The 71,709-nt window shown below is 44.2% G+C and overlaps 1 protein-coding gene and 1 long non-coding RNA gene across 2 annotated transcripts; both read right to left on the bottom strand.

Annotated features, from left to right (window-relative positions):
- Positions 1-13,757: 13,757 nt before the first annotated feature.
- LOC116656750 lies at positions 13,758-28,905 on the bottom strand. Its single transcript, XR_004311669.1, has 4 exons — positions 28,419-28,905; positions 19,570-21,091; positions 19,055-19,162; positions 13,758-14,056 (listed from the first exon to the last, which is right to left on the bottom strand). It is a non-coding gene; the product is annotated as an uncharacterized LOC116656750 (long non-coding RNA).
- A 22,546-nt stretch (positions 28,906-51,451) lies between these two features.
- Positions 51,452-71,038, bottom strand: LOC102508826. Its single transcript, XM_032498243.1, has 8 exons — positions 70,933-71,038; positions 66,198-66,373; positions 63,640-63,821; positions 63,269-63,423; positions 56,162-56,606; positions 55,299-55,307; positions 53,507-53,671; positions 51,452-51,685 (listed from the first exon to the last, which is right to left on the bottom strand). Exons 1-8 carry the CDS (start codon positions 70,998-71,000, stop codon positions 51,452-51,454), a joined length of 1,434 nt encoding a protein of 477 aa, XP_032354134.1. The 5' UTR covers positions 71,001-71,038.
- Between the last annotated feature and the right edge of the window lie 671 nt (positions 71,039-71,709).

Here is a 71,709-nt window from a genome sequence, read left to right as displayed (position 1 = left end):
ATCCCGTGAATTCACAGCTAGTAGGTGAGACAAACATAAACAAATGTAACACAAATAAATACCTTATTCCAGCTCAAAGCTCAGTCTCAGAATATTAGGAGAGCCGAAATAGATAGAAATGTCTTAACATGTCTTAACATGTCTTGGCTCAGTAGCTTTTTTTTTGGTGTGTATATATATATATATATATATATATAGAAATATAGTCACGTCTTGGCTCAATAACTTTTGAAGGGGTGAAGAAGTGAGAATTACATTTCTGAGGTATATGGTGATTAGTGCACTTCCCTAAACGTCCTTGTTACAGGTCCCTCTCTTCACAAAGTCCATGCTTTAGACTCCTGCCTCCTCCCCTGTTTCCCCTCCGTCTTTCATCCCCACCAACTCCACCCCATCATGCCTGTTGTCTCCTCTTTATCCCATCCCACCCGAGTCCTTTCATGATGCAGGGTGACGGGCCCTGCCTTCCTGGGCACCCCACCCCACTCTCTGCCACCCCGTCCCCCTCTCCGTATCCTACAGAGCCCAGCCTGATGGAGGTCTGTTAGTTGGCTGGGTAATTAAAGAGTCTTTCCTCCTGAGAAGGAGGATCTCAAATATTTGTATTACAGTATTATAATATTTTAGCCCCCATCAGATGGAGAATTATACACTTACCAATCATGATAAACACAATTAACATTATCTTCACTCTCTTCACGCTGTTTTTGTTTATTACTTGGGGAGCAAGGATGAAAGGTGTGAATGATGATTAATCATTTTGGAACCAGACAGGTGACGGTAGCCCCACCTCTATGCTGAGCTAACCACGCCCTCTTCTTTCTGGGTTGATCTAAGTCCCACATTTCAAAAGCTCCAACTGTGTTCACCCAATAGCCAGGAAAAGGCAAAGGGACCCTATGTTCGTCTCTGTAGTCTCCCTTTGTTCTTCCCAAGATGGGTGGTGACCATATCCTGTGAACTGAAAATCTGACCTTAGGGTCCAGCCCGTGGTTTTGCACATGCTTTAAAAGTAACCTAGTCCTAGGAATAGACTTACCATAGGATCCAGGAATCCCGCTCCTGGGCATATATTCAGAAGGGACCCTACTTCAAAAAGACACCTGCACCCCAATGTTCTTAGCAGCACTATTTACAACAGCCAAGACATGGAAACAGCCTAAATGCCCATCAACAGATGACTGGATAAAGAAGAAGTGGTATATTTATACAATGGAATACTATTCAGCCATAAAAACTGACAACGTAACGCCATTTGCAGCAACATGGATGCTCCTGGAGAATGTCATTCTAAGTGAAGTAAGCCAGAAAGAGAAAGAAAAACACCATATGAGCTCGCTCATATGTGGATTCTAAAAAAAAAAAACATAAATACAAAACAGAAACAGACTCATAGACATAGAATACAGACTTGTGGTTGCCAAGGGGGTGGGGAGTGGGAAGGGACAGACTGGGATTTCGAAATTGTAGAATAGATAAACAAGATTATACTGTAGAGCACAGGGAAATATATACAAGATCTTGTGGTAGCTCACAGAGAAAAAAATGTGACAATGAATATATGTATGTTCATGTATAACTAAAAAATTGTGCTCTACACTGGAATTTGACACAACATTGTAAAATGACTATAGCTCAATAAAAAATGTTAAAAAAATAAAATAGTGAAATAGTGTAAAAAAAAAAAAAGGAAAAAATTAAGGATGTCCACAAAGATTTATCTGCAAGAATGTTTATGCTTAAAATATTGATGAATAGGTAGAGCAAACATATGCGTGATCATGAAACAAAACAAAACAAAAAAGTAACCTAGTCCTTAAAATACAGGAAGTACGGCTGCGGTGATCAGGCCCGTGTGCTGAGTCCTCATTTCCTCTTGGTGTTCTAGGTGCAGCCTGAGGTTTCAGGTCTAGATAAGCCATTTCCAAAGTTGGTCGCTCAGTTCTGCTAAGGAAGGTAACAACGCTCACCAGTACCAGCCGTGTGGAGTCAGAGAGAAGTTTCAACAGCACTTCCTTGTCACGATGTGTATATGCTTAGTTATAGAAATAATACATGAATATTTTCTCTTTATATAATATTTGGGCAATATACAAGGTTTTAGAGTAACAAATAGAAGTCCCCCTTCCTTCTCCGTCTTCTCCATCTCATTCTTTTCCCTGAAGACAACTATTTTTGGGTCACTATGACTCCTTCCAGTACAACACATACGCAGATAATTTTTCCTCTGCATTACTCGTAATCAAAGAAATGCAAATGAAAATAATTGACAAGGGATGATTTCTTTCTTATCACGTCTTCATTGCTAAAAATGAGTAAGAATATCCGGAATGGGTTAGAGCTTGGGGAAGGCATTGTAAATGGGAGCAACTCTTCTGGAAGTTAATTTGGTCATGTAAATGTATTTAGATTTTATAGCGGCCAAGGTCAGTTAGGAGACTGACGGTGCACTGGTTATTTGAACAAGAAAGATTTGATCAAAAGAATTGTTAGCTAGTGAAAGTGACAGGGCTCCTCTAAAGGATCCAGACCTAGCATGTGCAGAAATGAAGCTGTTACATCTGGGCTGAGGAAAAGTGGACAATGAAGGAATTAAGGACTAGGAGGGTGCTCCCAACCCTGGCCCAAGGTTGAGATTTAGATCTCTTGGAAGATCCTGGGCCTGCCACTGGGAAACCCAGCCACTGGTGGTGAAGAAACTCTCCATATGGTGCACGATGTTGGTCTCTAGATGTGTCCATTGGAAGGTGGGACAGATGTTGGAGGCCACGGCCAGAGCTGCTGCGGGTGTGTTCGCGTGGCCTGAGAGCGTGTTTGGACCTGGTCTGCGAGGACTGCTGGGTGCAGAAATGGAGGGCTGGGACCCTGCAAGAAGTGTCTTCCTGCCACTACTGGCTGGCGGTATTTCTCCAGCACCCTCTATTGACAAAGCCCCAGCTGTGCCAACGGGTAGAGGAGGCGTGTTTGCAGGGTCCAGCCCTAGCTTCACAAAGCAGGGGAAAGAGGAGTCGATTTGGCCTGGAGAGACAAGAAGTTGATAACCGGCATGGACTGGAACTCTAAATTCCATTTTTAACAACTTAAGAGAACAATGAAGGGTGTACATAAGTATTTAGATAAAGAATGGTAGCCCAGGGAAACATACACAAGATCCTGTGGTAGCTCACGGCGAAAAAAATGTGACAAAGACTATATGTATGTTCATGTATAACTGAAAAATTGTGCTCTACACTGGAATTTGACACAACGTTGTAAAATGACTATAACTCAATAAAAAATATTTAAAAAAAAGAGAATGGTTATTGCAGTATAGGGAAAAAAAAAAAAGGAGACAAGCTTAATGTTCCAAAATTGAGAACTGCTCGAGCAAAATAGTGGTTCATCTGTAAGATGAAGCTCTATTTATTAATTACATGAAAAGCAGTTTATATGATTAGGTAAAAAGATGCATTGATAATAACTTTTACATTATGCTAACCCATTAAAATATACGTATACATTTATTTGTATGAATGCATAGAAAAAGGCTTTGAAAGTCTTGGTGTCTTTCTCATCTTTTCCTTTAACTCTGTGGTATAATATCTAGCTCACACTGGTTCAATGTATCTTTACTGAACAGAAGTATTAGCTCCTTAGGGCTGCTGTAACACATTGCCACATGCTTGGCAGCTTAAAATGACAGAAATCTGTTTCTCTTGTAATTCTGGACACCAGAAGTCTGAAAGCAAGAGCCATGCTTCCTCTGAAGGCTCTAGAGGAGAAGACTTTTTGTCTGGAGGCTCCAGGCATTCCTTGGCCTGTGGCGGTATCACCCCCGTCTCTGCTTCTGTCTCCACACGCTTTCTCCTCTCCTCACGAGAACATGTGTCATCGGATTTAGGGCCTATCCAATAATCTGAGATGATCTCATTTTGAGATCCTTAACGTACTTGCCTTTGCAAAGAACTTCTTTCCAAATCAGGTCACATTTATAGGTCTGGGTTGATATATTTTTGAGGGGAGTGGGTGAGCACCATTCAATCCACTATGTGTACGACTAAATAAATATACAGCTACATGGTCTAGTGGCTTCCTTGGGTGGTAGGATTGTGGATAATCTGATTTTTTTTTTTTTTGCTTACTAATATTTTTATGATTCTTATGCAAACATCTTTATATTACTTTTGAAATAAAAAGAAAGTTAAAAAGTCCTTGGCGTATGACCCTGGAGGGGCTGCACTGGGGAATGCTGATTTCATCATCTTGAAGATGCGGTTGAATCCAAGCTCACAAAACCCCAAACAACCATACCCACTCAGAGAAGGAAATGATCAGAGGGAGTAAAACAGCTCAGGAGGAGGGGCAAATTCATCACTCAGAGACCTATGTTTGTTTATGCCCTGGGGCAAACCTAAAGCACTTGCAGTGGAAAGCTGGACGCAGGGAAGCTGGTGACCAGAAGTCCACGCTTCCTTAGCTTCTGGGCACCTCAGGTGAGCAGCCTGGTGGCCTGTGCAGCCCTCGCCGTCTAGAGCAGCAGATCGTCTGCAATCACTTTCAGTGCAGACCTCCTCCTCCTCCTTTTCCTCCTCATTCTCATGCTATGATTCATTGATGAATTCCTAAGAACATGTTGCTCCATTAAAATTGGAAGGTCTATGACGTCAAAAGATCTGGGGACGGAAGGCATTTTAAAAGGCTGGCATTTTCTTTTATTCAGAGAGGCAGTCTCTCCAAGAAGAAAGAAAGGAAAACATGGCAGTTAGGGCATAATTAGCTTCTAAGATTTCTTAAAGCTCTAGTTATATTTCCAGTTTCTTCTAGCGATTAACCTTTGTTTTTGTTTTAAAGCTTCAAGTTTAAAGCCAGCTTAAAACATGGATGAATATCAAGGGCTGTACTTAAGATTCTAAATGTCTTCTGGGTAGAAGATTTTTTTTTAATTAGGTTCATTAAAAAGAAAAATCACCTATTAATCAACAGAAAAGGAGAGCATTCATTACGATCTTTAAAAATCATTCCTGATTTCATATTGACACATTAACAGTGATGTTAACATGTTAAAATGTCGGTTAAAATGTTATGAGTGAATCATAATGAATGAACAAATACCTGAACTGTGAGAAAATTATCATACTTTTTTTTTTAACCAGGACAGGGGCTGGCAAATTTTTGTTGTTGTTAAGGGCCAGATAGTAACTATTTTAGGCTTTGTAGGTGAGGTGGGCTCTGTTGCAATGATTCAACGCTGTCATTGTGGTAGGAAAGCAGCCACAGACAATACATAAGCTCCAGCATCTCTGTGTTCCAATAAAACTTTATTTACAAACACAAGTGGTGGGTCAGATTAGGTCCACGGATGGTAGTTTGCTGATCCCTGTAAGAAAACATCAGAAAGTTGCAACAGGATACCAATTAATACAATGCTGGCTGACTAGAATCGGGGAAAGCAGATTTTTATCTGCTTTGCAGTTTTCCTTGTAAGAAGGAAATGCCAACATATTTGTAGCTCTCTGTGCTCTTCTTGGAAGATTAACCTGAGATAAATGATGACTGATGTAAAAGGAAGAAAGAGAAAATGAACCTCTGTCTTTGTGAAGTAAATGGTTAAATTCTCAGAAACAAGACCTTTTTCAATTAATTCTGCTGGCAATACTTCTGACCATTATGTTCTGGGAGGAGATTTAATACATGCCTTATACGTTCATCTTACTATACAGAGCTTTCGCCATATGGAGTTATGTGTTGAGTGATTGTGGTTTATGCCATGATATAGCTCAATCTGGAAAGCAGTCAGTAATGACATACCCAAAGGGGTTGAATGAATTCTTTTACCTGCGATTTACTAGTTCATCCTTGTTTATTTTTACTACGTAATATTTGATGGCAAGATAAAATTTAAGAGGAAAGTAAGACAATAGAAATGGGTGATATTTTGGAGGGAGTGTTGATGGAATATAGTTATTTACATTCTGGGTTAACAGAGATGAAAAAAACAAAACAAAACAAAACAAAAAACCCAGGAAAGACTGAGTACATTAATTAGGAAGTGAATTGCTTGGAGTAAGGATTCCTGTATTTGGTAATTTGGGTCAGTTGAGCAAATCACTAATCTCCTGCCTCTTCCATTTTAATGCTTATTAAATCCTTACTTAATCAAATTGAATAATAGGCACTAACTCATGTAGCTGGCACCAGTTGGGCTCTCTGGGAAGCAAATACTGAGTGCAAAACATTCGCTGGGCAGAGGGGGCCATGTGACTGCGAGGCAGATCTGATGGTCTGTGCCAGGCCAGTGGAGAGGTCTGGAGCCAAGAGTGCCTGATGGAGGCTCCTCTGTTGGTGGGATTGTGCACCATGCTTTGCTCAATCACGGACCAGGGCTACTTTAGCTAAGAAGTGATCTTGGCAACCACTGCCTTGCTCAGTTAACCCCCTTGAAAGCTCTGGTGTCTGTCTTTTCACCTTCTGATTCATTCCTCATGCTTTTGCTGAAGCTACTTCTGCAAAATGTAAATCTGATCACATTGTTCCATAGCTTAAAATCTTACACTGCGAGGGCCACGCTCTTTAGGAAAATATCTCTCATGGTCTGATGACTCCTCTCATTTTGGCTTTGTCTTTGGCCACTTCCTGCTGTGTATTCTGTGTCTCATCCCTGTTTTTATACCCACATCCATTGTGAAATACTCAGCATACCCAGGCAGAGCTAAGCCTCGTTAAGATATAAATCCTAAATTCTGTCTTACCTGTCTGCACAATGATCCCCCACCATGAGAGCTCTAGCTAGGTTGAAACTCATGTTCTTCTATAAAAGGCTCAAAGGGTTTCTTAATCTTTATGAGATGACAAAAGCCTGGCTGACGTTAGGGAAAAACTGATGAGTTTGGATTTGAACATGTTGCTTTAAGATGATGGCATGAAATCTGAGTGGAAAGATCTAGTGCTTGGGAAGTCTGGGGGTGGGAGAGACATTTGGAGGTAAGGGTTTTGATGAGGTCAGCATAGACTTCACAGTATGTTCTGTGAGAATGGATGAAATGTAGAGAGTTTTAGAAGCATGCGTCAGTGTATCTGGCTGCAAGTAATAGAAATATAGCCAGTAGCTGACTTACCTCTAGACCTGTCATTCAAACATATGGGAAGTTGCAGCATTAGCTTGGAAGTTCCTTGATGTCAAGGGACGGTTTTGGTTTCTACACCTTTCTCTTACCCTTCCCTCTTGGTGCAGCTCAATTCTTTTTGTACTTATGTGATGATAGCAAAAGAAAAAAGAGATGGGCAGGGAGACATGTTTTTCCTCCTTGTGTGCCTCTTTTAGAAGAAGTAAAAGATTTTCCGAACCCCTAAGAGGCCTTCCTTTTGCCACTGATCAGAAAAGGGCCACATGCCCAGTCGTACACCAGTCACTGTCGGATGGGCACAGTTCACCATGACTGGGCTGCACACCTCATTCTATTATTAAGATGAAGTGAGAACAGCAAATATAGGCACTTGGCATAGTGCGCATCAAGACTCAGGTCTGAATCACAACTTTTCGGGAAAGAACATGAGACCAAGACAAAAAAGACAGACAAATAAGTGGGTGGGGTTTGTCGGGTGGTACCTTTAACACAAGGGGGTTGGTCAGAAAGGGGCCATGAATATCAATGAAGCAAGTGGTTCAGGAAGAATGAGGACTAAAGAAAGACTGAAGAATGTGACAATGAAGTGATTGTTGGTGAACTTTAAGAGCAGTTCTTTCCGTTGAATGCTTGGGTTGGAAGCAGAAGGTCATGGAGTGGTGAAGCAACTCAGTGATGTGGAAATACAGGTACAACCTGTGTAACAATGTTTTTAGAGTTTGGATGGTGAGTGGAAGTGGGGTGAAACGGGAAGGCAGCTAGAGGCGGGCAACAAGTGAAGAGGAAAGTGGGAGGTTTTTCAGAACGAGATCTGGGTATGTTTAAAGGTCTGTGGGAACGAGTCAGCGGAGAAAAAAAAAATCAAAAGGGTATAAAAGGAATGGAGAAAAGCAGGTCTCCTGGGTTTGATGCAAGGTAGAGGGGAAAAGCTCACTTTTTGGAGGAGAGGCTACAGTTGGAGGCTGGAGGGAAGGATGTAAAATGCTGGTGGATGTTTTGAGATAACAAAAGAAATGCAAAAGCTCAAAGTGGGTCTTTGAGAACCAGGAGGTCTGGTTGTCTCTACAATGTTCAGAGGAATAAAAGTGTAGCATAGAAGTGGAGGGAAGGAAGGGTTAGAATTGATGGATTGAGGGGAGATGAGAGGATCTGGAATGTCAAGAATTGGGAAAATTTTACAAGTTTAGAACCTAAAAAAAAAAAGAAGAAAAAAACTCCTGGGAAATTAAATTTGATGACCACAGGGAAAAGGAAGCCTGAAACCTATAAATTTCCCTGAGAAGGGAAGGCTTTCTAGATGAAGAGAAATCTGACATGGAAAATCCATTTTTGGCTTTTCCCAACCGCCTGCTGTTTGTGAAATAACAAATGATGTTTCTCAAACCCCAAAATGTTTCAATTTCCTCAGTTGAAAGATGCCATGTTAACTGTTGTACTATTTATAAAGTAAGGCTTTTTTTTTTTTTCCCCCAATCTCACGAGAGAGCTGAAAATAAGTCTCTGGGACAGGATTCAAGTCAGTTAAATCAGGGACACGTATAGGATACACATTGTCTGTACGAGACACTAGATTTTGAGAAGACTTAAAATCTAACACCTTCTAACCTGCCTAAATTGGAAAGAGTTGGAAAATTTACAAAAGAATCAGATAGATGGAGATAAAACCTCACCTTTCTTACTCACAAAGCACTATATGGGAGGGCATGGGTTAATCTGGAAAATAGGTTTGTTTACACGCCACCCCCAACCCTGGATCAAACTTGCAACCCTTCCCCAAGCTAGAGGCCTTCTTTGCTGGAATGATCCTGCCCCAATAAGGTTTCTGGATGGCCAAGAAGAAAGGAGAATTCAGCGAGAATACAGGTTAATTATAGGTGGCTGGTTCCTCAAAGAGAGAATGAGGATGTTGAATTGAGAAAACTCAGATCCTTATGCCAAACTCATGAATCAGGTAAGTCGTCTTCTCCCCTGGGGGAGGGGGTCACTGATGAGGGAAGAGAGAGTCTGGGTCTAATTAATGTCCTTCCCAAGGACTTCTTATTAAGTACCCCTCCCCAAACAAGGCACTGTATTGGGTGCATGGGCACCGGGGGATATAAGGAGAAATAATGCATGTCCTAGGGTTCAAGGAACTTGCAATCTAGCATGACAGAGAAGAAATAGCATGATGCAGTGGGCAGAAATACAGAGATGCGAGTGTAAGGCAGGTGGTCCTCAGTGCAGGGGGAGGGAAATGGAAGCAACTGATGTTGAAAGGGGCCAGAAGGTCGAGGCCGTCACAAGCTTTATTAAGGAGTTTGGTTTCTACTTGATAAGACATAAGAAGCCATGGAAAGTTTCTGAACAGGGGAGTGAACCGTTGGGTTTGGGAATTAGTGCGTAGGTTGGGCTAGACTGGAGGAGAGGCTCAGTGGAAGAGGTGATGGAGACCTGACTAAGGCCGAATTCAAGGGAGAGGTCAGAGATCGAAACCATAGTGGAGGATGGGGTATGGGGTACCGAAGAACAAGGGGGAGGGGGAGTTAAAGGACCTTCCAGGACAAAGGACGAGTAAATGAGGAGAAGGCATTGAGTTTGGTTTTATATATTTCAAGTTTGTTAGTTTGGAGAGATGTGTGCTTTTCTAGCAGGGAGTTAGAAATAAACAAAGACACACACACAGACAAAAACAAATAAATAAGCATTTACTATGCGGTGAGCCCTGTCTCAGGTACTAGAGACAGCAGTGAAGTTGTTAGACCTTGTCCTTATCTTCATACAGCTTAGGGTTGATCAAAATCTCCCCATCTGTGAGTGGCATGCTCTCAACCCTCATCTAAACTATTTCCCAGATCTCCAACTGGATGGACCCAGAAACCAGCCTAACCCCTGCAGTTGCCACAGTGCACCTGTCCTGCCTGGATCCCCCTCCTCCAGCTCCAACTTGTCTGTTCCAGTCCCAGTGCCTGAAAAACCTGTGCTTGTGAGAACATCAATGTCATGTGCAAGGGTGTCACTCTGGACTGGGCTTTATCTATACTTTGTGCTACATGTTGTCTCCTGCAATTGCAAAATATCCCTCTTCTGCCTACAGTTGCACAACAGCTGCCCCGGGTTGTGCCTCTAGTGTCTTCCCTCCTCGTGGACCTCCAAGGAACCCCACGCACAGACACTGTTTCATTTGCCTTCATTTCCTTCGTGGTTCCTTCCTCACTTTTTTTGGTACGTTCTCCAAACTTCCTCTTTCAAATGCAGTTATAAATGGAGGAAGCTCCTATGCATGTGAAAGGAGGCAGAAGGAAGTGTGTGTGTGTGTGTATGGTCTGTACCAGCAGCAGGCAGATCAAAGCACTTTGTCACTTAAGTGATTGCAGCAAAGGACAACCACTATTGTGTGAAGGGAGGTAAATCCCTACAAAGGCAGATGTTAAGAGTCTAAAAGTCCAGGAAAGAGATTTCCAAACTCTCCGGGTTCACAGGGTCCTTAGTGTCTTAGTAATTCTTTCACAGCACGCGAAGCCAAAAGAAATACCCGAGTTCTGTTTGTTAAATGGTCAGGTCCAAAAAGCTTAGTAAGTATTTGTCCTAACAGTTTAGTAGAAGTTTAAAAAATAACACACATAAATCAAGAGAAAACTCTTTGACTTTGTTTTTAGAAACGATTGCTTGCTAATGCTACGTGTGTGCCTGCTGGATAACTTCTCAAATGCTGGAATCAGGTCAGACTCTGTCACCCTCATGTCCTTTCCACCGTGATTTTCATATGGTTCTTGCTTTTTGATCACTCTAAGGGCCCCAACCCCAACTTGGCTCAAAGCTGATGTCCTCAAAAAGAATGCAGTTGATCGAATGAAATGCTCAAAGTGCAAAACACCTTGAACTAGGAATTCGCACGGTGCAATGGATGTCCACCACCACTGGATTTCCCTTGAAATTAAAAAAGATCCCTGAGTGCTCCCTGTGAATTCGCTACCATTAAGTAACTTTAATCAATGAGGAGGAGTAATCCAGGCAAAAGGGTGCCTGTGACCACTTAGCGAACAGGGCGACATTTTGTGAGGAAGTCTCATTCATGGAGGAATGTGGGGAGACTGAGCAACTTGTCTGAATTTTAGAGCACTCATCACTATCTGAGTTTTTATATATATATTTGTATGTGTACACACACATATAATTGTATGTTATATATAATATATTTTAATATATTATGTAATAATATAATAATACTTTTAATACATAATTATATACTATACATAATACATTTTACATATTATATAATATAATATTCATTACAAACTGTGTGTATTTGTGTGTATGTATATATATATTTATGTATAAAGCAGTGTATATATATATATGAATATATACTCACATCCAGCTGTTCTCTGGCTGCTGTGCGGGAGTGAGAAAGTTGTTCTCTGGGTCTGATGAGCCATAGAGAGTGCAAACCCCAGATCTGTAGCAGAATCTATGGCATGGTTTTAGAATTTTCTGCAGCAGTGTTTGGCAGTCAGAGAGGAGGAACAGAGAAAATGGAGGCTCGGCTTTATTCAGGGTCAGAAATTGCTAAAAAAAAAAAAACAAAAAAAAACCAGACATGGTAGAAAATAAAGAGCTTTGAAGGTGTGAAGATTTAGAAAGTTCACAGTCTTAACCTCCAAGCCTGGCTTTCACGGTGCCCCGTGGGGGGAGAGGCGAGGCCCCCTTGCAGCTCTTTATCCCCGATTGCAAGACTCTGTGACGACATGCCTTCGATGCAGGTCTCTGTTTGCTTCTGATGCTGGGCCCCTAGGATGCCCTTTCACACTGGAGGCTCCTTTGTACAATATATAGACTTCCCGCCTGCTGTTTTCTGTTGGGAACTCGAGCTCCCGTTCTCATTTGGCTGTTAGACCTTCGGGATTGATCCCTTCTCTCCTGTTTCTCTCCCCTCCACCCAGTATCTTCCATCTCCTTGTCTCCGTTGGTTCTCTTTCTGGGAGAGAAACTAGGGCGAGCTTTATCTTCAAGCTCATCAAGAGAAATCTCTATTTTGGGCGCTCTGGCTTTACTTTCTGAGAACTCTTCTTTGCTCTGATTAATAAATTCTTGTTTTGTGGCTACATTATCTCCTCATATCTCTCCAAGGATGTTATTTAATACATTTTTTAAAAAATCCTTCATTCTCTGTTTTCCTTCCTTTCCCTTCCCTCTCCCTTTCCTTCCTTCCTTTTTCCCTCCATCTCTCTCTGTATCTTTGTCTCTGTCTTTTTTCTTAATTAACCTAAGTTCTGCGCAGGTTGAGAAACAGGGCCAAAAAGCAAGGCAGGAGGGAGATGAAAACATCACATTTATGAAACTGTTGAAAGCTCAGGTAGGGAGGTGGCTTAGTGCGAGAGCCAAGGGGGTCCGTGACCTGAAGCCCGGAGACTTCGTGACTCACATACGCAGTCATGGGCAGTGCTGGACCCAGACAGGCCTCCTCTCGTGGTGAGACTCACATCAGGAAGCGCAGAAGAAAAGTGCCCTCTCCTGGACAGACTCTCTCCCAAGAAGAAAAGGGGGCTGAACTAAGCCTGATCGGTTCTTCCCGGATTAACCATTCCTGCCCTGTGGGAGGAGCAAGTGAGAGTCAGGGAGAGACCAAGAGCACATCATGTCTCCATGAGGAAGGAGACACCAGACTTTGGTAACTTTCCCTGCGAATGTCTCCTTGCGGAGCGGGGTCAGTGCCTGGCTCCCGGCCTTCTGTACACAGGAGCATGTGAAGGTGTTGACTGTTATGAATACCGATGCCTACCTTCCAGGATGACTCCATGTACCCCCCAACCCACGCTCTGTGACATCAAAGTCCCCAATTCGTGTGTCTCTATGAGGTCTGGCGTTGGGGAGAAGCAGCTCTGTTCTCAGTCCTCTGCTTTTATCCATGGTGTTCTCTGTTCTGCTAAGTAAGTTATTCCTCCTGCCCTGCCTTCCAGTCTTTAAAATTCTGTTGATCTCTCCCAGTCCTGGATACCCCTTCTCCTGAAGTCTCCACCCTTGAGAATTTATGTTTTCCTTCCTTTACTGTGGAACGAGGTGCATCAAAGCCTTGGCTCTAGATCCTACACTAGCTCTGCCACAAACGAATTGTACGACTTTGGACAAGCCACTTGACCTCTCTGTGCCTCAGATTTTTCATCTGTAAAACAGGTTGTTATAAGGTTTTGTTGCCAAGTCCAACCTCGTACTGATTGCCACATGACAGGCCAGTAAATCGAAAGACGAGTTGTTAAGGCAGAGAATAGCAACTTTATCCCAAAAGTCAACAGACCAAGAAGATGATGGATCAGTGTCCCAAAGAACCATCTCACCCAAGTCAGAATTCAGGCTCCTTTTATACTAAAAAGGGGGGTGGGTGTGGTTGTTTTTGGCAAACTTCATGGTGTTGGAATCCTTTGGTCTTGCAGCTGTCCAGGTAGGTCAGGTCACGATGTTCCTGTAAAGCTCCAACAAGACAAATGTTATTCTCTGCTCTGCAACTTTTTATCTCTATATGAATGGAGATGTGTTATACCTTTCAAGGTCAGAGCCTTGAAAACGGGCTATCCTGTAAATTTCAGGCTACGGGCAATATCCTTTTAGTGATTAACTTATAGTAAAAGCAACAGAACCCAAAGGTTAAAGAAAAAGAAACAGAGCCAATATGGAGTCAGATTTGTTCTTCCCTATTACACTTTATTGTTATCTTCCCTGCAGAACATTCATATCCGTGTTGACACATCTTGATGCATGTTCGTTATCATCACTGTAATTTCATTATCTTAGTAGAGTTTTGGGAAGGGTAGGATGTAAATGTGGGCATTCTTTCTCTTCGTTCTTCAGAGTTCTCATTTGTGGTGGCTTTTCATCCAGATTGTAATTTCCATGAAGGCTGATCTACCTTTCTCTTACTCTTTACCGTTTCCATCGCACTCGGCATAACACGCAGCGCGTGGTATGTGCTCAGGCAATATCTGTGGAGTGGATCAATGGAAACACGTTCACTCACAGTGCTCCTCGTAAGAGACGTTACTGTGTACTACTTGAGAATATGGGCTTTTGAATCAGGGCTCTTGGGCTTCAATGATTGCTGAGTCACCAACTGGTTGTATTGTGAAGGAAAAGCCGGGCTGGGCCTACCTGTAAATCTAAGTGTAGCAAGTGTCAGGTTACTGATCTGAGTTCTGCTGGGCTAACTCGTAAATCTAAGTTCATAAGCGTCGGTTTGCTGATTCCCTGCTCATGTTTTTTGCTAGCCAGCTGGATTTTCAGAGAGACATATCTGGCCTTGAAATGTTGGTTTGCTGCCTCCCTGCCTCTACTTTTGTGATAATGATTCTGCTAAAGCTGTTCCATGCCTATTGGCCGAATACCCCAAGCTTGTAATTAACCCTGTAAAACCTCATGTACATGTCCTGGAGGTGCTCAGAGCTTCGGAGCAGAAGCCCCTCTGAACCCGCTGGTGTAAATCTGAGTACTCCAACCCTCCGAGTGGTGCTTGTTTCTTGGCTGGCCTGTCATGTCCGTAACATGTCACCCTTGGCTGCATTCTTAATTTCTCCAGTTCTCAATTTCCTCACCTGTAAGATGAGGATAAGACAGTGCCTGCCTCCTAGGGCTGATGTGGGGAGTAAAAGAAAAAAACTGTAAGAAGCACTTAGCATAATGCCTGGCACATAGTAATGGCTCAGTTAAAAGTTAGCTGCTATTATTGCTGGGTTTTTTTTTTGTGTATATATATATATATATATTATTGAAGTATAGTCAGTTTACAATGTGACAATTTCTGGTGTATAGCACAATGCTTCTGTCATACATGAACATACATATATTCATTTTCATATTCTTTTTCAACATAAGTTATTACAAGATACTGAATATAGTTCCCTGTGCTATACAGAATGAACTTGTTATTTATTTTATATATAAAATTTATATATATAAAATATATATATATATGTTAGTATCTGCAAATGTCGAACTCCCAATTTGTTTATTTTCTGCATACTGGTCACTGGGACAGGCACAAATACGTGTATCATTTATTGAGTGCCTATAGTTTGCTGGGTCCTAGACTTAATTCTGTAGTAGTTAAGAGTGTGGTATCTCTCGTCAGATGGCCAGGTTTTGAATTCAGGCCTCAGCGGAATAATTTTGAACAAGTTCCTGGATCTCTGTTGAATCTTACTATCAGTGCTCGTAGAATGAGGTTGTAATAAAGCCTATCTGTAGGGTCGTTAGGAGGCAAACCATATAAACTGTAGCAAAGAGCTTAGCACATAGTAAGTATGTGCTCAGTAAGTATTAGCTGTGATGATGATGACAGCGATCGTGATTATGGTGACAATGACAAAGAAGATGACCATGATGATGATGATGATGATGATGATGATGACAAGAGTAATGGTGATGACGATGTTGATGAAATGCAAGGGAGGAAGGTGGCTCTACTGACTGGAGAAGCCGTGCAGAGGTCAGATGCTCTGGGTATAGGGTCAGAAGCTGAAGCTGAGTGCCTGTTTGGGCTCACTGATCATGTGACCTTGGTCAAGCTCTCCTATCTAGTTGCATTTTAGGATCTTCATCTGTAAAAACAGTAACTATTTCGCAGGGCTGTTGGGAAGCTCAAATAGGACACTACAGGTCATTAATTCTAGGATGCATATCGTTCATATTTTAACATCTCTGAAATCAACTATGCACCTTGCCATGACTGCCAGAGAGACGGAGCATAAATTTGGTATCTGTGAAGCAAGCATTCATCGTTGGAGAAGTGACCACGGCTCCATGTTTTTTCTTGCAAAACAATGACTGTTTCATGAGACCTAAGAAAGGGATTCGTGAGTAGAGAAAGCTCTGGTTTTTTTAAAATTTATTTTTTGGAAGTACATGCAGGAGGATTTTTTTTATCCCATGCCAAGCTATGCAACTGAAGGCAGGAGAAATTGTGAAATTGCACGGACTAGATGAAAGACATTTCAAAGCAGTGAGGAGTTGGTGTGATGGACTGTAGCAAGATCAAGAAAGCACCAACATCAGAAGTTGCAGAACGGGTGTCAGTGTTAAAAGAAAATCCCAGAGGAGAATCATTGGTCGCCTGAGGGATGCTTTTGTGTGGAGAAATGTGGACGTTGATGACTCTGATTCGAAAAGTGATTTAGAACATTCAGACTCTGAATGTCTTATTTCTCTTATATTTTCTTTCTCATTAAGACACACAAGGGATATATGGTGAAAATCACTACCCATAAATCTAAAGCAGCTCCTTCAATAAGCAGACAATAAAAATTCAAAGCGTCACAGTTTTACGGGCAGTGTTTTATTTACTTTTAAGTGGCGTAGAAAACAGTGGTGTGTCCTTGAGTTGATGGTGTTTTAGATTTGATGAAAAACAATAATATATGTCAAACTCTTGGCACAATGCCATAGCCTTTACCTACTTATTTTTGTCCCATTTTGCCTCAACGAAATTTACAAAAACTTAGAACAATATATACAGGTGGGAGTCAGCCTTCAAAAGGCTTCCCAGTGACTCCTGCCTCCTGGTTTTCATGCCCTTTTGCAGGTTTCATGGCTGCCATACTGCGTCAAACTGACATATGTGAATAATAGGGTAGAGCAGAAATGAGAGAGCGTGGCCCCTGAGGCTTGGTCATTCAGACCTTGCCACATCCATCTTGCAGTCCCAGGTCACTCACTCCGGAGAAAGCAGCCACTATATCGCTGAAGACACTCCAGCAGTCCTACGTAGGGGGGACACATGGTGAGGAACCGAGTCCTCCTGCCAACAGCCAGAGTGGCTGTAAATATTTATGTAAATAAGATCATCCTCTTTGTGTTTTTCTATAACCTACTTTTTAAAATACAGTAGTGTCTTGCCGACCTCCTTCCGTGTCAATAAATAATAAACCATTACTGGGAATGAATGCAAAGTGTTCCTTTGTATGTATTTGCCATATTTTGCTTAATCAATCTTCTATTAACGGACTTTAAAGTGATTTCTGATCTTTCTCTATTGTAATGCATGCATCTGTAAACATCCTTGTGTGATTCCTAGGATTGTGACCTTTGGTTAAAAGGTTTGCTCATTTATACTTTGATACACGTTGCCAGAACACCCTCTGGAAATACTTTTACCATTGTTTCATTTTGATGTAGTAAAATCAATCTCTTTACTTTTTGATTTCTTCTATTACTTCAAACCTTAGTAGATTTTTTCCCCCAAAGACTCGGCATAACTTTTTGTCATTTTTCTATAATTTGATATTTTAGAAAGATAAAAACTTTAATCCCACTGGAGCACGCAGGCTTTTGATTTCCAGTTTTATTAGCAATAAAGTGACTGCTCTTTCCTTCAGGACAGTAGTCAGGTGGCTGAGGTAGAGTTTATTTTTTTATAACTATTTGTATCTATTATTCTTATTTCTACAAGTTAGTCATGACTCATCCTTGTGAAAAATGCAAAACCAAAGCACAACGGAAGAGATAAATAAACAGTCCGTGGACTTCATCAACCACTCCTCGACCATCAAACCCATTCCTCTTCCCAGAGGTGTTTTGGGTTTATCACTATGGCATGTATCCTACCATTCTCTTTCTTTTGAACTTACGTATTTAATATATGCATATAAAAACATGTCGATCCTGTGTTTTTGTTTTTATATAAATGTGATGATGCATTTATGTTCTGCAGATCGCTTTTCCCACCCAATAATATGATGTGGTTCTCTCTATCTAGACTTACTTCCTTCTTTTTAACTGATACACAGAATCTCGTAATTCAGATGCACTTTGGTTTATTTAACTATTTCCAACTGGTGGACATTTAGGTTTTTCTCTAGTAAAAGAGAAAAAAAGTGCCGTCAAGAACTTTGTATACTTGCTTCTTTGGGGAATCCTTTCTTTAGGAGAGATAATAGAAGCAGAATTTCTAAGTCAAAGAAGGATATTTGAAATATAGTTTTGTTTAGTTCAGTGTTTCACAACCTTTTGTTGTTGTTCATTATCATGGACCCTAATAAAAATTAAATTAAACTTAAATGACTAAATTTGTTAAAATTAAAATTCTCCCAATGGGAGACATCAGAGTCTAGGGAATACAATTTTGTTGGGTAGAGTTGAGCTTTGGAGGGTCACACACCGTTGTCATAGCCAAAATATTTTCACTTTCAAGAACTGATTTTTGCCCCTACCGAGAACACGTGATTTAGATAAATACAAGTTGAAATCTTTTTGGTTTGTGACCCGGTGGAAAAGACACATCCCTCGTTTGTGTGAGGACTGAAGGATGTCACATCTAAGTCTTGTCACCCTGGAAGCCGTTAGCACCTATGGCTTGCCTGGAACCCTCGAAAAAAACTGACTGAATTGAACTGAATGTTGCTAATACAATGTCCGAGAGCATTGTCACGCCTGCTGTAAAGCAGAGCAGAGAGACACAGCTAATTTGTTCTCCTTCCTCATACATTAATTAACATTGTCGAATCGCCAGACTCTCGCTAGGTAATTCATAGAGGAAAAAAACATGGAAAAGAAATAATTGGGCTGGAGGCGGTCACTCACGAGAGCTTGCTCACGCATTCCTTTTGTAGTAGTTTCACTGTTTTAGGAGAATGGAATCTGGCCCAGGAGGCTCAGCCTTTGAAATATGCCTTAAGACAAGTCGGGTGACAGGCAAACCAACCCGTTGCTTTGGTTATGTGGGGGAAAAAAAAAAAAAAAAGGCTTGATGAGTGACTCTGAAAGAAAGCGAGCCGCTCGGACGTTGGCAAACTGCAAAATGAAAGTCCTGACATTTAGAAATAATTATTTCTAGCTCTGGAGTACAAACCCACCAGTTCCACTGATGTGAAAGGAGGGAGGCTCCAGATAATCACAGGAACAAGACAAAAGTCACCCAGGAGGGAGGCTGGGAGTAGGGGTGTGGACCCAGCTGTTGCCTCGGTGCTTTTGGGGAGAGGAAGGATGCTCACCCCTTCTGTATTTCAGAGCGGCTGAGGTCTGATCTTTCTGCCCTGCGCTGGCTAGCTCATCTTGGGCGAATCGATTGGTGATTCTGGTCCGCAGCTGAGCTGGATGAGCTGGAAGCCAAAAGGTTTTGCTCAAATCACTTGGGTGGAGAGATTTAATGTCAAAACACTTAGAATGGCAGCTGAGAGCTAATAAAATGCTAATGTAGGAAAGAAGAGACTTCCTGGAGTTCTAAGTAACGTTGTTATGCACGCGTGAATGTTTTTATTTCCATCCTTAGGGTTTCACTTTAACGTGGGTTAGGGGAAAAAAAACCAAAACGACCTGCACATCAAACTACTGATTTCATAGGTCTTATTTACCATTTAGGATGTGGCTCCTAAGAAAACCAAATTCATTGTAAATTGATTTATGTAAAAATAATACATAGGGGTTGTATATGGAAATGGTTTAAAAAAAAAGAGTGAAGATGTTTCTAGAATGAATGAAGTTTGAGAAACAACGATGTATGCCATACCTTCTTAGAACTGGCTACACTGCCCACGCTGAGCACGGACCGTCACGGGTAGTTAAAAATCCCTCGCTGTGCCTTCTGCAGCAGAAAAGGAAGAGCAGGGAAAGAACCACCAAGGTTTCAGCACTTCTGTTGGGTGTCCAAAGCACAAAGCACTTCCTCTTAAAAATACTGAAAGCGAACGTTTATGGTGTTCTCACTATGCCGGGTGCTTTCCTAAATGCTTTGTGTGTCTTGTTTCATCTAACCCTTGCAACAACCCTGGAAACTGAATTCCATTATTATCATCATTGTCCCCATTTTACAGATTAGGACACTGAGGCTGTAGAACTAACAATAAAGAGGGCAGGATTTGAACTCAGACAGACTCACTCCAGGGCCTGTACCCATCTCTGTGCTTCTTCCAGGATTTCACACAACTCCCACCATGAGGAGTCCTTCCTCCCAGAGCAGCTGGGGACCTCATTTCTAAAAAGTACTTGCTATTTTTTTTTAGAGAGATATTTAGGTTTAAAGCAAAATAGAGAGGAAGGTACAGAGATTTCCCATATACCTCCTGGCCCCACACATGCATAGCCTCTGCCCCATCACTCACTCGGGCAGTGCGCTTGTTACGGTGGATGAACCTAGATTAACATACAATCACCTGAGAGCCATAGTTTACCCTTTCATTCTCCCCCTGGATGATGCACATTCTGTGGGTTTGGACAAATGTATAATGACATATACCCATCATTATAGTATCATACAGAGTATTTTCACGGCCCTAAAAATCCTCTGTGCGCCACGCTGAGATGGACGCCCAAGATCCATCTCTAACAAGCTCCCAGGTGATGCTGCTCCCACGGATCCTTGGACCACACTTTGAATATAAAGACCAAGAACCTTTCGTTATGGCAGGAGGCACGTCTCTTGTCCTTCCTCCACTCGTACTGTCTCCGAGGCATCAACTGAGTTAAAACTATGAATGAGGTTCGGTACAAACTCACGTCCGTGGGACAGGATATTTGGCGATCGGAAGGGAAGCCGATGCAGCACGTATGTGCCTAGGGACTCCTCCCTTCCTTTGTCTGCTGGCTGAAAACGAAGCACTTCTAGCTCCTCTCAAAGAGGAAGGCATCAGGTCCACAGAGCACAAAGGTGCAGGCTTCCCTTTCCAGGGAGACAGGGTTTCTAAGACCCTGGGAGAGGATTCAGTATTAGTTTCGGGCCTTGGGCTGCAAAATTGGTTTTCAACTTTATGCAACATTTTGGCCCTTTCCTAAGAACTGTTTCGAAACTGTTTGACGTCCCTGCTCTGGGACGTCTATAAAGAGACAAGCTGTCCTTTCATATGAGCTGACTTGGCAGTAAAGCAAGGCCTGTCCCTTTTGCTGTCCAGAAATTTCCCAAACTTGTGGCCTGTATCCTCTTCCTGTCGATCCTTTCCCAAGATGCCCTTTGAGATGCGAGTCTGCCAGGAAGGCTCTCCCGGTTTGCAGTCAGTTGTGCACATGGTCATAGGTGTGAAGCTTAGCCCAGAAGCCTGAGTGTGCAAGAAACACAAATGACAGTGTATTTTTGAAATTCAATCCAACATCTATTTCAAACGCTTACTTCACGAGGGTGGAAAACATCTCATCTCGGTGAATTTGGGTTTTTTTTTTCTCCTGCTCTAGGATTATATTTAAACCAGGGGGAGCTAGATGTCCCATAGCTTTAATGTAATCTGGTTATAAGGGCCTTGGGTGAGACACCTGCCACCCAATTTTGTCCTCCCTCATTGGCCCAAGCGTGCCACCTCAGAAACCTCCTTGTCCCTGTTTGTATGGTTCTACCTGGCTCTACTCTCCCTCAAGATGTTTTCCAAGAAATATTTTGCCTAAGCCGAGAGTCCTTTCCAGGCCCTTAACATCCTAGGCTTTTAAAACATTAGAGCCAGGAAAATATTATTTTTTCGCCTCTGCTTCCTTCTTTACATCATCCCCTGAACCAATAAGCATAAAATAGCTTAGCTGTTAAAAATGGAACAAGGGCCAAAAAAGAGAACAGAAGCTCATAGGATTTGAAATATATTACCTTGCTATAGAATGTAATGCCCTAGATGAACTGCCCTGTGATTTGTGTAGATCTCAGTGCGTTTTGATGCTTTTCCCACCCAGTACACATTTTAATGATCCTGTAACTCTCCTAAAAGCTCGTCTTCACATTTGTCCTTCTTTCTTCAAGTTCACCCCACGTCTGCCAAAGAAGTGTGGGATCCGGAGAGGTGGGAAACCCAGAGCCCGAGGAGGAAGGAGAGTAATAGAACCCACCCGAGAACTTTGCTGGGTCTTGCTTTCGAAAATGTGACTTGGCCCAACCTATGTGCGTTTGTAGAGAGGTGAGATAAGCTAATTAATTCAATTCAATTAATTGAGACAATGCTGGTGGCAAGTTCGCTGTACTGTGTGCTCTAACTGGGTGGAGGTTAAGGACATCAGCTTCGGAGTGAGAAAGCCCACCTGTGATTTCTGGCTCTGACACTGCCTACCTGGTTGGCCTGGGGCAAGCTACTCAACCTCGCCAGTTTTTAAAACAGGGGTAGTATGAGTACAGTCAGCCTTCTGTACCAGCGGATTTCGCATCTGCAGATTCAACCCACTGAGGGTTTTCAACCACGAAACTTCTGTCCAAGGTTGGTTGAATCTGCTGATGTGAAACCCAGAGGATGCTGAGGGCTGACTGTATTCACTGTAGGGCAGGCATTTTATATGAGGAACTTGAGTGTCTGTGGATTTTGGTACCCGCGAGGGCTCTTGGAACTGATCACCCATGGATGCCAAGGGATGCTGTACGAGTTAGGACTATTTAAATGTTTGAATGAGATATTATGCATGCCAAGAGCTTGGTACAATGAATGCCTGGCCTTTGGCAAACACAGAATAAACATTAACATCTAATAATCATCATACAAATAGGGTTGGTTTTCTGAAAACTTCCCCCTTTGTAGTTATCATCAAGGAGTCTTTTGTTTAGTCCTTGTTTGTGAAGATGGAAAAAACCCAAGAGGCACTGAGACTTTTATTTAACTATGTCTAAGGTCTGAAAGCAGGCAAACATCTGATGTAGACTCGCTGGCCTTTCTTTCACCATGGAAATTTTGGCTCTAACATACTTTTTTGGAGCGTCTTGATTTAGCAAACCGAAGGCCCTGGTTTTAATATACAAGATTTGAAGCATGGCTAATTGTAAAATATTTCCAAATGCTTGTAGTGAGAAGACTATGTTGGGCTGTACCTGTCAACATCATGACGGACTGTATCCAAAAAGCAGGACATATGATTTGAAGTTGGCAAAGGAAAGGAAGTTTTCACCCTAAACACACCGCTCATTTAAGTAATTGAGGCTGGATATTCACAAGCTGCAAAGCTCTAGACAGGTTTTCACAAGGACTGATAAAATTCACAGTGCTCTAAGCTGAGTCTCATCATTGGAGACTTCATACATATGGAGGAGTCTCTGTCTGCTGCCATGAGCATGATTTCTGGGCCTCTGCTCCAATTTTACGGACTCCTTTTATCCGGGAACCTAATGATGTTTGGTAATGACAAACATCTCCCAGCCTCCGAGTTCCAACTCAACTGTCACCCAGCTAATCCTCTGGGGATGTCTCCACGGAGCCCCTCTTCCCATCTACAGTCTCTCCTTCACTTCTTGAATGTTTCCTTCGTCCTTACTGCCACCTTTGCTTTTTTCTTTCTAGCCTGCTCTTCAACAAAACAAACATCCCAGACAGTAACCAGTATCATCTAGCATGGCCCAAGCTCTATCTTTGTGTAGGAGGATAACACGCTACCTCTTTCCAAGGGAAGAGTTTGGAATTTTAGTCCTGCTTCCACCCATCTCACTAGAAGATAACCATATCTGTTTCTGTAAGTTGCACAAGAATAGCATAAAAGGAGAATGAAGCCGGGAATTTTGTTTCTGGGCAAAGATGTGAATAAATTTTAATAATATTAATTTGATAGGCAATAGTAACAATGCATTGTGGGGTCTTGAAACAGATTTAGAATTCAAATAAAGAATAATAGGAGCATTAAGTAGGAAGGGGGGTAAATGGAGTTCAAGTATTCTAAGGTCTCTGCATTGCCCAGAAGGGGGTAAAGCCATCAGTTAGCATCATGCTTTGGTAAGTCAAGGTGCATACTGTAATTTCTGAGTAGCATTAAGAGAATGGAAAATGCACGTACAACCTCCGTGCTAATAGAGAAAAGGTGGAATAATAAAAAAAAAAAGTTTAATCCAAAACAAAGAAAACACAAAAAAGGACCAAAGAACAGATGAAACAAATACAATAGATGGTCATTTTATCTAGTTGACAGTGTATCTAATGTTATGGGCTGAACTGTTTCTCTGAAAAATTAATGGGTTGAAGTTCTACCTCCCATACCTAAGAATGTGACTGGATTTGGCGATTGGGCCTTTAAAGAGGTTATTAAGGCTAAATTAGGTTATTACAGTGACCCCTAATCCAATATAATTGATCTCCTTATGAGAAGAAATTAGGACAGAGGTACACACAGAGGAAAGGTCACATGAAGTCAGAGGGAGAAGATGACTGTCTACAAGCCAAGGAGAGAGGCCTCAGAAGAATTCAGTCTCTCTGAAACCTTGAGCTTGGATCTCTAGCTTCTAGAACTGTGAGAAAGTAAGCTTCTGTTCTTTAAACCTTCCAACGTGTGGTATTTTGTTTTGGCAGACACAGCAAACTACTACAACTATCTAGATATAATAGTGTTTACACTAAATGTAAATGGAACCATATGCTCCATTTAAAAGACAGACTGTTAACTGAGAATTAAAGAAGCCCATCTACATGCTAGTTATGAGAAACACATGATCTAATTTAACTTTAATTATCTCTTTATAGCAAAACCACAGGAATATGGAAAGGTTAAAGTAAAAGAGTGAAAAAATATATATACCAAGCAAACTCTAAACCCAAAGAAATTTGGTATAGCTATGTAGAGATTAAAAGATGCTGATTTTATGGCAAGAATATTGGTAGAGATAAAGTGGGTACTTCATAATGAGAGAAAGTTCAATTCACCAAGAAGATGTAGGATTTCTAAATTTGTATGCATCTAATAACATGGCATCAAGATATATAAGGCAAAAATAGATAGAACCACAGTTGTTTTGGAAGATTTTATCACAGCTCAGTAACTGATAAAATATGTGGATAAAAACCCAGCAACAATATACAAAATTTGAATAATACAATCAACAGATTTGATCTAAGGACATGTAAAGAACATTACAGCCAACAACTAAAAGAAAATACACATTTATTTCAAGCACACAGTAAAAGTTGACTATATGTGAAAAAAAATAGGAAGTCTTGTCAAATTTCAGTAATGCAAACCATACAGTGTTGGTTTCTAAACAAAATTCAATTAAGTTAAAAATCAATAACAACAAATGGTGCTGGAATAACTAGATATCCACATGCAAAAAGTGAACTTCAACTTGTATATCACATCATACACAAAAATTATTTTGAAATAGATAAAAGCTAAAACTATAAAAATTCTAAAAGAATTCATGGGAGAAAATTTTCATGGCTGTAGGGTAAGCAAAAATTTATTAGATAAGATACAAAAAGGCACGAGTCAAAAAAATTAATATATTGGACTCCATCAAAATGTAAAACTTTTAATTAAAAAGACACTCAAAATGAAGAGGCAAGACAAGCTATAGATTCAGAGAAAATATTTCCAATACATATATATTACAAATGATTTGTGTCAAGAATAAAGAACTCTTACAGCCTGGTGGTAAAAGGATAATAACCCAATGAAAATGGACAAAAGATTTGAATGAACATGTCACAAAAGAAGGTATTTAAATGGCAAAAAGGACAATGAAGTGAGACTGAGCTTCATCCATCATAAGATAAATGCAAATTAAAACTACTAGGATGGCTAAAATTAAAAGGGCTAACAGCAGCAAGTGTTGGTGAGGATGTGGAGAATCTAGAACCTAACTTATTACTGCTAGGAATGTAAATTTGCAGAAACACGTTAGAAAAAAAGTCGGGCGGCTTCTCCTAAAGTTTATACTTTTACCCTATGTTCCAGAAATTTCATTCCTAGGTATGTACATAAAAGAAATGAAAACATACATCCACAAAAAGAATAATACAGAAATGTTTATTGCAGTTTTATTTATAATAACCAAAAAAACTGGGAAAAATTCAGATGCTCGTCGGATAGTGAGTAGGTAAAGAAATGGTGGTATATCCATTCAGGGGAGTACTTCCTCAGCAATAAGAAGAAACAGTAGCTAGTTATAGATGTAACAATGTGGCTGTCACTCAAAAACATTACAATGCGCAAAAGAAGATAAGTAGTATATGATTCTATCTGTTTGAAATTCCATGGCAGATAAAACTAGTCAATAGTTAACAAAAGCAGTTTAGTGGTTGTCTGGGGCTGAGGGCAGAGATGGAAAGCTTTTTGGAGTGAAGACAATGTTCTATATCTTAATTGTGGTTACACAGGTGTTTATGTTTTTCAAAACTCACTGTATATTAACACATGTGTTTTATGGTATGTAATTATACCTAAATAAAATGACTTTTAAAAGCCAAAAATCAATAACAATATTAAGAAGTACACGTTTAAATAAACCATGAAGAAAGAGGTTGTAGAAATTATAGTAGTAGGAATCATTAAAAAAAAATCACTGCTAATATGGAACTTTCTCCTTAGTGGAATTCTAAGTGTACATTTTAATAGAAAATAAAGTTGTTTTCAAATGATCAGTGTGATTGGTAAGGTTGAGCAAAATTTAGAGGGAGGTATAGAGTTGAGCGGCTCTCATAAGGTTCCCAATGGCTGAACCATGTATGAACCCTAGTCCAGAGGGGACAGCCTGCATTACCTCCACTTGCTGTAACTTGGGTGCCTCTCACTGAGATTACAGCCCTGTCAGAAGAGGCACAGGATAGATCCCCATTACTTCTTTGCATTTCTCTCTCAAGGCTTAAAGCATCGTAGGGCTGCACCTATAGCCTGTTCTCATATGTCTGCTTTCCAGATGTGAGGAGAGGGACCATTTGGCTCAGTTCCTCCCAAGAAGCATATTGACTTGGAGAGAAGAAGGCTAGATACTGGGTAGCCCTGCAGAGAACCCCCATAAAGTCCCTTCATAATTATGCTCTACTCTTAAAATTTGTCCGTCCTTAAATTTATGGTTGTGAAGAACACGCAGCAACAGGGAAAATGCATATGAAACAAAAAAGCATGTTACAAAATTAGACCCCTTTGTAACAACTTTATTTGAAACAAATGCATAAGAGAAAGGATGGGGAAAATGTATCAAATGCCTAACCCTGGTAGTGCTAGAACAGTAGAATTTGGGGTGACACCTACTCCTGTTCCTCTAATTAAAAAAAAAGAAAAGAAAAGAAAATTCAAATACATTAATTCTGTTCAACGGCAGGGCCCAGTTCCTTGATTTCAGAAATGCCTGTGTGTTAGGCAAGGTGGGAGGGAAAACTGAGTGAGTTGACCTTTGGAAGGACTTAAATGTACCTCTTGCCTTTTAATCTTTAAGCACACAATCAAATAATACAGAAGTAAACAGCAGGCCCCCTTTCCAGCCTCGAATCTGAGAGGAGAGATACCCAAAGCTTTTGCTCTCAGATTCTTCTCTCCCTGACCCGCCATGACCTGGAGATGTCAGGGCTGTGGCTGCAAATGGGATTCTAGTCCTGACCGGGAAGATGGGAAGAGGAATGAACTGAGGGAGCATAGGAACAGGGGATGAATGAGACTCTCTCTCATTGGATAACTCGTTGCTTAGAACCAAGAAGGAAATCACCGAGCCCGTATACCCTGATAACTCAGGCTGCAATTGGCTCAGACACATCCTGCTCTCATCAGCTCGAAGGAAAGGACCTAGGCTTTGGAGCTGCATAAATTTTGGGGGAGAACCATTGGAACTTGGCCAAGTCACTTGCTTTCATTAACTCTCAGTTTCCTCATTGAGAAAGGGGGCTAATCACATCAATAGTATTTCGACTTCTTTTCTTACAAACATTGGAACCTCACTCAAGACAACCTCAGCAAAACACCGGGGAATTTATGCTAAGTCTGCTGCAGTGTCTCTTGTAACTTACAGAGAAGGGACCAGAAGGAGGAAAGCCACCAGAAACTCAGGGACAATAATTTCTCTTTTCTTTTCTGCTTTTCCCTTGCAGGTTTTTGCACTGTCCCACCTCATCCTCCAGGCTGGCTTTTTGTGGGGAGAGGGAGCGTTTAGGAAGCTATCTTGTATAAACTTGGCTGTGAAAGCCATTATTTTCAAATACATATTTGGGGACTTTCCATATTAGTGACACAGGTCTTCCTTACAATTGTTTCTCATATTGACTGAAATGTCCCCAGATCACACAGCTTCTGCTGCGTGTGTTAGCTGCCACAGAGAAGCCGGCTTCGGTGCACAGAAAAAGCCACACCACGTTCTCGGTTGCATCCAAGTGAGCCGTGGCCAAGGAAGCGATTTGTCTATGTCTTCTGCGTGCTGTTTTGTCTGGCCACAAGCTTATTTTTTTGGCTTATAAAACGTCAACAGCTGGTGGAGAGTGAGGGGTGTGGACGAGAAAGCCTCCTATTGTTTTTCTGTTTTAAACTTGCACAGTAGTGGGGGAAAGCTGTTCATGACAAGTACTAATGTTTTGTGAATTTATCTACCCTCCTTTGTTTATATGCATGATTACAAAGAGACTGACCAGAGGGGTGGGGGGGGAGAGGGAGGGAGGGAGGGAGACAGAGAGATCAAAGCTAAAGCCAGAAATACGTAACAGGTTATGATTTCAGTCTTACCCCTACTGATGAATCCTCTGAGGTTAGGACAGGAGTCAGTGCAAGGCCAAAAAAAAAAAAAAAAAAAAAAAAAAATCCCACTTTTTATAACTGTAAAGAAAAAGGTGGCTATACCCTTTCAGGGTTAAAGTTAACAGCTTCAGTCAATAGAGAGGCTGGTCTTTTGCAAGTTTCTAGAAGAGATACTCTGATTGGAGCAGCTTGGGCAAGTCACCCCTTTCTAGACCAATCATCCCCTGTGACCAATCATGGGACCAGGGGGTGAGGTCACAGTGCACAAAACAGATTCCAGAGGTTCCGACTTTGCATAAAAGGTGCAAGAACGGATCATGGGATGCTGGACCTACACTCTTAAAAGAATCCACCCCTGAACCTCAGGAGGTTAGGTGTATGTTGAAACTCCAGCAGAGCCTTTGCGATGGAAACAAAACAAGTTTTTGTTTCTTTTGCTGAAGCATAACCCTGTTTCCTAGGAGCTCAGGAAAAGCTGCCCATTCTGGTTACTCTTGGCTCTGCTGATAGGGCCTGTGCCACGGATTGGGTAAAACCATTTGTGCTTCTAAGAACTTGGAGAAACCGTTTCCTGAAGGAAGCAATTAGCAAATGCAAATCTTTCAATTTGCATTTTATTGCACAAAATACTCAGTCTTGATAATACTCCAGGTCTACACAGAGCTCAGCCTCCTAGGTTATTTCGTGCATCCTCACAGGAGTCCTTTAGAAGGACAGACGTTCCTATCCTCATTTTGCAAACATGTTAACCCAAGATCAGGGAGGTGAAATGGCTTTGCTTAAGGATTATGGGTGCAATTGGACTTAAGTCATCCAATTGCTAGTTTAATGTCATCTTCATTAGACAAAGCAGGGTCCTTTTAGGAGTCTCACACTCTCGTAAATAGCTGAAGTTATTTATTTCATGAAAACTCGATGTTTGATCAAGGCTTGGAAGGGTTCGTTCATTCCGTACTGACTGTCAGGCACAGGCTGGGCGTGGGCTCCGCCCTCGGGTGGCGTACAGAGAAGCAGCGGAACTAAAATCCTGTTGAATGAATAATTATAGGGCAGTTTAATTATTTTTAATCCTAAGTCCTGCGTAGAAAATGTATGGAGTATTTTGAAGTAGGCCACTTAAAAATAGAGAACTTAAAAATCTTCCTGCTCTTTGACTAAGAATTCTACTTTCAGATGTTTCTTAATTTTTTTCCTTTTGCCATTACAAACAATTCTGAAGCAAACTTTTTTTTCTTTTTCCCCTACACATATCCACTACAGAATTCTGAAGCAAACTTTTTTCTTTTTCCCCTACACATAACTTTGTAGAACTGAGGATAGATTCTTAGAAATGGTATTTCTGATTCCAAGGACATGGGCACCAATTGATTAATATTTATGTGTTTACAGTCATACCAACAGTGTATGACAGTGTCTTCGATCTTGTCTTTTTGCTAACAGTGGATCTTATCAATATTTTAAAAATACTGGCCGTAACAATCTGTATCCCTCTAGAGTGTAAATGAGGTGTAGTTTACTTCCATGCTTCCTCACGATTTGGGCTCCTTTCCTGTCGTCTCTTCTTCGCCTTCACCTGGTTCCACTTGCTTGCTGGTGTCCTCTTGTGATATTTGCCACTTCTTACTGATCTGCAGTAACTCCACATTTTAGACATTATTTTTTGTATTATATTTGCTGAAAATATTTTCTTTCAGGCTGTTACTTGTTTGTTTGGTTTCAACTCTGTTTGTGGTGTCTTTTGTAGTGCAGATTTTCCATTTTTGTATTGTCAAATTTGTCAGATCTTTTCAACTAGACCTTCTCAGTTTTATGTCTCGCTTAGGAAGGCTGTCTTAGCCTTAAAACTATTTAAAAAGCTGTCTATTTTTTCTAATGTCTTTGTAGCTTTGTGGTTAAACCATCTGAAATTCGTTTTTGTATATGGTGTGAGGGACGGACCTAACTCCCTATTCAAAATGGAAAACCTCAAGACAATGATTAAGTACCATTTCTTTTCCCCTCCACTTTGAAAATGCTACATCTTATAAGATCTCCCCATAGATTCATGCTTTTGTGTCTGGGCTGGAAACAATTCATTCTAATTGATAACCATCACTAAATCAGTATTACCTATGCAGATGTGTAATTTCCCAGATATCAAAACAAACTAATTTTCTTGCCAGAAACAACCCCCTTCCAACTCTCATTGTTCTTTTATCAGTCATATCTTCAGCACACATGGCTGATTTTCTTTCTTCCATTGGCATGTTATTTTCTGTTCCCCTGAAACATTTTATCATGTGAATAGACTTGATTTCCCAATAAACAGTGGCAAGTCTGGTAGCTTTTTCTCTTGCGTGTTCCCCAGCACTGTTCGGTTTTATATGGAGCTCTGAACTTAGTCACTTTCAACAGACTTTGCCTTTGGACGATTCTTTTGGCCTTGTTCTTGTTTGCTTCCAGGAGAAATCACAGTATCCTGGGCTCTGAGGAGTAGGAAGGAGTCATAGGTTATCAGAATCACATACGGTTTCCTAGGACCCACCCCTAAAGTTTCTGAGTGATTGGTTTGAGGTTTAGCCGTAGAATCTGCACCTTTAAAAATCTAGGGCTTTGCTCTTCCTGCAAGCTAATCCCTCATTGTAAATAAGATGACAATTGGGCAACCAGAGCTGTGAGAACAAAACATCTGGTGCAGCAAATGATTCTCTAGGGACACTCTTTCTGGTTTCAAAACAAAAGCTGATACAGATAAACTCTCAAGTCGTATTATTCCAAAGGCCACTTTGATATTTACTTCAATGAAGCAAGCAGGACGTATCTTCCTAACAAGAGTAACCAACAAAGCCAAGAAAGAAAGAAAGGAAAATTCAAAAGGGTTAGATTATGAACATCTCTGCTGAGCACCTTGCATCCTTTCAGGATAAATGGGGGTTATGCCTTACACCCCCACTCTCCTCTCCTCTTCTGAAGACATCATCGAAGAAAGATTCCAGTATCAGTGAGTGGCTGAGGAAGCTGACCCAGAATGAACCGCTGTTTCTTTCTCCACCTCCTCTTCTGGAAATTATTAAGAGATAGATGCCAGAGACCAAAATTTGAGAAAATGCCAGGAGTTTGTTTATTCTGACCTGGTTCCTTAGAGATGCAAATGCATGAAAGGAATTATGAACATGATGGGTGGAACTGTGATATTTCAACCTGCCATCTCTACATCAAGGCCTAATTGGATCTTGCTAAAAAAAAGAGGAACAGTGCTCTGTTTGTCAATAGAAGAGAAGAGACTTCTTAGAACTTTTACTTCTGATAACTCAAGTCCAGACTCAACAAATCAGTTCATTTTTAAAGGATTCCATTTCTCATTGCCTATATATATATATACACATAAGCACCCTTGCCTCAGTACAGATATATACACAAATGCACACACCTAAGTGTGTGGCTCCTGTCTTCATGGCTGCAGGATGGCACCTGGACTTAAAACGGCATTCCAATTTTAGGCAGGAAGCAGATGCAAGGGCAAAAGTCAAGCCACTCCAGTCTGTCCTTACAAAGAGCTCTCCTAGCATCTCTGCCCAGCAACTCCCTCTTACAGGTCAGCTCCAGCAGCAAGCATAGCTGGGGACAATGAAATTGCCATAGGGCATATGCCTACCTCCAACAAAAGTGAGACCCTGTTGGTAAGTGAAGAAGGGAATATGAATATGGATAGTTAAGTAGCAGTGTCTGTCTTGCTGTACCTCTAAGATATTTCCCAGACCTGTCCACTTTCCTCCATCTCTACAGCATCACAGTCATGCCATAATCTCCTCTCGCCTGGGTACCCCACTAACTGACCTCCCTACCCAGCAACCGGTTACCTTCTTAAAACTGTGAATTTGTGTTGCTCTGCTGGTTAAAACTTTTAACGACTTCCTCCTTTAATTAGAATAAAATCCGCACATCTTCCCGTGATCTCAAAGGCCCACATAATTGGGAATTGTCCATTTAATTTTGCTCTTTCTTCCTCCCAGCTTACAACAGTCCAGACACATCAGCCTCCCTGCAGTGTTTTAGGCACACTGCGATCTTTCCAATATTAAGACCTAGGAAATCATTTCTCCTTCTGCATGGCTTCTACCTTCTTTCTGCAGGTTTTTGTTCACATGTCATTTTTTGGACCATCTTGTCCAGGACCCTGTGATGGTCTCTTTGATGGGTCCGTCTAGCTAGGCTGCAGGCTCTAGTTCTTCCATCAGACCCTCATCTGGGTGCTGCTGTGAAAGTATTTTGTGGATGTGATTGAAGTCCATAATCAGTTGGTGTGAAGACAGGGAGATTATCCTAGATAACCTGGGTGGACCTGATTGAATCAGTCGAAGGCCTCAAAAGCAGGGCTGGGGCTTCCATAAAGAAAAAGGAAAGCCACCTGTGTGCAGCCCTGTCAGTCCATGTCCAGTGTGCCAGCCTCCTCCTCCCAGTAGGCTGCCCCATGGATTTTGGACTTGCCTAGCCAGGCCCCACAATCCCATAAGCCAGTTTCCTGCAGTAAATCACATATTATATATCTGCTACTGGTCCTGCTTCTCTGACCCTGACTGTCACAACCTTCTCCCTCGCCTACCAGTTGCTCATGATCACACAACCCCATTTATTTCCACAAAAGCACTGAGTTCTATCTAAAATTACCTTGCTTATTTGTGCATTCACTTGTTTATGCATTTACGTCTTTCTCTACCCATATGGATGTTCTGTGAAGGCAAAGTCGGTACCTGCCGTGTTCACCACTGCATCTCCAGTACTTAGACATTTCATCCGTGGTCCACGCTCACTAAATATCTGTTGAAAGAATGAATAGATGGAAATCTGGTAGTAAAATTCGGCCTGCCAATCCACTCCCAGATTACACAGGCTACAGCTGAAGAAGTGATTTCACAAGACTGCCAAGAAAAATGTTCAGGGATATTGATTACAGTAATTGTTGAAAATAATACACAATGAGGAACTAATGTAAGCATCCATGAGGGGAGGATCTATTAAATAAATATATTTATTTATTTGTTCACTGGAATGCTAGACAGCTGTTAAAAATGAAATATATGTGTGGATAAGGAAATAATTCCAAAAAGTGCTATTAGTGAAGAAAGGAGGCTATTGGACAACATACAGGATAATTTTCACAAACCTTTAAAAGGGTAACATTAGAAATATACACTGTCAAATGAATGCTTTTTAAATATATTTGTGGCTTACAGACGTCCTAAAATAGTTTAAAGGCTGCAAGATGATGAAGTCTGCTGGCTATGTCATTGGGGGAAAAAACTGTAAAATGTAGGATCCTATGATATTTTAAAAACCTGGATAGATTGATTAACTATTTATTTCCCTTTTGCTTGGGTTCCCGATGGCAGGTGTGGTGGTGTAAATCCCCTTGAAATATTCTATCAAAGGCACATAGTCATTATGTACATCATGAGCTTTCTGGATACACTGTATTACCTATTTAAGCTATTCCCATCTGAATCAATAACAAACTTTGTTTATTCATTAATTTATTCAGCGAATGTGTTGAACTGCATGTCCTTGTTGGGCTCTGAGCACAGGAAAGCACCGCTTCATGAGACAGTCTGTCTCTTCAAGGAGCATTATAATTTCCTCTGAAAACGTAACTCAGGTTGTGAGACCCAAACGTTACTCCAGACAACTGCTGGAGGGCGATGGGGCAGGTTTTGTTCTTACACCCAGAAGGCTGACATGGGGAGAATCGCTCAGAGGCTCAGTGACTGGTCCTGAAGAACCTGGCATGGTCTCTTGATGCACAAGACCATGCCTCTGTCCCATGTCGTGGTCCCAGGTTTTTCCCTTTGGCTTTTTTTATAGAAGAATGAAATAAAACTCTTATGTTTTGAATTGTGTCCCTCCCCTGCCGCCTACCCCCCCCCCAATTCTTATGTTGAAATCCTAACCCCCCAGTATCTCAGAATGTGACCTTATTTGGAAATAAAGTCATTGCAGATGTAATTCACTAAGATGAGGTCATACTGGAAGAGGTCTTACTGATGGAAAGAGAAAATGTGGTCACAGACACACACACACACAGGGAGAACGCCACGTGAAGATGAAGGCAGGGACCAGGGTGATGCAGCAGAAGCCAGTGAGCAACAGAAATTGCCAGCAAAGCAGCAGAAGCTAGAGGCAAGGACTGGACTGTAGCTCACAGCCCTCGGAAGGAGTCAACCCTGGTCGCACCTTGACCATAGTCTGCCTGCCTCCAGAACCACCAGCGAATACATCGGCGAGGTTCTAAGCTGCCTGGTGTTTAGTACTTCGTCATGGCAGCCCTAGGACCCTGATGCAGTGTGAAATCTTATTTCTTACGAAATAGTTCACTTTGCAAGTACGAGCTAGAGAAATCAGCTTTGAGGTCAGGGCATTTGGAGATGAGTGATCAACGTTGATTTACAGTTTGATTCAATTAAAAGCAAACTTCCATTCTGCACTTCTGTCAAGGGCTGAGCTGGGTGATCAAAGGGGTTATAAAAGGAAGGAACAATTAGTCTTAGAAGGGACAGGAAAAGATAAGAAAATGAGACGCATCTCCGTAAAAGAGTACTGTAATGCAGGTCCATGGGCTCCTGGATTTAAGCAAGGCGCAGGTCAAATTATGCTGGGAAGATTAGGGAAAGTTTTTTTTTTTTTTTTTTTTAAGAAGTGGTACTATTTGATCTAGGCCTTAAACACGGGTAAGATTTGACAGGTAGAAATTGCTGGGAGAAGGACCAAGGCAATTAGTGGGAGAAAACGTCAAAGTTGTTCCATTTCATGTGAACCTGAATTCTAGAAATTTGAAAATATGATGTGTAGAGATCTTAATAAAATCTCCTTGACTGCACAAAATATGGAATTACTCTTATTTCCCAAACTGAAAGCACAGTTCCTCATATGATTTTTAAGCTGGTGGGCTGAGTGGGTAGTAAACTGTGTTTAAATTATTAGTCAATGTTGACGCCTCTTTTGCTGGTAAAACAAATTACTCACTATCCCATGTCATTATTGTTACTGTTGCAAACACCAGCTATTGTTTATGGGGATTAGAAATTCTATGAATGATTGTGGCAATTGCTATGCTGTCATTTTAACATTTACAATTATTAGTAATTTAAAATATTCATATGTTATGTAACCACATTATCTACATTTTTATTATTTGCTGAGGCTAAGCCTGAGACAGAAAAACGTGCCTTAAAAATCAGCAACTTTGGAATGAAGTTAGAGGTGGTGAAGTGCTCTGAAGGAGACTGAGCTGTGGTTATGATACACTGTAATGGTAATTTAGAGAAATGCTCTCTGCAAACATTAGAGCTAATGCTGAGAAAAACCAAAACAGAGCCCTTTCCGGTGGGTCCACCAATTTCTGTAAATTGGACAAAATAATGGGAAAATTGGAAAAACTGATGGCTGCACATCTTTAAGAACAAATCTGCTTGTAGCTTTTTGTGGTCTGAGAACATATACTCCCAAACTTTATACGTGTTGCTATGGGATAATTGGTCCTAAGTTATATGAATCAAAGAAACACATGCCTTGTATAAAATGGGACTGTCTCTAGCTGGGAGGTCCTCTGTAGGTGGGAAGGGGTAGACATGGGAAAGCTGAGTGTGCAAGTGGAACGGTGAGTGGTCTAGCTTGGTGGGAGCACAGAGGAGAGGAAACTGAGGCTGGAAAAGGATTTTAGGAGCATCCACAGAGGATCTCCAATTCCCAGGTGAAGCACTGATAGTTTAGTAGACAATGGGGCAGGGAAGGGGTGGGCACTGGAAGTTTTTGAGCAGGGCAGTGGTAGGCGTAGATATTCAACAAAGTTGAATATTAAGTGGATGATGGATCAGAACGACCCAGTTGAAAGTTAACACCTTTACAGGACAGATATTACTTGAGATTGACCTAGAACACGCCAACAAAGGTGTGCTCATGAGATGCCGCTTCTCCAACATAAACTGTGTCCTTCCCACCTCCTCCCTATACCTGCTTCCGCAGAACCAGCGGCAACAGGTACTTATTTACAGTTCCCGGAGTCTCAGAATTCTGGGAAACCAAGAAAAGCTGCTCTGAAATACATTTGGTCCATATAAATCACAACTCATTTTTGTTCCTATAAGATTTTTTTTTTTCTGGCAGAATCATACAGCTGTTCCCTAAATCAAAGATCAATTTGTTAGATTATTTTTTTTACTGGTGGCATAGGGGTAATTGCTTCTGTAAAACATCTGTTTCGTACTGAGAAAACAAAGATTTTTCTTTGCCCCAACTGCGTGTAATTACTTTTGGCTACTAGAGGGAACGTTTTAGGATTGTCATCAAAATTCACGGAGGATTGTTTGCTGCAGAACTTTTTTTTTTTTCTTTTCTATTTTTTTCCAAGGTAGCTAAGAGACTGTTCATTAGCATTTTATAGGCTGTAATCTAATAAAGCAAAAACTCCCAAATCCGTGTGGGCTTGCTAACTCACATGACTCTGGTGAATTAAATCCAGTCAATGCAAAGGAATTTCATTTTGAAAAGAGGTGAGGGGAAGTCAGAGTTGGGGGCCTTTCCCGACAAGTCCGTAAGTAGTTTTAATTCTAGGGCATCCTTCACCCTCTTGAATTTAAGGTCTGCGCTGGCCAAAAATGACTATTACGGAGGCCGCAGGCTTGCTCAGATTTGCTTCTGGTGACCATGTGCTGCGGGTGTAGACCTGTGACTGCACACACCCTGAGAGAGTGCTGTCCCGTCCGCGTGTCAGCCCGGGCTTCTGTTGCTCAGTGTATCCCTTCCAACACCCTGCCCCCGCACGTCTCTGCCTCCCGGACCCTGAGGGCCTTCAGTGGTTCTCCCCACATCACACCCAGGCCCTGATCTTCTAATTTGGTTTATTGAGCTTCCCAGTCCCAACCCCTCCCCTGAGTTCACCAGTTGCAAAAACTCATCCTCATCCAGTTTCTCATTTCCATCTTGCAAGTTTTCCCAAAGTAGATTCTTTCCTGGAGCTCATCTCACAAGTTTAAAAACATTCGTTCCTCTCTCTTTACTTTTCCAAACTCCTCGTCCTTTGCAGGCTGCTCATCTTCTGACCAGGAGTGTTGGTCTTCTTGACAGCTCTGTCCCATGCTCTCTTTTCTCACTCTGCTCTCCCCAGATGGTTCATCCTTTTCCTCCTGTTACCTCTTTGATGTTAACTTGCAGCCCATATGCTAGTCCTCTGACCTCCGGACCCACATAGCCAACCAACAACGGAACGTCTCGCCTTAGATGTTGTATTATTTCCGCAGGGCTGCTGCAGGCTGGCGGCTGAAAACAGTAGAAATTGCTAGGTGACATAGTGATACTGGAATTGGTTTTACTGGTGAGAATAGTCACTTGTTAACTAGCATGATGATTGTTAAAAATCAGCTCTCATCGGAGAATGGAGAATATTCAGGTTTTGTGTGTTGGCTTCCATGACCAGGGTATGAAAATCTTGTCCGTACTCTTAGAGCGAATAAACTTGTGTTCAGCCTCTGACATGGGAAAACTTCCGGTGGCCTGAGTCCCACTGATGGAACGGAATCTTGTTCCTGGAGTGGTTGCACCTTTCTTGACCAACTCTTTCTAATAAAGGAAGTGTTCATAGCTCCCAAGAGACAGAGTTGGGAATTCATTTGAATCTATAGAGCTGACTGCATGAACTGTTTTGTGTCTGCTTTGCCCATAAATGTTTGTTGGATAACTGTCCATTGGTAGGAAGAATTCGGTCTGAGATTTCTTTTTCTCCCTATAACCTGGCAGGAAGTTTATAAGAGGATAGTTAAGCCTTCCTCCCCTCTTAACGTCCTTAGATGCTGACATTATCCACTGAAAGAACTTGCAAGTTATACATGACTGTTAGGCTAGTTTATTTATTTATTTTTTTGACTTAATTTTTTTTTTTTACTTTTACAGTTGGGGAAAAATATATTGTTCCATAGAGATTGGTTAACTTCAATCATTTTATAATTTATTTCTTTGTTCTGTCACATATAAAATTATACAAGGAGAAAAAATATGGAAAGGGTGCTAGGATTGAGTACAATGTGAGGGTCTCTAGTAAAAGTTAATGTTTTGTATGATGTCTTGGACCACTATCTTTTACCTTGAACCCTATTAAAGTGTTACATTTCCTCAATGGTTCTAACTTACATAAAGAATGCCAATTTTACTATGTCTATTATGTTTAAGTTATATGTGTTACATTTCTCTTTAATTTTTTAATTATAAAAGTAATACATGCCAATTGTAAAAAAATTCCTGCAATCTGTAAGTACGACATCCTCTTTCACCTTAAATCACCCTCTCCTTTCCAAAGTATGTGTTTTATTCTAAAAAGTTATATGCATTTTTGAGCAAAGATCTGTGATGCGATTTGTGAACATTTTTTTCCCAGGTCACCCATTATATTTTCCTGCCTTAGCACAATTTTCAGTTGCTCAAAAACATGCTCACAACATAAGCATATGTAGAAATAATAGACCATGTCATTCATCAACTGATGGATTGATAAATCAGATTTTGAGTGGACAAGTACAAAATCCTTTATCCGGACAATTAAGTGGTTGCTCTAAAGGGAAACTTCTTTTAAGCTTCAAGAAGTATCTAGCAGAGGGGGAAGAGGAAGAATTCAATGACTAGCTGAGGGCCACATTAAAACCCTAGAAGGCAAGGACCCAGACGCCCACTCTGGGGACACAGCTGTCGCAGACGCTGTTGAGATGAAGTCCTCTCGAATGCAGTGGCGAAGAGAAAAAGGCTCTGGTTAGGAAAAACATGTCCCATTGCAATTATCTTTGCCCATAAAGATTTGTGACTTATTTACTTCTCTTAAATCAAGACCAGACCAGGCTCAAATGTCAACAAATCCATAACGGCAGAGACCTACCAATTAGTAGGACAGTGGAATTAAGGACAGAACCGTGCGGCCTGAGGAAATGGCAGTTGAGGTCCAAGCCCTGCCTTGTCATTGCCTTCTCAGCCCAGTTTCCTTTGGTTGGAGACCCGAGGTCAGCATCCAGGGGACCAAGAGACAAGCAGCAAACGACTCACCAGAGATTTTGTTTTTCAGGTGAATGTCGTCTCGGCTAAATATTTAACAGGATATCTTGATCTCAGGATAGTGGTGAGACTGGGAGGGGTTTGAATGAAAGAAGGATACGCCTGCGCTCATCCTCCCCTACTTTTGTGCTTAAGGGTTAATAAACCCGTTCCATACTGATGTCCCTTCATACGAAGGCAAACTGCTTTATTTCCTCCTAGTCATCACGGCAGACTGATCTGTTACTTACCTTCTGAACACGTGGTGTTTGCAACTTCAGCGGGGATGGTGAGAAGTCAGGACTGGCCAGTCAAGAGGGAAGGAGATTTGGATGGTATGCTTTTGACAAACTGAAAAGAACAGCTGGCACACCTTCCTGAAAACTCCAGCTGTTCATTTTTCCGGAGGCTAAATTCTCCATTTTAAAAAGAAGCCCAGAGCAAGAAGACATGAGAGTGGACCCAGGCTGGAGGCAGACTAGCCGGCTGATGGCTTATGCTGCAATGCCAGGGCTGGCTCTTCTCTGTGCCGGTTTCTGTGGCAGGTTGACATCTTTACTTGTGGCACAGTGGCCTGGACATCCTGACACCCTCCTGTGTGGTCACCCCCAGGTCATGCAGGTCTTTCTGGAGTCTGGAGGTCCCAGGTTACCTAATGAATTCCAGACCTAGAGAGGACCCCAGAGGAAATTCATTGCAAGCTGCCCTCCCATTTAATAAAACAGAGCCCCCAGAGAGGAGACGTGACTTGCTTAATGTGATACATTGGTTGTTGGCAAAGCTGAGGGGAGAACTCAGGTTTCTCTTTCCTCCTTCCCAAACCTGCCACCACCTCCCTGGTTCTCTGGGTCTGGGGTCACACATGCAGGAGGCCCTCTGTTTTCAGGGTAGAACCTGAATGTTCTGGTGCACATTTCTTACCTAGAAATCTTTCTTGTAAAGGTGAAGAGGGATGCTGGGTCCTCAGTATACACTGATTGTTTTTCTTTGTTTTATTTTTTATTGAAGTATAATTGATTTACAATGTTGTGTTAGTTTCAGGTGCACAGCACAGTGATTCAGTTATCCATATATTCTTTTTCATATTTTTTCATTATAGGTAATTACAAGACATTGAATGTAATTCCCTGTGCTATACAGTAGGACCTTGTTGTTTATCTATTTTATATATAGTAGTTTGTATCTGCTAATCCCAAACTCCTAATTTATCCCCTCTGCCCTTTCCCCTAGGGTAGCTATGCATTTGTTTTCTATGTCTGACTTTATTTCTGTTTTGTAAATAAGTTCATTTGTATAATTTTTTTAAGATTACACATATAAGTGATATCATACAATATTTGTCTTTCTCTGTCTGACTTACTTGACCTTGTGTGATAATCTCTCAGTCCATCCATGTTGCTGCAAATGGCATTATTTCATGCTTCTTTATGGCTGAGTAGTATTCCATTGTATATATATACCACAACTTCTTTATCCAGTCATCTGTTGTTGGACATTTTGGTGAAGAGCAATTACAATTTAAAGCAGCTTTGTTCTCAACTGGACAACCTGACGATGGCACTTTTACCCATGTGAACATGAATAAGGGTACTTCTCCAATCTGTCTGTTAGTTTTCAAATATGATGCTAGTCTTATACGAGGGCAGACCCAAGCTGAGAGGCACCATCAGGTGCCTATGCCATGAGAGAACAGAGAAGAACCAAGCAGGTACTTCGTAAGAGGGCAAGAGAAGTTCAGTGCAAGTGGAGACAAGGCCCTGCTGAGCTGGTAAATGTCTCACGGCAGACTGCTCAAATTATACCTCTTGGACGAAGATTCTCATTAAAGGCCTGCACCTCAGAGACATTTTACCTGCCAATGTGCACCATTATGGAAGACTAGGCATGATCATAGTAATTTAAACAGAGTTAAAAGAGCAGTCTGAATTAAAACAGGTACTCACGTCTCAGCTTCTCTTCAAGAGTCTCGCTGGGGTAAAGAAAATTCACCAAAGGAATTGTGAGCAAAACAATCTTCTGAAGGCAACCTTGACCAGTCCTGGTGAGCAAGGTTTAGAAACATGGGGGGCAACCCATGGCCATAAGGATCTCTTGTTTTTCTCCCAAATCATTTCATTATGGAACAATTTGCAGCAGCAACTTGGCCTGCCCTGTGCCTCAGCGGTATTCTGTGAGAGCTTTTCATCAAATGTTAACTTGCCTCCTTGTGCACAGCCACTGGTAAATGGTGACATGCTTCCCTGGGAGGGAGAGTTTCCAAATGACTCTGCTGAGGGATCTGGGAGGGAGGATGGAACATTTTTTCCTGCACCTGTCCCTGGCTCTGCTCCCCTGCAGTCTCTCACACATTCTGTACCCTGCAGGGTGATGGTAAGACAGCTTCTTGGGAGAAAGAGTGGAGGCAAGTATCATTTTCTTGTTGCAGTTTATAACGCCCAACAGAGGAAATGCACAGTCCAGGTGTGGGAGTTTGGCTGACTTGTAGTAAAAAATAAACATGGTTTCCTGTTTGCCTCTTATTTTCATTCTTAAGCGGTGAGGAGTTGCTGGTACTTCCTGCCAAAACTAGCATTTTATGCAGGCCAAGTAGGTGTCATTTGGGGACCAAAAGATGTCAATACCTGCAACTTTCCAAAAATTCTCACATCTCACTCATCAGTGTCATTCCTCAAAGTAATAGTGAATATTTTAAATTGGGCTAAATCATTGTGTTGATAGATTGGCACCGTGGGGCATTATAATTGTCTCATGTATCTGATTAGCTTAAAGCAATTCCAGGTTCAGAGAATATTCAGTTGTCCATCCATATCCATCCATCCATCCACTGATTAACCCATCTATCCATCCATCCATATCCATCCATCCATCCATTCATCCATCCATCCACCCACCCATCCATCCATCCGTCCATTCATCCATCCATCCATTCATTCGTCCATCCATCCATATCCATCCATCCACTGATTCACCCATCTATCCATCCATCCATCCATATCCATCCATCCATCCATTCATCCATCCATCCATCCATCCATCCATCCATTCATCCATCCATCCATCCATCCATCCATATCCATCCACCCATCCATATCCATCCACCCATCCATATCCATCCACCCATTGATCGATCCATCTATCCATATCCATCCATCCATCCACTGATTCATCCATCTATCCATCCATCCATCCATATCCATCCATTCATCCATCCTTCCATCCATTCATTCATTCATCCATCCACCCATCCATCCATCCATCCATTCATTCATCTATCCATCCATCCATCCTCTAGGTGTCTCTTTACTCCCCACTGATTTTATGCAATCTGACACTGATCTGCTATGGTCTTATGACTTCTAATGATTCCAGGTGTAAATGTTAGCTTTTCCAGGGAGACTGAAATCTCCTGAGTGGAGAGAGAATATCTAATACTTTAAAAAAAACTTCATCAGAGTGGAGAGCAAAGGCCAGGCACCCAGAAGGTGTGCAATATATTTATGTCAAAATAAAATGAGACCTGGGAAACGATTGGCCCAGCCTGGCAGGGGAAGGGCTGTCAACAAAGCCCTCCTCCTGTTTCCCTGCAAGATTGCTGCAACGTGGCCATTTTCAGACTGTGATTTACAAGATGGACAGAAATGCTTCAATTATACAAAACACACGGTGCTGCCTAAGGAAAATGCCTGCCGATTGCAGGGGAGGCTGCTGACATTCGTTTTTAGTTCTTGGAGCTTTTAAACATCCCACATGCCCGCCATCACAGGCACATTTACCTCTGAATCTCCTTGTGCTCCCACTAGCATCTTTGGTCCCTGGTAACAGCCGTCACCTTAGTGCAAAGCCACACGTGATTTTCCAAAGCCTGGGTGCCATGTTTTTCTTTTGTTCATCCATCCACTTCTTTGCCAGCCATTTAATGAGTAGCCATTGAGTACCAGGCATTGGACTGGGCGTGAGGGAATACAGAGGTGGATAATACATGATTACTGCTCTTTAGGAAATCAGAGTCCTCAAGACAGACAACAGATAACCACAAATCATTGTGATAAATATTGCAACAGTGGGGTACGAATAGAGAGGCACTAATCCTCCTTGGGAGCTGGGAGGAGGCTTCATAGAGAAGGTGACTTTCCAGCTGAGTCCTGAGGATAAGTAGGAGTCCCCAGGAGATAAGGAGAGGAAGGACACTTGTGGCAGAGGGACTATTATGTGGAAAAGTAGAGAAGAGGGTAAGAATCCAGGATATTCAATGGTGAAGGGAGGTTTGATGTGCATGGAAGGGGATAGATGTGAGCGGTTGGAATTTGAATAAGGTGGGTGGGGAGGAGCAGGAGATGAGGCTGGAAGAGATGAAGAAGGGCCCCGTGGTACCTGCTAAGAATTTTGGCTCTTACTGTATAAAGGCAATGGGGAGCAATTTAAGGAGTGAGGACACATGATCACACTTGTGTTTCAGAAAAATCTTTCCAACAAGGAGAGTGGTTATGGGGCTATTGTAAATATAGAGACGAGAAGGTGAGGGATAAAGCTAAGATCGTGGAGCGGGGGATGGAGTTGGGGGATGCAATTAATTCAAAAGATGCTTAGGAGGTAGGAGTAATGGGTGGGTCTCTCTCTCTCTCTCTCTCTCTCTCTCTCTCTCTCTCTCACACACACACACACACACAGAAGGAAGGCGAGAGATGTTAAGTCTTCCCTAAGGTTTCCTCTGCTAACTCAGTAAACGACAGCTTTATTAAATGAGATGGGGGAATATCAGAGGGGATAAAGAATTTGGAGGGGATGTGATGTTTCGGGTTTGGAACATGTTGAACTTAGAGACACCCAGGCAAGTCTGGAAATCTGGGGAGAGGGATGAAAGCATAGGTGGTGCCGCTTCAGGGCTACAGGACTTCTCTGTGCTTGACTCCGAGATCAACAACTTTAGGGTAAAATGGGAAACTTAATCTTCTTGGACGTCACATAGGCTTGGGTTCAAGGTCTCACTGTAATTCACTTACAGCCTGATCTTATACAAGTCAACCAACTTGCACATCTGAAGTGTGGGGGGAATAACGATCAGTCTGTGTGTTGACCTATCAATCTGTAAGGTTGTGTGGAGGTGCTGGGGTGTGGGGACGCTCTGCACACAGCTGTCTGCACGGCGCAGAGTTCCAAAAAGAACATTCCAAGCACTCAAGCAAGCTCTGCTCAGATTTAGCTTTCCCCAAGATTCTAATTAAAAAAAAAAAAAAAAAAACAGAAGATCACTCTGGGAAATGCTCCCCAAGCTGGGTGCAGGCATCCACTCCGCTTACCCAGGCTCTGTTTCCTCGCCGTCATTACTCCCAGAAGAAGGCTGCAGGTTCCACCATCAGGGGCCCTGAGAGTCAACTCATGTGTTCCCTTTCCCGGCATTCCAGAAAAAAATTTGGAGAAAACCCAAAAGACTACTGTCCACGCAGCAGCCCTCAGCGATGACTGCAATTGCTCAATTACATGGTTACTCACGAAGTGCAGATTACAGGGTTACTTAGATGAAGGCTCTGTGACTCGACCAGATAAAACTAAATAAAAAGAAAAAAACCCAACATGCAAACGTTGGAGATTTTCTGAGCATATGGCCGTAGTTAGTTCCAGTCAGCAAGAAGCAGGAACAAAAAACAAAACTGTGAGCAAATCTTTTTGTGTTTTGTTTTGTTTTGTTTTGTTTTACTTTTCTGCTTTGTTTTCCTTCTCAGGCATGTGGACAATATAAGACCCAGGCGTGCTTTGAAGGGGCAAGCCTTGTTTGAAAATGCCTGATATGAATGAAAGCATAAATGGACAGACTGTTTTTACATGAGATCTGTTTCAGTTGTTTGTTGCTAGATCTGTGTCTTGGAATTTTGAGTTCAGTTTCGCGTAGAGATGGTGGTATACGGTGTCCAGGCCAGCCTGGCTGAATAATCCCGCTCCAGCAGAGGATACCATCACCCACCCAGTTACTCAAGCCAGAAGCCTAGATGCTCTTTGGGAAAACCTCTGCCCCCACATGGGCGATGTCAAGTTTTGCCAGTGAGCCCCTAAACGGTGTATGTGTGACCCACACCCACTCTCCATCTAGTCCGCCTCCGCCTTGGATGAAGCTATCATATCTCTCGCCTGGTTTTGCCACGGCATTTGTTTCTTAACTAGAATCTCATCTCTGATACTCTCAGGCTCTCCCCACGTGGTGACAAGGGTCATCCTTTTTACGGCAAACCAGCACAGCTCTTCCATGCTTAAGACCCATCCATGGGTCTCCACTGTTCCTGGGGTGAGCCCCCGCCCCAGCACAGGTGCCTCTTCGCCTCGCCTGGTCCGCGGTCTTCTCCCTGCACGGTCTCTCACTCCAGCCACACGGGCCCCCTTTCAATGTCTTGAGAGCGCTGTGCTCTCTCACCACCAGGATTTCGTCTGTGCTGTTTCACCCGTGCTTGGAAGCTGCCTCCCTTCTGGTTGACTCGCCCCTGCTTCCATTGAAATATCACTTTCTCAAGAAAAGCTTCTCTGATTTCCCAGGTAAAGCCAAATCCCCTGCCAGGGTGCCCCCAGAGAACCCCCTATTTCCCCACAGAGATTACTCGCGTGTTGTCCTTTACTGCAGCCACTTCCTTGTCCTTCCCATGAACCTTTACATTCCGGGCTGGGGTCAGGGCAGAGAGCAAATCTGTATGACATGAGAACCCTCCCCTGAGTCTTCCTAACACCTGCCCGGCACTGGGACATTGTAGGGACTCAGACACCTGCCCAATGAACATACGTGCCTTGGGGTACAGACTTCGCCAGCCGACGTGACGTTATCTCAGAGTTCCTCACCCCACGTGCAACAGGGATCGCCTGTCCCCATAGCCAGCACCCTGAGTGGACAGTCCGAGTAGAGGTTGCTTCAGGCCAAGCCACGGTGGTGGCTGCCACCATCCAGACAGCGGCTCTGGCAGTCAGTCAGTCGGGATCTGAGGGCACAGAGCAGGGTGGTGAGGGTGCGGGTAATGGGCTGGGCAGGGGCGGTGGGGAGAGGAGACTGAGGCCTTGTGTGAGCGGGGACGTTGTCCAGTTTGCTGCTTACGTCCAGGGCCTGGCATGGGCCTGGCGGGCATGTGGGAGATGCTTAGGTGATGGATGCAGAGTCTGAGGGCAGAGGGTCCCTTCTCTCTCCCTCCTTGTTCCCTCTTCCCCCTGCCTCACTCCCTTACCTGTCAACCTCAGGACCAGAATCCCCTGCGGATGGAAACTTCCCGGGACTGGAGATGCCGTCTGCCTGGGTCACTGGCTGTGTGCCTTCACGTCAGGGCTGGTCTCTCCCAGCCCAGGCAGGCCCAGTCCGATCAGCATCACAGATGTCCTGTCCTCCCTGCCACCCTGAAGCACTTGGGGAGGGCTAGTGAGGGCACTCCTTTATCCAGTGACAGACCGGCAGTCACCATGGCAAAGCAGACGGAGAAGTTTAATTAACACACAATAAGAAAATCAATTTCTAGAATATCAAGTCAAAGGCGCCCCTAAAACACCGTAAAAATGGAACTGACCCCATCTCCTTGGGCTCCGGTCCTGCTTCCTGGTTGTAAACAGCCAGCTGCAGGGGGTGCCTTCCCCCAGGGAGGGTCCCAGGCTCTGTGCACCCCAAGGACACCCCAGTCAGGGTCCAAGACACAGCCCACTGTGAGAGGGCGGGAGGAGCATTTCTTCACTCTCGGGGAGAAGGTGAGCATTAGAGAGGAAGTTGGGGCCGTCAGGTTGGTGAGAGGGAGTGTCGCAGACTAAGGGGCTGCTGTGTGGGGTTTTGCAGCCTCGTCATGTCTCACACCTTCTTCCTGTGTTTGAGACACACACACGTGCACAGAGTCTGGATCTGAGACTTAGAATCAAGCCTTGGAAAAGGGAAGCAAGAAGCAGTGGCAGCTCCCATCAGGTAGTCATTATGTGCCTGACACCTTCTAGGCACGACCTCGGAGGACTTCTGGGACAGCAGGAGGACCACGGGGCATGTCTGTCGGGCACTTAGTGAGCTGGAGGGGGAACACTGGGCTGCCAGGTGGCCGGGCAGTCGATTCAGGGCACAAGCCAAAAATGAAAGCGTTCAGCCTTCAAATTCTTACTGCGATGGTACAAGCAAAAGTTCTGAAAACAGAAAATGCTGACTCCTCTGTTCCATTTCCCCACCTGGAACAGTGAGGGTGGGGTAGGTCAGAGCAGGTGAGGGGTCATGTCACCATTGAGGGGCCCTTATTATGACTTCTCACCTGTGGTTGGCGGGGGAGGGAGGGGAAAAGGCTGGGAGTAGAAAAGCCCCAGGTTCTTGGTCTGGGTTGAGAATAGGGTCTTCAAGATTCTTCCTCATTTCCTGCCCCATAAGGAGGCCTGGTGGAGGCTCCTGAAGAAGGCCTCTATCTACCCCAGGCCCCAAGATAAAGACTCCGAGGAAAGAAGGCACCAGGGCTAGGAAGGCAGATACAGTCGGTCCACTGTATCTACAGGTTCCTCATCCCTGAAATCAACCCACTGTTGCATCAAATTCCAAGAAGTTCCAAAAACCAAAACTTGAATTTGCACCCTTGTGTCCCCACAGGCAACTATTTACATAGTATTGGCATTGTATTGGGTATTAGAAGTAATCTAGAGATGACTTAAAGTATATAGGAGGGTGTGTGTAGGTTATGAGCAAAGACATCACCATTTTGTATCAGGGACTTGAGCATCCCAGGACTGTGGTACCCACAGGGGATCCTGGAACCAATCCCCCTGCACACACAGAGGGATGACTGTGTGTGAAAAGCATAGCACGCCAGAGGGATGTCAGTCCTGGACCACAACTCCCTTCAGAGTCTGCAGTGCACGGCTCTCACCAGGCCCGGTGTGGGGAGGGCAGCTTTCCTGCGGGGCCTGCCAGGGAAACCCTACAAACCGCCTATGGCCAGGCTTGAAAAATCACGTAGAGGTTTTTCACCAGGAGCCGGACTCGTGAACATCCCATAGGTGTCATGTCCAAGGTCCCACGGTCGTAAGTGGCAAAGCTCTCCTTGAACCAGCCTGAAGCCACTAACCATACCAGGAGCCTCCAGCTTGCTCCCCTCAGTTCCCCCTGACCCCTCTCTGCATGGGCCTTGCACACCTGCAAAGCTCCTGCGCCCCGCTTCCGGGGGTCTTGCCACAAAAGCCGCCTGCCCCGCTCGGCTGCCAGGAGGCTGCAGGCAGCAGCCAACAGTGAAAGATGTTGTCTCCAAGCAGTGACAGATGAATCCATTAACATTTGTCATATATGCATGGCTTATTTTAATCGAGAGAGCTAAGAAAAGAGCAAAGGACAGATAAACTGCAGGGCACAAGTGGGTAAGGATGTTTGTGTGGCGGTTCCGAACAAGCATGGAATGTAAATGACCGCTAATCGGGGCTGTCGTGCGCCGGGCCAGCCTGGGAGAGCACGTCCGGGCTGCAGAGGGTGCCCCTCGAGTGCCTGCATGAGAGACGGAGTTGGAATGTGACGGTGCTGTGAAATCTCTTGAAACTTCAGTTTCCTCATCCTTAATAATAACGGATTAATTTCGTGGAACAATAGTGCGGATTAAATGAGGTGCAGCCCCCGAAGCGTTTAATACAGCGCCTGCAACAAAGTCATCACTCAGGATGCGCTGGCTGATGTTATTACGACTTCTCACCTGTGCGTCCTGCCTTGTGCAAGTCCTAGAGTAGAAGAAAAGCTTGGTCTAGGTAGATCTTGCTGTGTGGTGAATGGGGTTCTGCAAAGATGTATGTTTCTTGTCCGTTGTGAATTGCATTGGCCGTTCTTCCTCTGAATGCCTGGGCACGTGCTCTAAGTGTCAGAGATCTCCTGTGTGGGTCTCAGGCTCTCACTGCCTTCCACTGCAATTGTCCAGAGCTTTGCCGCTGCATGGGTCTGGGTGGAAGGCTCCACCTGGTGTAAAAGAAAACACAGTGCCCGGGTTGGGCAGTACTGAGGTTAAGCCCTCACTGGCGCCCGTGCAGAGCCAGCCTTGCTCCTCCTAAAAGTAGAAGCAGGTGGGAAGGAGCGGCTCATGGTTGGAATAAAAGGAAAGCCAGAAGCTTATCCACGAGCAGCCGGCTCTTGCACAAGACATGCAGGGTGGTTTCTTAATACAGATGGCAAATTAGCCTTCAGGCAGGTGGAACAGTGTGGGGACAGCATTAGGCAGCCACCTACCATGTGTCCTTCTCGGAAGGGAACTGGATACGTTCCTGACTTCCTTTGCTGGTAGGTGGACAAAAAGTGGAGATAAGTGAAGTAGAACCCCTTCGTCAGAACCTGGAAAGGGGAATTTGGCTTAAGAAAGAGCAGCCAGCTTTTGCCGTAAAGGGCCAGATAGTGAACATTTTCAGCTTTTCGGTCTGCAGAGTCTCATTCGTAACTAGTCGTCTCTGCTGTTGTAGCACAAAGCAGCAGTAGGCAGTGTGGAAACAAGGGGGTGTGTCTGCGTTCCCGTCAGACTTCATGGACCTAAAACAGGAGGGTCAGGTACGGCCCGAGAGCGCACCAGTTTGTGGATCCCTGGCTTAAGAGAAATGGGAAACACCGAAATATAAAATTCTGCCTGTGCCATCGTGAATGATGGCAGTAAGGGGAGAGCAAGCAGACAGTTGAACGCATCAGCAAGGCTGCAAAGGGAGCTGTTTACCCTCGATTGAAAAGACACATTGTGCCAGAAAGGAGGGGACCGTGTGTTTGTGCATATCGCATAGCTCAGAAGTAGACACGCTAATGTTAAAAAAATTGAGCTTTCCGTGAATCTGCGAAAAAGGTTAAGGGTTAAAAATAAAGAAGGAATACGTCTTGTTTTTGTTTTGGGGGGTTGTTTACTCTGTTCAAAAATTAGAAGCAAGGAAGGGACAGACCACCTACCCAGGGACAGTGCTGTAATGCAAACAGGTGCCATGACTTTGGTCACCACAGCCACGTGGGAGGGGCCCTGGAAGTGGGGCCGGTGACCCTCTGAGGACTGTTGGGCAATGGTGGCAAGAAACAGCCCAACCAAAACTATGGAAAAGGGATCTGGGCCCAAAGATCCATAAAAGCAAAAGATGGAAAAGCAACCTAAAATTTCCCAGACGCAAACATAGGTTGTTTCTAAATGGTGTGGTTTGGGTAATTATTATTTTCTTATTTATACCTTTGAGTAGTTCTTATTATAAGAATATGTTACTTTTAAAATAAAAAAAAAAGAAAGCTTTTTATGGTGGAGAAGCAACCTTAGGATTGATGCTTGGAAATTATAAGAAGGCAGGTTTTCTCTCGGCACAAATAGACGTTTCTCACCAGAGTGGTCTGAGCTGCACACTGGTGAGTGTCCCTGGGTGGCAGACATTAACGGCTTCCCTATCGGCTGTTTTCCCACCTTCTTTTCCTGATGGTAGAACTTGCCTCCCAGTAAATACCCAATAGTGGCCTTCCCAGCTTCGTGTGTGGTTATGGCGTGGGTCAGCCACACCACCCTAATTCATCCTAGCCAAGGAGAACTGCTGGGGAATCTGCTAAGTGGTTTGCGGGAGAGGTTCTCCTTCTGGCTCTGTGCGTGTGTGTAACAAAAGGAGAAACTTCAGCCTTCTAGTGTTTGATGCGATCCTGCGAGGCTGTCGCAGCATTCGGTGCAATGCCAACCACATTGTGACCATGAGGTGCTAACCCCAAGATCACCATCCAGCATGCTGGTGATGGTAGACCAGACGGATTAGAAAGAACGGGGTCCTTGATTCATTGACGTATAACCATCCTCTCCCCTGCATCTTCCGACTTCCAAGAAAAGCGTCCTTATGGAGGATTCAGTGTGTTGCGTGGTGCAGCTTCTGATTGTTTCACGCGTCCCCAAAATGTTCTTGCAAAAGCGTGTTGGTGGAATTCTTTAAGTCAAGTTTGAGGAGTGTCTCAGCATTCCTGAGTCCCGGGGCTCTTAACTGTTTTAATCCAAAGCCTTGCAGGGAAAGGCCAGCATGCAGTTTTGTCATTTTTATTGTTTCATGTCATTAGATTTTGCTGCTTTAACTATTGGGGGGATTAAAGGTGTTTTAATGTGGCTTGATGGTTTGTCTTTCTCATGGTTGTTGGTGTCCTTTCCCCAGCCCAGCTCTGGAGAAGACGAGGGTAAGTCCTGAAGATTCCCTTCGGTGGTGCACAGAATGCCCAGGCTCTGCAGGTGCAGACTCACGGGCAGGTCTTGGGGAAAAGCCAGTCTTCGCATCTCCTATCAGGCAGGGAATAATGACAATGAAATAGAGCGTGGGGTGGAGGGGCACCTGCTTCAGCACAGTAGGTTCACATCCTGGCTCTACCACTGAACAGTAGCCTTGAGCAAGTCACTTAATATATCTCATCTTCCTTTTGTCATTGATAAAAGGAAGATGAGGTTAATATGGTAGAAGTCAGGCGGATCAAGGCTTTGTGACGTCATTAGCACTGTACCTGTCACACAGTAAGAATTCAACACAAGGGTACCTCTGTTTCCAAGTCTGAGGAGATCTGCTCTTCCCAGGCGGAACTGTGAGTTGAGAGGGTGTCCCCATCTGGAGACCTTGTTTTCAGCAGGACCTTGGGTGGGGCTGGAGTTAGCAGAAGGCACTTCAAATTTAGATAACCCTCATCTCCTTCTGGGTCTATCAATTTATGGAGCTGCTACTAAGACTGTTTCATTTTATTTGTGTTTGTAGCATGTGGCTCAGTTTGCTCAGCAGATTAGAAGCTCCTTGAGGGTAGGGCTGAAATTTATATTCCTGGACTCTCCAGAGTGCTGAGCTCTGGGCACATGCACATGCCTAAGGAATGTTGGCCAGTGAATGGGTAGATGGGCAGAGCTACCTGTGACGGGAGGAAATGGGGTTAGTTTCTAGGGAATTCAGACAGCAGTTGTTCTTGAACTTGGCTGCATGTTGGAATCGAGTGGGGATAGGGTGACAACCATCTGGTTTGCACAAGTTCCAGGGACTTGAGACACTGAGTTTTAAAACCAGGACCAGGGGTTTCTGGGACTCAGGACTTTCAGTGCTAAAAGATGGGAAGTCCTAGGAAAAGTGAGCAAGTCAGTCCTGGGAAAACCGGGATGTGGCAGTCATTCTACTAGTGATGCTTTAAAACAGACTGAATAATGCTGGGGACTCACCCCCCAGAGCTGCAGATTTCATTGGTCTGGGTCAGGCCTGGGCATCAGCATGGCTGGCTACCCAGACAATTTTGAAGTTCAGAAAAGAGTGAGAACGACCAATGAGGGGAAGCATCTGACCCAGGTTCCAGTGGATGCTGTTGAGCTGTGAACAGGTTACAGGTGGCCAGACACACTGGGCCCGTTCAGACTTAGGGGTGCTGATGAAGCGAACAAGGTCGGGAAGCCCTGCTGAATAATGATGCATAAATGTGGGGAATAGAGACCTCATTAAAAAAGGAAATTCCAAGGCCCCACCCAAGACTCTCTGTGTGGGAATTAGCACAAGCCTGGGAATCTACATTTTAATCAGGCTTCGCATGTGATTTGTATGCACACTCAAATTTTAGAATCATAAGAATGTATATCTAGAAAGTACCCCACAGACATAACAGTAATAGTTTCAAGGAAATGCATTTTTGGAACAGCCCCACTCGAACTGACTTGGGTTTAGAAGATAACAGGTGAGGTAGAAGGACGGGCACCAGAACATCTTTCTTTATCAAAAAAATCTCCCTTTTCCCCAGACCTCTTTCTCCTCTTGAAATGGCTTTGTTTCTAAGCATAGCTTAAGGAGACTAAATTTAGTCTCTTGTGGTAGCTGGGGTTATTGTTCTCAATTCTTTATTCCTCCAACCCCATGAACTTGCAGTGAACAAAAGCAGAATGAATATATTTCCCTGCAGGCTAGCGAGTGAGAAACATAGATCCTTGAGACTGTTAAGCTACTGAGTTTTAGGGTGATTTGTTATGCAGCACTTTTGTGGCCAGAACTGACTAATGCATCCCTCAAAAGAAGAAAGAACTGGGCTTTGTCATGGTTCTCACTAAAAGACTTTAAAACCCTTTAGAAAAGGAAAGCTTGCTCACTGTGGAGGCGAGGGCCTGGAAAGGGCGGAAGACCTGCCCAAACTGATAGCACTTGTGCACGTTGATGTCTCCAAAGCGACTGCGACGCTCCTTCCGGCCAGCCAGCCTCTTCTCCGCCTTCATGTCCATGAAGTGCCGGAAGGGGCCCTGCTGGGGCAGGTGAGCCTGCAGTGAGGAGCCCAGAGAGCACGTGGTTACCAAGTACCACAGACCGACACCTAGACAAGTCTCGAGGTGGACTTTTTAGAACAGGCAGCTGTGGTTCATGCCCCTTGTTCACAAGTTGGCTTTCCATGTAACTTTCTTAATTTTCTGTGGCTTTGGGACACAGATAAAAGGGCCGTGCTTCCACTTGCTGCTGGGAGTGTGGCACATTAGACGGAGGGTCAGGGCACTGAGCCCTCCTTGTGACTGTGCCACTCACTGTGGGACCTCAACTCACCACCACCCACCTCTATGGCGGGTTGTTGATTAAAGTATTGTCATTGACATGGTTTATGAGAACCGGGCGTGATAAGAATGCCATGGGTCAAAGGACATCCTTCCTGGAAGTGGGCGGTGGGATTGGAAGTGTGATGGAGGGTCTTGTTTTTTGATTCTAATTTCACTTGTATTGGAAACTGAAGAGCCCCGTTTGCACTTTGCTAGGACAGACACTCACGTGGATTTCCAAACCAGTGGATTTCCAAACCAGAGAGTCTCCCCACATGTGCCCTCTCTGCCCAGACACAAGTCCGTGAGCTCCCCATTGAAAGCAGCTCCTGCTAGGTGCCCACAGCTCCGCCAGCACCTGACCTGCCTTTCAACTGCTTTGACCTTTGCTCTCACCTGGGTTTCCCAGTTCCTGACCGTCTCACCTTCACCTCCTGTCTTCTGGCCCAGCCTCTTTGGGCAGATGACAGAGTCCTAAATTCTACCTGTGCATCATATTCTCCGTGAGAACTGGTACCTCCTCTTGCTCTGCCCAAGCATGGTCAGCGGGAGAGTGGTGCCCAGCCTAGACTCTTGACCACACGGGAATGCTTGGCCCTCTCTGTATGCAGAGGGGCCTCAGGAGATGCTGTCTCTATCCGCATCGTGATCCTTTTACACCCACCAGAGGCAGGGGTACAGCTGGCAACATGGTGGTGGCGAATGGGTCTGCCTGCTGCTGGCAAAGTGTGTCCATCCTTCTGGCTGAGACACCTGGGAGGTGGGGGTGTGCTGAGGAGTGGGCGGCTGGATACACCACAGGAATCTCATCCCAATTAGGGGGTTAGGCCATTTCCTGCCTCCCACACAAGAGGAAACAAAGATGTGTGTTGTTTTATTTCTTCCAGCATTGACCGTAAGGATGCGGACGGGCAGCTCTGGAGGCAGGCGGGAGATGGAGGGGCCGCCAGGGATGTTAGAGATCAAACATCCTCCTTCCCAGGTGGAGGGACTGAGACCCAGCAGGGTGAGAGGGCCTTCTCCAGGTCTCTGTCACCTCCTCTTGCATATTTAAATTCACACCTGTAGCTTCAGGGTGGCGACTCTGTTCCAAGAAAGGTGTTTTCCAGAGTGCACTTTGAAGAGCGACAGATTGATACCAATAGACCTTAGAGGATGCCAGACCACGCTGAGGGCTGTGGGTCGGGCCAGAGTGGACCGAAGACAGACCTGTATCTGCGGTGAATGATGAGAGAGACCCCCACCCCGGCCTCCCCTGGCTCTGCTCCTCTCCCTGATGTGTCATGTTGCCTTTCTTGAGGAAACGCTCCACCACCACCACCATCATCACATTTAAAATAGTCTGTGCCACCTTTTCTACTGAGGTCACCTCCCCGCTCCAACCCTCTCCTGCCTTCCCTGGCCTCTTTCCTCTTCATCATTCTGGACTCTGATTTTGGCTTCCAGTGAAGTGTCATCACCACCAGAAGCCTTTCTGGCTCCTCGGTCAGAGTTAGTTCCCCTTCTGGGCTTCTGTAGCATTTACCCCCAGGGTCTGTGTCCCCCACTTGAGTCACCGTGAGTGTGTCCCGACTTGATCATGTCCCAGCCAGACCCCAAGGCCTGTGTTTCATCCATCTACATAAGTCACCCGTCTACCCGGACTACGTGTCATGTAGTCAGTGCTCAGCAGAAGTTTGTCCCCTGAGTGAACAGTGAAGTTTTGAAGAAAGTCATTTCTAGATTTTTAGGACAACAGGGAGAAAGGTTTAGACTAGCACCACACTTTTCAAACACATCTCTTTGATCCAAAGCAAAATGAACCCAGAAAATTAGCCAGAGGGTACGGTATTAGGAGAATAAAACTCGGAACACCTGACACGGTGGAAATGGAGCAGAAATTTTGGATAAGGAAGAGGAACAGAGGTGGCCGGGGGTGGAAGAAACCATTGGGAACATCAAAAACTGTCCTATTTTGAGGATTTTTCTGTTTTCGCTTTAGGGACCCCCAATGAGGGGGGTGATGAGTGCACTGTGACTTGTACTCGGAGCTACATTTCTCTCCCTGTCCTGGTCTCAGATGGCGTCAGGGCGGGATGGAGATGGCGGTGGATAGAAACCACTTACTCCTGTCCCATTGGTTTCGGTTGGTCTCTGCACCTCGTTCGCTCAGCTCACCCCTGCACGGGGCACAATTACAGACTGAAAAGGAAAAAGGAAAGAAGGGGTCCTTGGAAGACTTACATCGTGCATTCGGAAGCTCTTTCCTGTCGGTGGAGACAGCTCCCAGCTTCGTCCCACAGCTTTTGTGGCGGTCTGACCCGAGATCGATGGTGGATAAACAGGTCCCAGAGGGGTTGGCAGCTTCCAGTCTGTTCCAGGCGGGCGGGGAGGGAAACGGCGCGCTGTCAGGTCCTTGCACATTGCTCGCTTCCTACCCCTGGAATAGGGCTGATTGCTCTGGGTTTGACCCCAGAGCAGAACAAGGAAGAAGCTTGTGCAAATAAGAAAGAAGCAGACCCTCAACCCAGAGCCAAGAATGAAAGCCCTTGTTAAGGGGTCAGAGGACCCCCGGTGGTGTTCTTTTTGCTTTTCTGGAATGTGAGCAGCATGGTGACCAGGTCTCTTGCCACATGCATTATTCATAAGCTGCTTTGCGAAGGCCACATGAGTTGAATTGATTCTCCCTCTGGGGGTTTAACCGAGTAGAGAAGATCATTAGGAACTCCAACATGGCCATTTGATTAGGTTAATTAAAGAATGAATTATGTGAGCCTCTGATTTTTCTGCGTTTGTGAATTATCCTTTTACTTGAGTGCAGAGGCCAGCAAATTTTCTCCGCAAAGGGCCAGATAGTAAATATTTGAGGCTTTGTGGGCCACATGGTCTGTTGCAGAGCGGAAGTAGACACGGACAATATGTAAGTATGTAAATGAATAGGCGTGGCTGGCTGTGCTCCAATACAACTTGATTCATGGCCACTGAATTATGACTTTCACATCATTCTCCAGTGTTACAAAATAATATTCTTTCGATTTCTTTTTCAACCCATTAAAAATGGGGAAAACCAGTCTTAGTCTGCAAGCCATAGGAAAACAGGAGGCAGGACAGATTTGCTGACCTCTGGGTGAGTAGGTGCCTCAGTCCACCCTCTGCTGCCAAGAGACAAGTTCTGGTGTCCCAAATAGAGAGGAGCTGTCTGAAGTTTTCTCAGCAAGTCCAGAAACCTTATGCAAGCTAGGCATATAGTTCATGAGAAAGCCTTCAACAAACCAAGCCCAGGCTGGCTGGCTGAATCCAGGTACAGCATCCAGGATCCCAAGGGACCTTGAAATCATCCAGTCCACATTCTAGACGTTTTGTGTGACCGCATTTAAAGCAACTTAGGGATACAAGGCTCTTTTCTACTGGAAAAAAAAAAAAAAAAAAAAAAGAAGAAGAAAAAGATAAAAGAAAAATACCCAACTGGTCATTGTGTTCCTCACTCATGTTCGTGCTGGCAGCTCTGCCGTAGTGCAATGTAATTTCCTAAAGTTGGACGGTTATTTTTCTTCCCACACGTATGCACTGAAGGGCATGACTGCATCCCTAGGTTTGCTTTGATGTTGTCCTCCACTGGACCAGCCACGACCTTGGGTGTTGCTCATGTCTTTTGCCCCAGATTTCGGGAGCTGATGTCGCGAACAGTGATGCCTGCTGCTGCGGTTCTCGAATCCCTCCCTCCAGCAGCCGGAGGTGAGGCGTTGTCCTTCTACCACAATTAAAAATACAGAATGGAGGAAGCTTAACCTAGCAGCTTCCCCCAGGGTGCCAGAGGAAATTGAAAAACAAAAAAACAAACAAACAAACTCAGAATGATTATTTCTGGGGGCTGCCAAATCACTGAATTTTCAGACCATTGTGGGAATCTGATGTTTTAAAATTTGTCATTGGTGGGAGTGTGGTGGTGATGGATTAGCACAGTGTCGTGTCTCGACCACTGTGGATGCTCAGTAAGTGTTCATAAAACAAATGGAAGGGGGCGAGGGTTTTAAAGAGAACTTGGTCTGAATGGGAACTTAGGTTTTCTTCTAGCTGAACTGCATCTCAGGTTGCAATTTCTGGTCTTTGTAGAAGCCTGCGATGTTCTGGGGGGAAGGGTCCCTTGGAGACTCAGGCACACCAAATCCAGTCTTAATTTTACAAAACCAAAGCTCACATCACTTTCTGTATCAAACGGCTGCCACCGGTTCAGTGTTATCTTAAAAGAGGACTCCCACTTCCTTGGGCTTTGCCAAAGCCTTCTCAGTCATCAAGGGTCTGCTTTCTGCTGCGTGTGCAATCAGTCCTGCTGGAAGCAGGGACTATGCCGCAGGCAGGAGAGGCCAGCAGCCTCCCCGGCTCAGGATGTGCCTCGGGGTGTGGACTCTGCCCCTTTGTAAGGTGGAAGGACCTGGAGGGTTAGAAGGGATGAAGGAAGAGGAGTCTGTGGCTTCATGCTCCTCTTTTACTTTGTGAAATAAGGATAGCATTTTGGTAACCTTTCAAGATCCTATCCTTGGTGATAATTTTTTGGGGGGGCAGTGAGGGAATGGTGGCAGGGGGAGAAGATGGGGAAATTGGAAAGAGGCTACTCTCTGCAAGTGATTAAACCCTAGAGAGAGATACACATACTCGTAGAAGACTTGAGGAAGTTTAAAAAATGAGTATTTATAACCTCAAAACTAGTTCCATGCCCTCAATCCTGAAAGCACCTCTTTGGTACAGAAAGGGAATCGTTGCCTCTTAGTGTGAGATTCTGAGCTCTTTAACAGAGTTTGGGTTGTGCTGATTTTTGAAGCCCCAGTCCCCAGCATGAAGCTTGGCATATAGTAGGTGCTTAATGTATGTCGGTGACAGAGTAAATGTTGATTGAGTGAGCAGAAAACACGCCGAGTGCCAGCAGCCTGCTTGGATACGTGGGCAATCTGACCTTTTCTCAGCATGATCCCAGCTACTCCCCAACCAGAGGAGGGCGGTCTACTGAAAGTGGCCGCCCTCCAGACCTGGGCGAGCGGCTTGAAAATGTGTGAAATGCATTGAATTTCAATCTCTTCACGGAAAGGAAATGGAAAAATGCTATGCTTTTTTGCCAACTTTTGAACTGGGGGCGTGTTAGAGAAACACTGTGATTTCTTTCAGAGCAAAGCTTGCATTATTGTTTTCTTGTTTTTTAAAATTGAAGTGCGGTCAGTTACAATGTGTCAGTTTCTGGTGTACAGCACAGTGTCCCAGTCAAGCATATATATACATATATTCGTTTTTATATTCTTTTTCATTAAAGGTTATTACAAGGTATCGAATATAGTTTCACGTTATTGTTTTCTGAATCCCCAGCTCCTAACACAGGGCCTGCCATGTAGGAGCTGCTCAAAAATGCTACAGTGATGACAGCAGCTGCTACTTGCTCGATACCTGCGGTTATATCCACCATCTCATTTAACTTTTAAAGCCACCATAGGATATGGCCCTCCTGTGAGGACGAGGAGAGGCAGAAAGCTGTGAACGTCTTGGGTCTCCGATGCCATCACGGAGCCTCCTACCAGCCCTGCACTGCCTTTCTCTGGACCTCTTGTCATCAGGGAAAATATATGCCTCTTTTTGTGAGTGGAACGCTTTCTATTTCTTCAGTTCAAATGTAATTCTATCTGATATACAAATCTACTTCATAAAGTTTATCTCCAAGTATCTGACAATACTTGGCAAACTGACCAGTGTTGACATGTGCAAGGAATACTCCAATGTTTCTGTTATCATGTAAGGAATCCCTGAATAAAGTTGTAATTAGTGTGAAAGGGGAGGGCAGGATGCCTCTCGTCTTCAGTACTGACTCACGGGAAGTTTGCGTAATGGTGTGGGAAGTGGAATAGGGTGGCCTAAACAGAATTTAACCAGAATAGCAAGTCATCCATCAGGCCAGATGTGTCTAATTTTGTCTGAGGAAGAGAAGACCCGAGAAGGAGCTGCTCTCTGTCCTTGAGCCCCCTTACCCGAGTATGAGATCTAAAAAAATCCAGGTTTGGGGTAAGATGAAATGAATGGTAGCCAGTGTACGTGCCACTGGGACCACTGCCTGCATCCGTAGACACAGGATCTGCAACTGGAAGGGGATTGGTCCAATCGCAACTGAATCCCTGAATTCAGCTCAAGGGCACCTGGACAAACTAGAGCTCATTCAGAGGAGAGGATTGAGGCTGTTGCAGAAAACGAAAACCCTAAAACTCTGTTGTTTGGGGCATGACTGAAAGAGGTGGGAATAGTTAGATTGAAGAAGAATGAATCCAGCGGGGGACATGGCTGTTATTTTCCAGTTCTGAAGGCTGCCATGCAGAGAGGGGGTCAAACACACCAGGCTCAGCCCCCGTGGATGGAATTAGAACCAAGGGTGGAAGCTGCAGGGAGGCAGGTTTGGATTTGGGTTTGGGTTTGAATTTACATACACTGCCAACAGCCACAGCTGCCGAAGACAGAGGGGCGCGTCTCAGCAGAGGGTCGCGTCATGGTGGCATTTACACATAGGTGGAGTCACCGCTGGCAGGGATGCCGCATGGGAGCCAGGCTGGTTCCTTCACTCAATGACTTCATTGATGAGTTAAAGAGTTATTTAGCGCCTACTGTGTGTCAGGCTCTCAGTGGTCAGACTATGACCTTCAAGATCGCTCCAAACTGGGTGATTCTTTTAGGCTCTGAGTATGTTGAGCTCTATTTTTGCCCAAGAAAAACCACGGCACCAACATCGGGGATCCTAGAGTTGCACAAAGCCAGACAGCATGTGCGCGGCGGACCCTGCGTTCTCTCTGAGCCTTTGCCCTCTCCACTCTCCTTTTTCCCCCAATCATCTTGTTCTTTTCTGAAAACAAAAACCAAAAAACAAAACCAAGTCATGCTCTGCTAAACCGTCTAGTCTGGGTGAGCGTGTTTACGCAGAATGTGCAGTTACCCGCTATTGGTCTGAATGATGTGTTTCCCTGACTCTGACAAATTGGAGCAAGCTCCCTCTTTGATCTACAGTCTTCCATGTCGCCCCAGATACCCCCGAGCAGAGGCAGATCGGAGGCAAGGGCTGTGGTTCAGATTTCATGCAACACATGACCTTCTGACTGGGGAGTGGCTGCGGATTCTTCAGAAACAGTCACCCCCGCTATTCTCTGCACCGAGATTCCAAAAATTGCTGTGGAAACCACACACTTCCAAGCAAGCCCACTTCTTTTTAAACATTTCCGAATCTCTCTCTCTCTCTCTCTTTCCACCCCTCCACTGTCAGTCTTTACATCTTACGTCTGTGCATATTTCCTGCCGGGATCTCTTGCCTGGCTGAACCCCCGTAGGTTTGGAAGTGCCTCATCAGGCAATGAAAGCCAGCCTCGCTTTGGAGCCGGGCATGCCGCAAGCAAGCAGGGCCATTCGGTTCAGGCTGCTCTTTGCAATGCGTCGGGCTTGCAAGATGTAGGGAGAGCAAACTGGCAGCTGTGTAGGACTGTCTGACGCTGGTAAGAAGCATCTGTTGGAAAATTTGTTTCGTAATTTCCTGAGCCTTTCGGGGTCAGAAGTGGGTAAAAAAAAAAAAACCCGAATGGAAGAAAAATCTAATCACTTTCAAGTGGGAGGAAAATAAGAAACAGACGAGCTCACAGGGGTGCAGTCTGTGGGCTCTTGGCCTGCAGGCCCCCAGGACCGCTTCCCAAGCTTCTAAAGCACTCCTGTCTTAGGCGGCAAGCACTGCTGCTCTCCTGGGGTGATTTATTTGACCCAGACGGGAGGGACCACAGGTGGGTGGAAAGTGGTCTTCAAATTCACCCTCTCTCCACGTTGCTCTGTAAGGCTGGAGATGAGTTGGAGAGGGCGGTGGGACCCATAAATGCATTCTCCACCTTCGTGTTTCTGACAATCTTTGTTGGTTTTATTCACCGAGGTATTTTCAGCACCTGGAACAGTGCCTGGAACCCAGTGGGTGCTCCACAAACATTCACTGAAGGAAAGGCTGAACCCATTTTTGTGTCCTATGCACTCTCTAAATCTCCAAGTCACTTAAGTTGACTTTGTACAAATGGTTGCCGCATGAGACAAAGGTGAAAAAGCAAAGGAGGCTTTGATCCCTAAGCAGAGCTGGAGAGGAATATACGTTAGGAAGGTTGGAAGGGCAGGGGAGAGTGAGTATGGCTGCGTGGACGTGTCTGGGAGAGCTCTGGGCTCGTGTGCAGACCCCGAGAGAGTGTCTGAGCCGGGAGACAGGCCTTTGAGGTTTACAGCTCATTCCCAACCTTGCAGTGAAGGTTCCGCACATGCCTTGCTTCACGGCGGAGGTCGTTATCCTAAGATAAAGGGTCTTCACCTCTGCCTCACCTTCTACTTTTGCTACAGCTCCTTTCTCCTCTTCCCTAGCCCTACAATTCCCCTACATTCCTAGTTTCAGGCCTGGGCAGTAAGACCAGGCTTTGCAAAAGACCCGTTTTCCAAGCTCTCTCTTACCTGGCTCACGTCTTCACAGCTTTCATTGGCCTGAATGTGACCGAAACCAAGACGACTTTTAAGGAATAGAAACTGATTTTCAAAAAGTGAGCCATGACTGTGTAACTCAAAACCCTTTCTGATTCTGTGTGTGTGGGAAATTAGGAGAATTTCTATATCCCCTCTGGTGTCTGGAATTTGTCACTCTGTTTAGCACTTGGGGTAGGTGATAGTTCTGTTTTAATGACCAGAAAGGACTGCCTCTCCTAGTTAGTAAATGAGGCTTAGAGATAACTCTTTACCTTAACAATATGCCCCTGGCGTTTCTCTCCTCTATCAGTGAAGCACCCTTAGCAGAAACATCATGTGGATGTACGTACAGAAGGTTTGCTCTCTTCAGAGCTGGAGGAGGAGATGGAGATGCAAACCCCTCTGCCTTCCCCGGCTCTCAGGGCGCAGGCTACTCCGTGTGTTTCACCCAGAACCACTGGCAAAGAAAAGTCACTCCTTGGGGAGTCACTAGGAGAGGCAGGTAGAGGGACAAAGGGAGTGGGGACAGGAGAGAGAGTGTGCAGAAGGAGAAAGAAGGAGGGGGTGCTTCCAGCCAGCTCAGCCGCCCTTCTGTGTGTCTGCCCCATGGCTGCTGCCCCTGCTCAGAAGGTGTCTACCATTGGCGCTAAGTGGTTTGTTCCTCATTCTGGAAGCCACGCCTCCCTGGCTGGAGGCTGCTCCCTGCCTTCCTGGGATGTGCGTGGGGCTCAGGCATGCGCTTTGCTGGGCTTACAGCCCCGTGTGGAAGAGCCCAACTCTGCAGAAGTAAAGGCAATGAATGGGAAAGGGAGCGTGGGTCCTTGGCCAGAGCCAAGCCACCCACCCCTTCCCTACTGCACTCTCCGCTTTCCCATCTGAGAATCAGATTCTCTCGCGGAAAGGATGAGGCTGACTCTCTGGGACTCAGGACCCAGCCCGTGGCTATCACTGGTGTGCATGGCCTTGGTTTCACTGGGAGCAGTTCTCTTTGGCCGGATGCTGGATGCAACCTAAGTATGGAAATGAGAGCTTTGGAGCCGGAAGTTCAGACATGAACAGTGGTAGCTCCGCAGACTTGCATTTCATGACCTTAGCTTTTCCCCCTCATACTTGTGTCCCATCCCATCAGCTCTGCGCTTGCCCCAGCAGTCTCTCTACAGCCCTGTTTCATCCAACTGAAGGACGCACCCAGCGTGGCTAGGTCTGCAGCCCTGGGCTGGCCTCACCCTTGGCGTCTCTCCGTGGCTCTGTTTTGCTGAGAGAAGGGCCTCCCTCCGCAGCCTCATCGTCTCCTGTCCCTGGGATCTGGGCCCCTTCCCACTTCGGCAGCAGCTGACTGTGAGGCGAGGGCTGGTCTCCAGGCAGCTCTTCTGCCTTCTTGTGCTCCTTCCTCCTCTCTTGGGGAGCTCTGAACATCAAAAACCCACCATCAGGCTGTTGAATCTGAGTGATTCAACAGCCCCTAAATAAGTGGCCCAACACGTGGTCATAAGAGGAAGGTTTTGAATCAGAACACCTAACTGCACGAAAAAAGATGTAATCTGGAAAGAAAATTAATGGATGCTTTCAGCTTATTCCTGCACGTGGTAATAACGAGAGAAGTGTGGAAACGCTGCCCCAGCAGTAGGACGATTGGAGAGCAGGCATATTTATGTGAAAGAACACAGTCCTTACAAGGACGAAACCAGGCAGTCAGGACACATCTAAGAGCCAGCATTTTTTTTTTTCATATTTAAAAATTTATTTATTTTATTGAAGTCTAGTTGGTTTATAGTGTTGTGTTAATTTCTAGTGTACAGCAGGTTCAATTATGTATCTATCTATATACATATATTCCTTTTCATATTCTTTTTCATTATAGGCCATGACAAGAGATTGAATATCGGTCCCTGTGCTATACAGTAGGAACTTGTTGTATATCTGTTTTATAGATGGTAGTTAGTTTCTGCAAATCCCAAACTCCCAATTTATCCCTCCACTCCCCTTCCCTTGACCTCCTCCTTGGTAACCGTAAGTTTGTTTTCTATGTCTGTGAGTCTGTTTCTGTTTCATAAATATGTTCATCTGTGTCATTTTTTTCAGATTCTACATATAAGTGCTATCATATGGTATTTTTCTTTCTCTTTCTGGCTTACTTCACTTAGTATGACCATCTCCAGGTCCATCCATGTTGTTGCAAATAGCATTATTCTATTTTTTATGGCTGAGTAGTATTCCGTGTGTGTGTGTGTGTGTATACACACACCCCGTAATTTCTTTATCCAATCATCTGTCAATGGACATTTAGGTTGCTTCCATGTCTTGGCTATTGTAAATAGTGGTGCTATGAAAACTAAGGTGTACGTATCTTTTCGAATATACTGCCCACCGAACAATTTCTTTTTATCCATTTCCTGTTATACCAATTTAAAAAACCTGTTTTGGGGGAGTATTGAACATAGTTCTTTAGTGACTCTTAAACATGCCTCTTGGCAGGGTCCTTTCTGATTCAACCCTGCTGTTCCATCTGCAAAACCATTCAGTGCCCTCAGGATTCTGTGACTTGCCTTGTATTTTTCACTCTGCCTCGAATGTAACACTTTCCCTCTTTCCCTTCTTCGCACTCCCATCCTGGGGAACTCCTTGTCACTTCCTCTGTGGTGTGGTTTGTGATACCTCCCCACTCCCATCCTTTGATGTAGACCTACCCTCCCTTGGGTCCCCAGCACCTTTCAAGTATCTCCATTCTAGTAATGGCCCATAGTATAGTGCAATAAATGGCCCATCTTTATGCCTGTCTCCACTATTAGATTTTATGTTCCGTGAGGTCCTCAACTCTGTCTTGTTCACCAGTGTATCCCCAGCATGTAGCACTGTATCCAGCAAGAGGCAGATGCTCAATTCATATTGATGAATGGATGGGTGGATGGATGGATGGATAGAGGACAAAGTATTGGGTAAAGGTAGAGGAGAATAAAAGACAGCAGATTAAAAATACTAACTCTGTGGAGGGGAGAGTCAGGGGCCATGATTCATCAACCCCAGATCCACAGTGACAACCAGAGTCAGTCAGAAGCAGAAAGTCAAGGTGACGCTTCTGTCCCCACGAAGGTTGCATCTGGGATTTGTCGAGTGTCCCGCTGCACTGAGGGCTCAGAAAACAGGACATGCTTTTGCTTTGGCATTTTGAGGTTAGCCCATCTGAAGAAGCATAGCGTGGTAAGATCTCTGCTGAGTTTAAGTTCTTCCCTGAAAGCTAGAGAAATTTGATCTGAAAACCAGCATCCTAGAGGCGATCATTATGAGAGAACAGTTATGGATTTAGAAATAACAGTGTCCCTACTGGGAGCCTTAAGTTAACCCCAGTTATCGGACCGTCCTCGCTGATACTGGACAGGCACTTGGAATTTTCTCCGTACCACAGGAAAAAAAAAGTGCGTGGTTTTTCTGTTTAAAGTTGGTTTCTGCAGTTGTGGTTTCTGAAGCCTCTATTCATTTATGGTGGTTCTCTCGCGTCTCTCAAAAGATCCAACTTTTAAGCAGTTTGTGTGATGCATGGTTTGTGACTAGCTAGGCAGTTTTTGGTTTTTTTTTTTTTTTTTAGAAAAACAAAGTTCTTAAGCTTGGAAGAACATCTGCTCTGTGTCTGATCGCTAGAAACCTCCAACTTTTCTAGCAAGTTGTAACATCTGAACCAATCACCCGAAGGCATGCTTTGGCACATTAAGGAAATCTACACTCAATAAATAGGCTATTCCGCGTGTCTCTGGTGCCCTATTCAAGGATCCTGAAGTGCTTGCCTCACTTTGAGGTGCTTGTTTATAGAGTTGTAGCGAAGCATGGGCATCCTCCAGACCCAGGCAGATATGCAAATGAGCGTGGACCCGCAGGACTCCATCAAGCCTTCCCCGGCGGGTCGAGATGAACAGGGCCATCGTGGGACTGCTGGGGGCCTGGGGATGCCCTTCTCGAGAGCAGAGGCTGGCGTGTAAAGAGTATACTCGTAAAATGTTGGAGATCAGGGAATACTTTGTAGGGGGCCCTACGTCAAATAGCCAGTGGGGAACTGACCACTTTCCATCTGTTTTAAATTAAATGTGTTTATCATCTTTGCATCTCACTCCCTAGCTCAGCATAATCAGAAAACATCTTCTGTGATCTTAACTGAAAGCATATTTTTATAACTCGAACTGGCTGTTTGCTTTTACACAGTTGGCAGTGGCATTGCTTCCCTCACTGACTCTGGTGTGTGCTCGGTCAGAGCTAAGGGACGGCGCCCGTGGGCTCCACTGATCCCTATGGTGTCCCCAACCCAATGCTGGGCGTGGAGGGCAGAGTGTGGACAAGAGAGTAAACAAAGTAATTGTCACTTGTGGAAAATGCTAGAAGGGAAGTGAACAAGGGAGGCAGAGGGAGAAACTGTTAAGAACCACCTTCTGAATCGGGCAGTCAGAAAGGCTCTTTGGGCAAAAGAATTTGGATCTGAGGCCGGAATGATAAGGACAGGCCATTCAGATAGAAACTGGGAGATGAGCATTCCAGGCAGAGGAGACAGCCATGGTAAAGGCTGTGAGACAGTCAAGGCTTTGGAATATTTGAGGAAGAGAAAACAAGCCAGCATGTTTAGAACAGACAGAGAGGGGGACAGTGGCATGAGATGAGGCTGGAGACAGGCCAGGGCAGGGCCAGGGCGGGCAGGGCCTCACGGAGAATGTTGTAGGACATTATTCTAGAAGCAACGAGGAGACAGGAGAAAACACTGTGCTTGGCTTTGCGTTTTATGAGGATTCGGCTGGCTGGTCTGTGCAGAACAGACTGGAGATGGGGGAGGGGGAGGCAGAGATGCCAGACGGCAGGTTTTTGCATCAGTCCAGGTGGAGGTGACGCAGCACACTTTGGGTGCCTCCTGAGAGATGGAGGCAGGAGGGTGGGATGGGGGCAGACTTGACCAGGCCTGCTGATGCGGTAGCTAGAGCGGCGACGGGGAAGGAAGACTCAGGGACTCAAGGTGTCTGCTGGTGTTTAGATCTGAGCGACAGGGCGGATGACGGCGCTACTTAGAGGGAGCAGAAAGGCCCGAGGGAATGGCTGTTTTGTGGGAAGGTGGGGAACAGAAATCGTTTCAAACGTATCGATCACAGAGATTTGTTACTAAGCTCCGTGTAGAAAAGAAGGGGTCTCTTAGCAATAAGTGTCTTGAAAGGACAGACCATCATTTATCATTATTACATCAGAAGTCATGACAGAAGCATTTGGAAGAATGTGTGATGGAGCTTGAGACAATGGACGGGCGATCGGAGATGACTCAGCCTCGGCGGTGAGGAGAGCGGGTGACGTAGCAGGTGGAAATACGTAACCATGGATTTTCTCCTTTGCAATGTCTTGTCTGATCAGACTTTACTCCTGCATTGGAATAAAAATGCTAGATGAGGTGTGGGTGCAGGGAGTCTGAGAATTGTTTGTGCTGAGAGGGGTGGCTGAAACATCCAGAAAAAAAGCTGAGATTACGATGCAGGGAGAGAATGAAGTTCTTGGGGCTTGGAAAGCATGCCTGGGGAGTGATACAATCTATGCATTGAATGCTGTCCTTTGAGTTCCAGCAAGTGGAACCCATTTTTTTTTTTAAAAGCTACTCTTTAAAAATGACATTTTCTCTGTACATCAGGTAAAAAAAAAAAGGAACAGAGGCACCTCTTAGCATTTCTTCAGCTGAGTCTCTGCCTTCCTATTAATTTTCAGCAGATTCTGTTTGTTTTTCCACCAGCCTGCCCACTTCCGAGGACAGGCTAGCCCACTCTTTACTTTGCTTATCTCCTTTTCTGTTTGGTGTTCTAAAGTTGTCCATGGTACTCGTAGGAAGCACAATATTTGGATGGTTGAGGGGCAGCCTGCAGTGCAAAAAGCATTAACTCGAAGTTGTCACTGGTAACTGACTTGGAAGAACAGATTGTCCCAGTGGGTTGCTGGTTTGGGTGTCTAGAATTTCAGCATTGTGCAGGGGAAAGTCTTCCACCTCTGGTAGAAAAAAGTTTAGTGTGGGGAGTCAGAGAGGCTTGAGTTGAGTCCTTAGCTTTTCTGTCTTCTATTTTGTGACTTTAGGATTGGGACTTACCATTTTTTATTGAAGTATAATTGCTGTACGATATTATATAAGTTACAGGTGTACAATATAGTGATCCACAGTTTTTAAACATTAAACTCCATTTATGGTTACTATGAAATATTGGCTATATTCCCCGTTTTGTACAAGACATCCTTGTAGCTTATTTTACACCTAACAGTTGGCACCTCTAAACCCCTTACCCTAATATTGCCCCTCCCTGCTCCCCTCTCTCCACTGGTAACCACTAATTTGTTCTATCTTTGAGTCTGTTTGTTTTTTGTTACATTCACTAGTTCGTCGCATTTTTCAGATTCCACACATAAGTGATGTCCTGCAGTATTTGCGACTTCACATTTCTGAGCCCAGTGTTTTCACCTGGAGGACTTGGGGAAGGAGGTACACGTACATTGCAGGGTTTTGTGGAGATTAAATGATATCTCATATGTAAAGTTCTCAGCGTGAGACTTCACGCTGGCAACCACTGTCTATCACATTCCTGTCATTACAAACACAATGGCTGTCAACTTGACAGGAAACAAACATCCCTGGCTTGCAGCTCTGTGAAGGCTGCTGACAAGCGTCACAGCCGTGAGTGGAGTGGTTCTGGGGTTCTGGGGCGGGGTCCCTCTGCTACCGTCCAGCAGAGGTTGCAAGCTGGACCTCCGGGGGTGTATTCTTTAACTCACCCATTTTCCAATGTGAATGAAAAATATGAATTGAACAACTAAATGAAAAAGTGGGACCTTTCCTATGCAAGGTGGACTGCAAGCTTCTCTTGAAAAAACAGTTGGTGGCGTGGGGCCCCCGCCATTCCAGATGCCGCCCACCAGCGTGACTTAGGAGCTGATGCTGAAGTAGGATGTGGCCTTCCCACTGTGCGTTCCCAGCTCCCCGCCCCTCTTGGAGAGCCGGTCTTATATTTCACATGGACCCTTGACTAGCTCGATGGCCTTGGACAAATTCTTTAACTCTTTCAGTCTTGATTTCCCCATCTGGAAATGGAGATGTTAATGATAAAGCTTACCCCAAAATATTTCCTTTGAGGATTAAGCAACATCAAGTTTTTCCACCATGTTTGGCATACAGAAAGCACTCAGGGCGAGCTACAATCATCATAACACTTTGCAAATTAGTGGGCATCCAATTGAAATAAATACTTAGGTGGACACTGATAGAAATTGAACTGTGGGTAGGGATAGAATAGTTTCCAAAAAATACCAGTGATATGTTCTTTTTCATACACCCTTGTGCTCGTGCCATTCCCCACTCCCCTTGCAGGGAAAAAGTTTTGGCCGGATCTCTTCTGTCCATCACATCCACCCTCCATGCTTCTCCACCTTGGAGCTGACCAGTTGGGTTGTATCCGTGGACTCCCTTGCCAATGGGATGCTCCATTTGGGGACCAAAAGAAAGGAGGATATGATGTCAGTATTTATGACCAGCTCCTTCCCTGAGAGTTGCCTTGAGCCTGCTGAGATCCTAGCTGAGGTGGTAGAGCAGCCAGGGTACAGGGTTCCCCATGGCCTGTGGTTCCTGTCTGCCCAGGTGAAGGACACCAACGTGTTGAGAGCAGCAGCTTTTTGGCATAGGTGGGCCTGTGGTCCGGGCCACAAAGCACAGGGACCTGGTGATTTGAAGGACCATGAGGACCTTGGGCTGCAGCCTCAGATGCCAGCAGGACACCACGAGGGATGGTGGGGTCAGCCACACTGGAGTAAACACCAGCTCAGGACATTCAGAGACAAGGCCAGTCCACCCGTCCACAGCCAAGGCCTCCAAGGACCCCTGCCCCAGGGATAGGCCAGCTTCCCTCTGCACCCAGACCCTTGTTGGGAAGGAAGCGTGGGGGAAATGACCCTTTGCGGGAGGGAAGAAACAGCCTTTGAGTTGACTGTTTATTTACCCCAATGAGGCCGAGTTAATCTCAAAGTGAAACGTTTCAAACAACAGCAGAAGTTAACCCTGGATTGGCAATGTTTATTTTTCTTGGCCATTAGGAGGGATGGAAGCTTCAGAGTAAAAGACTAGTGATAAATGGCCGTGAGCTTCATTTTTTCCCAAACCTCTGTGTTCTGTGTAAATTTCGATGCCCTCTCCTTGACTTCCTTACAAGATCAACCCTTTACGAGAGACCCTTGGCCTCTGAGCCACGTTGAGTCAGATCAGGGGTGGTGAATGCATTTAATCTCATACAATTACTTTTACTTATTAATTATTTTTGCTATAATAACATTAAAGAAAATTAATACAGAAAGAAAAATACCCATCTCTCCTCTATCAACCAAGACATCCACTTAAGAAAAAATGGTTTTCTTATCCATGTTGTTAAAACACTAGCTGACAGACTGGTCACACCCTCTAATTAAGGAGGGCTGTGCTGCCGACACCCAGAGCCAGTCCCCAAAGACATAAAGGAGGAGAGAGACAAGCTGATTACCTGACGTTGTCACATGGCAACGAGCTTTTGCTTACTTGGGAGACCTTCCAGTTAGTGAAGTGGGACATTCTTAGGACGGTGTTCAGATTCAACAGTGTTGACCGGATTTCAGTCCTTACATCCTACTTCTTAGCCTTTGCCCTTATACAAAATCCCAGGATTCCTGGGGATTCCTTTCCGTCCTTTCTCTGGCATCCTAGACCCTGATTCAGGGGGCTCTAGACGTCTTTGGAATATTGACACTATGATGTTCCTGGAAGAATGTTGTTGATGGAATTCCTAAGGCTTTTTTTTTTTAACTGAAGTAGAGTCGATTGACAACGGTGTGTTAATTTCTGGTGTACGACATAGTGATTCAGTTATACGTAGATGAATGTACATACACATACATGTATTCTTTTTTATATTCTTTTTCATTATAGGTTATTACAAGATATTGACTATAGTTCCTTGTGCTATACAGTAGGAACCTAGTAGTTAGTATCTACAAATCCCAAGCTCCCAATTTATCCCTATTCGTCCTGTTCCCCTCTGGTAACCATAAGTTTGTTTTCTATGTCTGTGAGTCTGTCTCTGTTTTGTAAATAAGTTCATTTATGTTCCCCCTCCCTTTTCAGATTCCTCATATAAGTGATATCATACAGCTTTTTTCTTTCTCTTTCCAGCCCACTTCACTTAGTATGATGATCTCCAGGTCCATCCATATGGCTGCAAATGGCATTATTTAATTCTTTTTTATAGCCGAGTAGTATTCCTTTGTATATATACCACAACTTC

Source organism: Camelus ferus, chromosome 16 (genome assembly GCF_009834535.1).
Source record: "Camelus ferus isolate YT-003-E chromosome 16, BCGSAC_Cfer_1.0, whole genome shotgun sequence".
In the NCBI taxonomy this organism is placed as follows: Eukaryota; Metazoa; Chordata; class Mammalia; order Artiodactyla; family Camelidae; genus Camelus; species Camelus ferus.
Note: the sequence above shows the minus strand (reverse complement) of the source record. Positions and strands in the feature narration are given on the sequence as shown.

What these genes read in the sequence shown, in the direction of transcription:
- LOC102508826 (XM_032498243.1), bottom strand. Translation starts at nt 71,000, where the DNA reads ATGTCCCACTTCACTAACTGGAAGGTCTCCCAAGTAAGCAAAAGCTCG. An exon ending in CTATAAACAAGCACCTCAAA is followed by an intron (nt 63,822 to 66,197) that starts GTGAGGCAAGCA and finishes TTTGATGTTCAG; the next exon opens with AGCTCCCCAAGAGAGGAGGA. An exon ending in ATGGGAAAGCGGAGAGTGCA is followed by an intron (nt 56,607 to 63,268) that starts GTAGGGAAGGGG and finishes TTAAACCCCCAG; the next exon opens with AGGGAGAATCAATTCAACTC.